This window comes from Accipiter gentilis, chromosome 27, assembly GCF_929443795.1.
Source record: "Accipiter gentilis chromosome 27, bAccGen1.1, whole genome shotgun sequence".
NCBI lineage: Eukaryota > Metazoa > Chordata > Aves > Accipitriformes > Accipitridae > Astur > Astur gentilis.
In genome coordinates this window covers 10,886,609-10,958,697 of record NC_064906.1, presented here as the reverse complement: position 1 = coordinate 10,958,697, position 72,089 = coordinate 10,886,609, and the positions used below count along the sequence as shown (strand labels likewise).

Below are 72,089 nucleotides of genomic sequence, written 5' to 3'. Positions count from 1 at the left end.
CTGAGCCACTCTAAATTAAGCAGGATCAAGGCCAAATTATTCAGAGCCAGGAAGAGTAAATACAGATCAGGAACCTGATTTCTTCTTCATTTTCTCACATCCCACTTTTCCTTTCTGTGATCTTTTTAACCAGTAGCCTAAAGAGTATATTTAAATACTACTAACTATTTCAGAAATATAATTTCCTCCTTATCCTCATAAAGTTCAACAGAGAATAAATGTATAAACTGTCAACAAGAACATTTTAAAGGAACCTGGGGGAGACAAACAAACTACTGGTTCCACATATCACAGGTAATGTCCCTCCTTTCTTCTCACCAGTTCCTGGAGATTATAAATTATATACTTCTCAGGCTCACAAGTTCTTCATTTTTTAAAAAAAAATAGTAAAAATATTCAGTATTATCTGTTTTTTTCTCTAATATGAACTAATTGTAGAAAATATTATCTACATCATTTAACCTTACTTCTTCTTAAAGTCTTTTAAAAGATTCCATGTATGTCTAATATCCCTTAATGGACTGAATATTCTTCATATGTTATACTTAATACTACTTCCTATTTAATCCTTAAAACATAGGTCATCCTAGACACGTTATTTAACTAATTTTATCTTGCCTCTGTAGCACTATTGGCTTATTCAGTTTTTGTCAGATCTCAGCAAAATGGGATTTTTATGTATAAGAGACTGGCCTGTAGCATACTCTGCAGTAAGAGTGAGACTAGTAACAGTTAAATCGGCATAGGGCTTCCCTCAGTATTGGTAGCCTTATGTTTGCTCTTGAACTCAAACCCATTACAGACATGTTCTAGATCTAAGACATTTAGTCCCTTATCATACTCCATTTATCAATACTACCTTTTTAGTAAAGAAAATTTTCATTTATTTAAGAAGTTTTCCATATGCACAATTCATAAGATAGACTATATCGCCAAGCATTAGAAGGCCAGGTCTTTCTCCACGTGCAGTCCAATAGATTAACTGATTTCAAAGACGGAAGGATTCAAGCCAATAATTAAACCCAAAGGTTTTTTTAGAGATTCTGCTTCTGCTGTTATCTATACTCAGGTCACACTGTGCTGTAAAAAGAAATATTTCTTCATCTGTCAGATCCAGACAACATTATTAGAATTGTTACTGGTCATTTGCTGAACTTGGAAAGGAGAAACAAATTTCATGAATCCATTTTTATAAATCACTGACCAGAGAGCTTAAATGTCAATGAATGGAAACTTGTAATGCTACTTTTTAAAAGACCTTTTCAGGGGAAAATTCATAATGAACTAATGAAGGAAGTATTCAGCAAGGCTAACAATCTGGAACATGTTTTTAGTAGCTATAGGAGAAGTTTAGAATTTCCCCACATTTAGCTAAGTGATAGAGTGAAAAGGTTTCAGTAGAAAGACCTTTTCATAATTGGTTCAATAAGAATAGAATATATATTATAGTCAGACTTCATTTTAAGTAAGTTTTATTTCCTTCCATTGGAAATTTCTTAAAAAATGCGATGCCAAAAGAGATACCACACAAAAATTTAGAAGTCAAGACAAAAGTGAAGGACAATTTGTGGTAAACTAATCACAACGTGTCTAAGCCTGCTTTTAAAATATTACTCCTGAAACAAATGTAAAATCTGCTGGTGCTGTTTTACCAGCCATTTATACCTCCTCAGGCAGGAACCACTTTAAATTACATTAAATCCTGTACTAAGTCTTGCTACATCTTTTTGCACAGTAATTAACTTCACTTTGTTTATCATACGTGTAAAACTCATGTGCACTTTGTCTTTTATGCCCTTTTGTTGGTAAATGGTAACCAAATTGTCAGCTGGCAACCTCATCAGTTTTCATGTGACTCGTGAAGAAAACCATCACCTTAAAATCTTGAGTTTAATCTTGCTTTTCAGGTATTTTTAAACTTTGTGGTGAATTTTAATCTAATAATTAATCTAATAAATCTAATGTAGACATTAATTAGATGAATAGTCAGTTTCATAGCCTTATTTCTGGAAACAGAGAAAGCAGGTTTCACTAGACTAATATGCTCTCCCAGAGTCCAGGACTTTGCTGGCATATCGTTACTGACCCTTGTAGAATTCAATGCAGTAGTACAAAGTGCACAGAACAATGAGCATACTTCCAATAATGTGGAAGAGAAACATGATTTGGGAAGCCAACTACTTAGGTAATCCTGGGACATCAATTTATCTCTGTTGTGGTCTTTGATATTTACAGTAGTAAAATTAAACTTATCATTCCAAAAAGGTAGCAACAGGTCTTTTCATAGTAATTTTGCACAAATAATTCTACTTATCACATTGTCACTCAGTTACTCCCCAAATTAACTTTGTTGATGTAAAAGTACTCCAAATACTCCCTTATATGTGCACAAAGGTGCAAAAACATTTCAGTGATATACCCTTAGGAAACACTGAGTTGTGGTATTGAGTGCAATGCTTCATTGAAATGTCTCAGCTTGAGCATATAAAAATGGAGGCATCAAAATCATGGTCATTTTACAAAAATTCAGACTACATATAAGGCAGTGTAGATAAAGTCATCAGGCTTTTACATTGATTTTATTCTGTTCCTGTTCAAGCAGAAGTAACATTGCAGTGGGAAAGATTATTCCATTTGTATTCAAAAGAAAACTCCCTTTGAAGCCAATGAATTCGAAATCATCAATATAGCCTCTGGTCTTCAGGTTTGAGATTTTAATCTGTGCATAAAATAGTTTATTTAAGAAAATTACTGTGTTGGATATTTAAAACTGATAAAAAAATCTGTGATTGAATCTGAGACATTCTTTTACTAAATAGTCAAACAAGGTATAAAAGATACAACAACAGAACAATGCCGATATTATAAGCAAGTATGAGCGAGGATTTTTCCTCAGGTTATATTGTATCAGTCAATTTGTCAAAACATACAGCTTCAGCAAAATATTTAAAGCAGAACTGTTTATAGCAGTTTGTGCTGTAATGGTAAGATGACATCTGAAATATATACATTCCTTACATTTTGCAAATATTTAAGTAGTTGTGCCTTTCTTCAAACTTGTGTTCCTATCATGGACTATTAAATTTCTTCTAGGTCTATTAAAATGAATCATGGTGAGCTAAGAAAGAAATACAAAATGTCTTAGAAAATCCTGGGAGAGTCTACCACTGTTTGTCACTCTAATTGACTAGGGAAAAATATGAATGGTGGTCATATGGCAATTATAGCAAAGAGAGCAGAATATATTTACATGCGACGAGTACTTGCAAATACTCTAGGTTTCTGTGTAATTTGGGGGAAGGAAAATTGAAGCCACAACTTAAATTGTTTTTCTGAAAAAATGAATTGACTTTTTCAGCCTGAAAATATTATTTTTAGTAAATACTTTATAGCATTGCCTTGAAAAGCCATCAACTAAACAAAATTAAAATTAATAAACTGTCCCAATTAGTGTGAACATTTTTTTTGTGAAATAAAACCATAAATCTGAGTAACCTCTTTCTTAACTACAGCCATTATTCTGAAAATAATTTTTCATTTTTTCATGTTTGAAGATATTAATCTCATTCATTCAATTAATATTTAACGGTTTTAACACCAGTAACTTTAAAACTTTTAGTTCTTGGGCATAAAAAACAAAAGAGATTTGGGCTAGATTCTTCTTGTCTCTAGCTTGCAATATTTTTCCTCGTGTCCAATGAAAGACAAAATATCTGGGACAAAATCTTATTTCTAGTTGAATAACATTCCATCAATGGCTTGAAATTTCACTATAAAATGAAATTATATAGAGGGGATAGCAATTAATAAATTTTGTACTGCTGCTTTACATGTCATATTGACACTGTCTTATGAATAATGAAGACTTCAGCTAAGAAGAATTTGTCTACAGCTAAAACTTTTTAAATTAAAGAGGTGATTATGTTAAGGAAAACATACTTAGAATATTAGGTTGAAAAGAGATCTGCCAGGGCTAGTCATCAGGACACTATGGATAAAATAATAAGGAATTTGGTCTGTCAAATACTAACCTATCAAAGTCTGGAGTAGATCAGAGGTACAGTGGTGTATTTCATATTCTAAGAAAGTCCTTGAGGTGCTAGATATATGTCTTATTGTGTGGATGAGATTAATCACACCAAGGCAAACTTATTTCCACTTGATGTGATTTTGGAGATGGCTTTGAATAAAATGTCACTTATGATCATCTGAACATTCAAATCAAAGATAATGAAGTCATTCAATAAGAATTTGACTAAATCTTGAAATCTTGAAAATTTAAATGAGCTTAATATTTTTCTCTATTAAGTGTCTATTAAAAATTATTAATATAAATATATAATTCCTTGAAGTTTTATAAAATCTCATAAATTGATTGAAAATTAAATCAAATACTTCTTTGATGGTGGAAATGTTTTTTTACAATTGCAGTAGGTACTTGTGGCCATATTCTGCTTCCGGTTTCATGAATGACTACTATAAATCTTAAGTAAGTGGGAGCAAAAGAGTAGTTAATGAATTCTAGTTTCTTCTTTCACACAGAATTCTTGTATTTGGGAACCCATAAAAGGATATAATGCTTCAAAAAGAAGCAGAGATGAAGCATGATTCTATCTAATGCTTTAAAAAAAAGATGTGAAGAACAATGCTATCATCTCAGTGGTTTGAAAGATTTTTGGTTTTCCACTAAGCACATTGAACCAAAGTAGGAAATAAGGTGGAAAAGTGAATAGAAAATGATATTTAATTAAAGTTTAACAGAAGCTGAAAAAGCGAACTAATGTGAAGACAAGAGACTGAAACAGAATAATAGATAAAGTGGGATAGGATAATAAGGTAATAGAATAAAATGTTTTAATGCATTTTTATATTGAAAAGCTTCCATTCAAATTGGTTTCTTAAAATACTGGGCGAGGGAACATATCTTGGCCAATAGGATATTCACATTGTACAATACGGGTAATACATCTTATTAATAACTTGGACTTCTAATACTGTGAAATTTAAATTTTCAAATACTTGCATATGTCAGAGGATAATTATAGGAGATCTTTGATCTATATTACAGTATACATGAAAGCTCTGTGCTTGCTGACAAGAATGTCCTTTTTTTCAGTACAGAGGATAACATCTTTGTAATAAGTAATTCCAGTAATCCAACTTTCAACATTGCTCATCAACATCAGAACACCAGTGTATCTTAATTGTGCCAACAGTTCAATTTAGTTAAGAATAAGGTTAGCTAAGTAGTTAGTTAGAACAACGTTTTACAGACTTAAAAACCTATTTCTATTGATGGCTGCAAAAGTTATGCACTTACAAAGTAGAATTTAAGTTAGCCACTAGTGCTCCAGGTACTGGTACTTGTAATAATGTTCATCTAAGCTAGGATATAATTCAGTGCATTCCAGTGTTCAAAATTCATAATGGCATACAGGGTTCTCTAATTATACTGATACTGCTTTGCCTTTGTTGCAGTTTTAAAGTATCAAGTCATATACCATTGTTTCCAGCAGGGAAATGTCATACATTTCAAATATGGTATTTTCCCTGCAGTTGATTATCTCATTTAGTGTTCTGAAGATTCTTTCTAGAAACTCACAATCCTGTTTTTGAAACATGAAATCCTTTGGGAATTTTGTTTATGAGAAGAGTAACACTGGTAATCTGCATAATATTTTGTATTATTTACCTTCGCCTTCTGCTATCTGCTGGTTCACAGCCAGTTTAATACTATTGCAGGGCGTAAAGGCTTCAAATGAAAACAGAACTTTATTATAATAGTCACTATATATACACAGAGAGAGAGACAGCTCCAGCCCTAGATAACTTGCATTTCTTGACTAAGACAAAGAAAGAATGCAAAAAGCATTTTCATGTAACAAGGGGAAAAGTCATCCACTTTCACAAAAAAAGTCTATTTTTCAGCCAAGAACAATCTAGTTTCTTGTCCATTACCTGAGCACAGGTACAGAAACAAGTTATGTCTTAAATTAGACTGAATTTAAATTATTCTTATTTGCAAAAAGTGAGATCAAGCAAAGGAATAACTGAAGAGATCTCCAAGAAACCCTAGATCTCAATAAAATTATGTTTCCAGTTCAAAATAAAAAGTGCTGTTTGCTGAGTCATTCCTCTGTTAGAAATCTAACATGTTGCTAGTAAACAGTTTTGGGGAAATAACATTATTTGATTGAGATGAATAAATAAAGGTCCATTTTTTTCCCCTCTTATAAAGTCAACAGTCTAAAGTAAGTTTATTAACGATTTTTTATGTTTCTAAATACTGACCTGGTTTTGAAAAGTGCAAACTACCCAATTTCAAGGAAAGCATACTGCTCTGTCATGATTTTGAGGTGGAAAATAACTTTTAATGAGTTAGCACAGAAGAAAATTCTAATAAATTCAAAAGTACAATGCGTTAAAGAATAACCCACAGAGAATTTGCCTGGTTTTCTAATTAATTTAAAACAATTGGGATTGCAAAAAATATATAATGAACTATCCACTCAATGTTCAAACAATCAATATTTCTATTTAACAAGTTTGGCCTTACTAGTCACTTCAGAATTGCTGTTAGCATTTTTCTTTTATTTTTAAGAAAGCAGACTCCCTTTTCACTTTTTTTTCCTATTTGTTAATATTTTCAATACTTGTCAGAACTTTGAATTTACAGTTTGACTATTAATTTTCCTTATAGCATTACCTAAGGTACATTTCCAAGAATTCAGAAAACGCAACAATCAAATGTAGAATATTAAATATAACTTAGTAGTTAACCCATTGCACTATCAGCAGTTAGTTAAGACATGTCTTTTATAGAGTGAAGCCTTCCTGGCTCCATCTGCAAAGGTGTTATTTAACTAGTTGCCTAATACATAAGCAGTTCAGGGCTTCACTAATGGTAGTGTTACAATTGAGGTTTCTGTTAAAATTCTCACATCTTGTCTAGCTCCCGCAACACTTGTTATTTTGCATATCAGAAACTGACAAAAAAAGAAAGACCAGTAAAATCCTGACTGATACAACTAATAACTCACACAACTAGTCTATATATGGAGATCAGGTCAGCGTAGCAACAGCAACTAATAATCAAGGGGATACACTGCCAGCACATTTTACAGCATCCTGACCCAATTTTTTCAAGGATATCCATCATCTATCACATAGCCCTTAAATGCTGCAACATCACTATTAATCAGGTGCGTTAAGGATTCCCCAAGCACTGTTCCTAGGATAGAGTTTGTTAGATCCCCAGGACCAACCCTTTGGTGTCCATTCCCACCTGGAGACATGAAACGCTTGCTGCACGTTTGCCTTGGGAGTCATCAACCAGGGTCAAAAGCCCTGAGCTGCTCTGGCGAATGAGCTTTCCACGGAGTTATACTGATTTAACTGAAATTGTACAACTTTGTGAATTACAAATTCAGTATTATTTAAAACTTAACACGTGAACTAAATCAAAAATACCAGCATAAAAACTATCCAAGTTCAAAATGCCGGTGTTTACACCAGTCATTGCACAGACAGGAGAAGAAAAAAACCTTTCACCAATACTTATTATGATAAAGAAACACTTTGATAAAGCCATTAGTAAGACAAGCCCATGTAGTCAGACACATAGAGGGAAACTTCAAGGTCTCTAGGGTTAGGAAAAAACATAAGATACAGTTCATATTGTTCCTTTAACAATAGGAGTAGCTTGCAAGTGTTGATTTGTTTGTTCTTTTATTTGCTTCCAGAGATGGTAGAAGTTAAGATATTGAGTAAAGTAAAAAGAAATGTGTCAGCTTGGCTGTGAAGAAAAACAAAATGTTACAAGCTCAGTTTTCCAGCTTGTGCAGGCATACCAGTCTTATGTGCTAGCTTTCATTAGAAACTCCGTTTGCCTACCTACAGCAAACTCAGATGCACAAGCTTAAACAGAAATATAAAGGCAACTTAATAGAAAACCAAACTTTAAAGCATATTCCGATAAAAACCACACTGGTTGGATAAACGGAAATATTTGAAAGTAAATGTCATGTTTCCAATGAGGATCTTGTGTTCTTGTCATTCAAATAATATTGCAAAGGTCACTTTATTGAAATTTCATGCCTGAAAAATCTATATGCATTTTTTCTTGCTAGGTTTTAGAAATGGCCTTCCAGTCACCAAAATCAAGTTATCTTAAGGTCCCATGCTATCTAAGCAGTACAACAAATCAAACTAACTGGAGATTTATTTTGTACTATTGTAAAATACAATAAATCTCCAATAAATAGTTAGAGGTGATATCAAATTCAAGCCTTTTGAGTGAATATACCAAAAGAGATCGGTGCTAACAGATAGAACAGATTATTCACATCAAATACATTCTCCTTCTGAAGAGAAATATATCAATAAATAAGTAGGAGACTATAGGGACGGTGCTTAAACTGAGGTCTGAAAATCCACAGACTTGAATTCAATGTGTGGGGGCATGATCTTGCTTCTGTTCCTTCATCAGGGTGAGGGTCAGCAACCTTGCTCCCTCTAGGCTTACTTTAACTGTACAGCAGAAAAGAGGGAACACCATGCATCCCAGACAGTAAAATGCTCTTAGTGATAAAAATAGTTTTCTTCTTTTCTCGTGATGCAGCTCAGATGAAAATCAAATGGCAAAGCTAAAAGATTTTTAAGAAATCCTTAGTTTGATGAACAGCATCTTTCGCTCTGAGAGGAAAAATTAACATAACACGCTACTCATCCAGGATCAACAGAAAACGCATCAAGATATTCATTAAGTATTTTCTCACTTGTGTGATGCTGTTTCCCAGAGATTGAACCGGGGAACTGTGTGTTGAAATGTGGCACTTGCTGCAAGACAATTGTGCACAGTAGGGCTTTCATAAGCCTTGCAGTTTTAAACAGATGCCGTGCACACTCTTTGAGGAGCACTGAAGAATGGGTGAGTACCTAACGAACTTGCTCCCAAAGAGGCTGACTAAATAACTTTAATGGAGGGGGAATGCTTACTGACTGTGACTGGTGTTAATGGAGAAGATTGCCTCGAATATTCTCATACCTTACCTTACTTAGGAGTAAAGGGGCCATTTGTATCACTTCTGATGATAGATACCTGCCATTTTGACAGACTCTGAAGAGAGCCACAGTTATTCATCTTCAGCAAAGCCACTTGTCTGGATTTCATATTTTTTCCCCCCAAAACCATCCATGGTCTAGAAAGAGAGGTTAAGGGAGAATGCTTCAGTCTTGCTATGATTTTTAAAAATAAGTGATGAACCCAAACCATTTTCTTTTGCTAAATAAACCATGCAGATTAGTGTTCTGAGGAAGCCTGAGTATATCTAAAACAGGTATTTGAAATCAGTTCAGCTTGAAAGTTAAATATGCTTAGGGTACACAGTCCTTGGCAGAGAAAGTCTCCTAGTCAGAGTGTTTTATGCCTGTCACAACATGGTTTCAGTATCTTTGGGGATCCTCTGATGTTCCACTGCAAAAGTTAAGCATCTGCCAGAGCACGGTACTATTCACTAGGGAGGGAGATGGTTCTTGAAAAGTCAAGAAACAGCAAATCATGTCTCTGAGCTATAGATCTTAAGTTTCTACTTTCTATCATGCAATGATACACTACTGTGCCAGTCGTATTTTTTGTTACTACTTCAAAATGTAGTCTAATTCACTATCTCGAGCTTCATGAGTTTCCAAAGGATACTATTTTCACCAGTCTTAGGGTGCAGTATACTCTGTCGTCCTTCATACTGGCTTGTATCATCTACTTGTATGACTAGAAGAAAAGGGATTGAAATTCTTTCTGCATAGCTACATGTATCTTTGATTCATGAGGTGTTTTTACATTACTGCTGGAGCAAGAAAGGGCTTTCTAAGCCAAATGTTGAAATATGTAGGAATAAAGAAGGAAGAAAGTTTTAATGGAAGAATGTGGATCCCAAAGTTTGTGCTTCTTATTGTTACCAGAAAATATATCCCAGTGTTCAATCATATAGATTACACATTGCTGTATCAATATAAAGATAAATCAAGTATATAAGTAGTTATAGTTATTATATAGATATAAAAATCTAGATTATGAAGGTAATATAGATAATGTTTCTAGGAAAGGTGAGGAAGAAATTACCTGGACAAAACCTAAAAAATATCTAGAGGTTTATAACGGAGATTGGTCTTGATCAATTTCTGAAAAAGAAACCAATAGAAAAAAGGTATCCACTCCTAGCAAGTCAGAAGTGTTAGATGGAATTTTTCCTAAAACCAGAGGTGTCTAGTAGAAGCATTTCTGTAGATTATTGATAGTGGAATTGTTTTACATGTGCACTGCAGGGAATCACACCTAGTTCTACAGAGCAGAAAGGAACTGTTTAACATGTACTTCAGATTGTCCACCAGTATTGATGAGCATGCTGAGCTGGAAATGTAACAAATTATTCCCATTGAAAGGAATCAAAGCAACTTCCCTTCCCCCACCCTTTTTCTTCTTCTCTCCTTGTTCCCTTTCTTCCTTTGGGACTTCCAGTTCATCTCTGTAAGAAGTGACTGAAACAATCCATTACCAGCTATTTCAGAATAAATTGTGATATCATGCAAAAAAATAGCTTTTTATACAAAAATGTAGGAATCAGGAATTAAGTGCCAATATAAGCAAAACACAGTATTTCTGGTGTGGTAGAAATGTGCTGTCTCAGGGACAACATCAGGAAGCAACAACTCTAACATATTGCTGCCAGCTCTTTGATAACAGCCTCATAGCTTCTCTCCACTGATTCACTATGGCAAAGTATTATAATTATCATAATAATAGCATTATAATTTTATCATTTATTTTTACCTGGCTCTTATCCAAATGGAAGAGTACGTGTGCAGCCCTAAACATTGGATAAGGTCCTATAATATTAAAAGACAGAAATAAACTGGTAAAAAGTATTCTAGCACTGGAAAAGGGGTAAAATTTTCTATAATTGACATTTAGAAAAGGAGAAGAGAAGAGAAGAGAAGAGAAGAGAAGAGAAGAGAAGAGAAGAGAAGAGAAGAGAAGAGAAGAGAAGAGAGAAGAGAAGAGAGAAGAGAAGAGAAGAGAAGAGAAGAGAAGAGAAGAGAAGAGAAGAGAAGAGAAGAGAAGAGAAGAGAAGAGAAGAGAAGAGAAGAGAAAAGGGGGCAGGGGGAGGGGGGGGGGGGAAGGAAACAACCACAAGAGTAGTTCTGGAATTCACTGGGAAGACTTTCAAAGCTTCAAATAATCTTCTGGTTAAGGAGATGCCAAACAGAAGTGTCTTACAATTTTCCCTGTGTTAATTTTGCATCTTTCTATTAAAAATCAACTGCAAGACCAGACAACAGCCCCAAATTGAAAAACTAACAACAAAAAAAAAACCCAACACCCAAAGCAAGTAACACCCTGGGTGAAGCAAACTAGTCACTTCTTTCTTTTCAGGCTTTATATAACCAGCCTAAGAAATAAAATGCAATGTCAGAATGTACAGCCATTTAGAAACAGACAAGAAGTCTGTTTCCCTGATAAAATACCTTATTTTCTAATTTATAAGGAAATATATTTACAGCTGAGGAAATACATCCATAAATACCCAAGGTAATAGTATCCTTTGGTCATTTGCTGTGGCAAAGATCAGTTTCAGAAAAGCAAGCATTCCATTAAATTGATAGCTGTGTTTTCCTTTTCAAAATCTGATTAGAAAAAGAAGCAGAAGTAAAACTGTGGTTGCCCATCCTTTGAAATACTGCTTTTAAATAGATCCTGAAAAATGCTCCTATCTCTGGGTGAAAAACAAATGCTGATAAATCTGACTTTCTCCACAGTGAAATTTCCCAGAGACAGACACATCAGACAAACAGTGAGACTGTTCCCAAAGGTAAAAGATAGAGATTGATGTGCACCTGACAACCTGTGGTGTGGACGTGGCCGAGAAGGCTCTGATTTGGAATGCTTTTGATTTTATTATGATCACCACTACATACAGCAGTACACACCTCTCTGTTTTCACTGCCCACTCAGTGCTCCTGTGTTGGTCAGATGTAAGGATCCTATCCAGGATCCTTATCTTGACATCAGCAGTACAAAGGGGTTGGGAAAAGGGAGGCTGCCTCACTGTTACTGTGAAAAATCATGTCTTTGTCCCCAGACAGCTACTATCCGGTTGTCTCATGGCTGCCCAAAAGTGATGACCCCATCCTCTTATACTGAGGATGAATGTACGCAAAGTTTGACAGACTAACAGCTGATGGATTTATCACTTACCACAAGGATTTCTTCTTTTATTCCTACTTCCAGCTTCATCATGATCACTCACCAAGGCAATCTAGCTAGGCCACCAGCTCTTCAAAATAACTAAATTCCATTACTTTTCCATGCACCAGACTCAAATAAAACCTCACTGTTGTGGTAATACACATCATGTAAATTATCTGTCTCAGAGTCTGAACAAGTTTTTATTGTACTAATCATATACTACCTAACTCTGTGAAGTAGATCATCACTGAATGTATATTCTGTAGCATTTAATAATTTACTGCAAAAAAAGTACTACAAAGAATTCCATCTAGCAATTTTTTTCCTATCAAAAACTTCACTTTTCAGCAGTCAATAGAATATTTTGGATACACATGACGGTGCAGATAGACAGTAAGGTGGGAGAGAGAGGCGGCAGTGCTAGTCCCAAGACCTATGCAATCTATGCAAAACACACCATAGCTTTTTCTGTACCTTGGCAGGAGATGTGAAATAATTCATATCTAATAGAGACGCCTTGGTCCATCTGACACAGGCACCTATGTACTCAGCAAAGCTTCAGGGAGACTCTTTCTAATGAATAAAATAAGTGATTACTTTACAGCACTTCTATTATCATTCTTAACCAGGTACTTGCTTCCAGATCACACAGATAGGCAGTTTGTTCAATGGGAAAAAACCTCATGCAGAGAAATTACCAACCTATCTTCAGCTCTGCATCTTCCTGTCATTCATACAGTCAAAATTTCTCTTAGCCCCCTTCTGTGGTACAAAGGAGAGTAACAGACTACTAGACCCTTACGTCTGGCCATCATACTAGCTGTATATTTGCCATTTCCTGGTTACAAAGGAGCCGATATCACAACAGGATTCAGCATAAAACCCACTTGCGATCTCTATGGTCTCTCAGTACAAAGACGGCTTGTCAAAACAAGAGAGAAAAAGCCTGAAGTCTTTGGTGCCATGGAAACTGAACAATTAACAAACGTACTTTTTCTTACTTCAGCTGGAACTGCACTTGAGCCAATCTTTTAGCAGAAAACTGTTAAAAACCTCCCTGCGACTTTAGTGATGGGGTGGAGTGGACAGAAAATACAGGAAAGAAGAGTTATTTGGCAAGCACAGAGCAGCAGTCAGAAGAAGCAGGGCAAATGACTCAGGAAAGGAGGGGGGCTCGGGGAATTTCAAGGCTAGAAAGATCAGCAAGCTGACACATAGGGGGTTTTACATAACCGCAACATTTGTTGTGATTCAGGAGTGTACAGAAAAGGCAGGGACACAGAGGAAGATGCTGGGGACCATAAACAACCTTTCTGTAAGGTGTTTTTCAGCAAAGGTCGCTGTCTTTTCCTTTGGCACAGTACAGTACTTTCAAGCAGCTCCCATTCCCCAGACCTCTGAAATTACAAGAACAGGACAGCTTCTTCCCGTCGACACTCCTCAGCTCAGGGCTTACTGACAGCAGCTTCTGGGATTGCCTCTTTAAAATAAAGTAAACCAAGGGCTTTCTGCTTTATTTGTCATCCCCACTCACACACCGTATTAGTTGAAGATGAAGAAAACCCGCAGCAGTACACAGCTCCATGACACAGGCCCACCCCTGCAGCTTTTGAGCACCTCTTGAACTTTATCAGGTCTCCACTGCTACAGCGCATATTGAGGTTTGCACTTTCCTTAGTGTTTTGGAGAAAAAGAGAGCCCTGCATCCCTGTTTTACTGTCCCGGTTTCTGGTAATCTGCAATTTAGGGATCTTCAGAGGGCCAAAGACTGGATTGAAGACTCAGTTGCCTTTGCAGTTTAGACAAATACACTGAAGAAAAAATAATTGTGCATTACAAAGTACACGGAAACCCCATCCAGCTCTCCCATCCCTGAGCTGAAAATAGGGCAATGATACAAGACTATCAGAAAGAATTACCATATAACCTGTCCTGATTCTTATATTATTTATTAAGCATTCAATTTTGGCCACTGTCAAAAATGGGATACGAGGTTAAAGTTGCCTTTTGGTCTCACGAAGAACAGTTAGTCTTCCAACCTAACGTTAGTTGGTGGTCCTGCTGGGGCATTTGTTTGTTGGGCCAACCCACAGAGGCAAACACCTCTCCAAAACCAGTGCATTGGTACCGATCAAGATACTACGAAGGAAATCTTCCAACTGTTCTGGCAGGCAACAGTTTGACAATTGGTCTAGCTAATTAAAAAGCTTATGGATGGTCAAGTAGGACTCAGGAAATTTTGTAAGCTTCCCCCCAGCTCCCACAGTTGCTACTAATTCAGGCTGCTTTCCACAGTACACCACAGGTGAAAACTCCACAGTCCAGAATTGAATTAAATGATAGTTTCTAAAATCTCAGGTTCTTCACATATAAAATTGATCATTGCCTAGATCTTTTGCTTTATTTAATCAATAGCCAAAATCTAAGCACTTGCATTTCTAAAAAGTAGGTTTTTTTTCCTTAGCGGTGAAATACGAAAGAACTGACAGCATATATTTTTCTTCTTTCTTGTATTTTCTAGGTTTTCATTACCATGGATGTCAGGCAAGCTGATAAACTCAATACATTTTCTGCCCCCTCTGCTATCATAAAGGCAACATAAAGGCAACATTTATCTCTGTGGACAAGATCCTCTTCAAATCCATCTTATATAACTATTTTATAGGAAGGCAGGAAGTTGACAGATTCCAATTTATCTCTGCACAATAGTACCCCTTTATTGCTATTCACATACTCTAAATCTTTAAACCTATTTGCATGTTCAAACTAATAGGTAATTCATACTGCTACAGAAATATCTTTCCCATTTTCAGGAAGTGTTGGGCTTGCAAACACCTATTACTAGGTCTCTACTCTTCTGTTTAGCCTTACTGAATTAATGGAAACATCTATTACTAATAGAGAGTCCAGTGCTCACTGTTAACAATAAAAAACAGTGGTTCATATCTGTACTAAACAATAAAGCATTATTTTAGATTCCCAGCTTAGCAAAAACAATTATATGCCTATATAGCACAGTGTCATCCTCAGCCTTGGCCAAGCCATGTAAACAGCCCATATGGCTATGCTGCCTCCATTTTGTGGGATTATCTCATTTGAAACTCATTCTGATGTTATTCTAGAGCTTTGCAATTTATAGTGTAGGCATGCGCTAGGTATATTTCAATATAGCTCTGTCACTGTGCAACAAACTGTTTAAACACACACTTAATTCCTCATAAATGTTTTGTGAGCTGGCACTTAATGGCAGTAACTTTAGAGGATTAAACTTCAGATTTATCTTTTATTGCATTCCATGGGAGCAAGTTAAAGCTGCTGCCTTTACATATATAATTACCAGTGGAACTAGGCAAGATTATGTTATCCTCTTGGCTGTCTGATAAGGAATGCAGTTACTTGTGAGTTAATGACATTTTATTGTCTCATACTAGTAAAACAGCAATGGCATCTATATTTTTCACAGCCAAGCTTAATCATAAGTACATCTGTCAAGGTCTCAAAATACACTGAAGATCTTTTCTGCTTCATGTGTGACTTTTCTCAGTTCCTCCTTCCCATTCCGCCCCTCCCCAAGTGACATTTAAAGATTCACTTTCCTCCCCTCAGATCTATGTCTGAAAAGCAGCAATCAACTGGCCTTCCAAGCATCAGACACATGGTTTTTTGTACTAGCTGTTAATTTCAAAGATGCTGTGGTTTACAATTGCTTTGACATTTATTCTAGACGATTTGTGCTCCTGAATACATTTATGTAATTTATTTATCCCCAGTTGTTTTTGAAACCCAGCTAAGGGCAGAGCTTGATCATTACAAGGTATTGGCCTTGAGTGTTTGTTAACTACTTTGAGTATGCCTGTGCTTCTTGCACCACTTCAGCAACTACTATGGTACTTCAGCCATCCCTGAATGCTTATTTAATAATCTTTAATGTGTCTTCAATGAGCTTAAATAAATAGATGGATAAAAAATATATCATCTATATGTATAAAATACATCAAGAAGATACACATCTATTTATTTAGTACATCTCTAATATGCTCCAAGGTGCTTGCAGCATAATATAATCAAGTTAAACACGAGAATTTAAAAGAAACAAAAATTTCAACTACCCAAACACAGTGCCAGCTACAGGAAAATCTTTCAGGCACAAACATTCCAGTGGATGAAAAAAAAACCCCCTTCCAGATTATGCAAACCGAAAAAGAGTGTGAGAGTGAGCTGAGGAAAAGGAAAGAGGGAGAGAGACCCTGAGTGACTGAGTGAGTGAAAAATCAGAACTAGGGAAAAAGATTTCAAGTTAAAAGCCTGAAGGCTACAAGTAGGAAAGAAGGGACTGCACATCTCCTCTTCTCGTAGGAAAACAGGCAGACTAAAGCTACATATAACAGTGTAATGATATGAACCCATTTCCTCTCTGAAAACAAGGAAAGCATGGCAATCTCAGAAACATACAGCAATGGCACCATAATGTCTTAGCTTCTGGCAACACAGGATGGAAATCAAGTTAAGTACACAAAATATGCACTTAAGGATAGATAAATTTAGATGATTATTTACATTTATAAACAGCAAAACAACTTAAATAATTATTCTTTTGTGATCTTTTATTTCTGGATGATAATCCCCCCAAAGTAAAATATTGAATAATATTGAAACATAGAAAGGTTCGGGTTGGAAGGGACCTTAAAGCTCATCTAGTCCAGCCCTCCCTGAACATGGGCAGGGACGTCTTTCACTAGACCAGGTTGCTCCAAGCCCCATCCAACCTGGCCTTGAACACTGCCAGGGATGGGGCATCCACAACCTCTCTGGGCAACCTGCCCCAGTGCCTCACCATCCTCACAGTGAAGAACTTCTTCCTTACCTCTGATTTACATCTATCCTCTTTTAGTTGAAAACCATTACCCTTTGTCCTGTCACTACAGGCCCTGGTAAAAAGTCTCTCTCTCCTCTTTTCTTCTAAGTCTCCATTTAAGTACTGGCAGGCTGCTATAAGGTCTCCCCGGAGCCTTCTCTTCTCCAGGCTGAACAACCCCAACTCCCTCAGCCTGTCTTCATAGGAGAGGTGCTCCAGCCCTCTGATCATCTTCGTGGCCCTCCTCTGGACTCACTCCAACAGGTCCGTGTCCTTCTTCTGTTGGGGGCCCCAGAGCTGAATGCAGTACTGCAGGTGGGGTCTCATGGGAGTGGAGTAGCGGGGGAGAATCCCCTCCCTTGACCCGCAGGTCACACTTCTTTTGATGCAGCCCAGGAGTTGTTGGTTTCCTGGGCTGCAAACGCACACATTGCCGGCTCATGTCCAATTTTTCATCCACCAAAGTCTCCAGTTCCTTCTCAGCGGGGCTGCTCTCAGTCCATTCAGCCCCCAACCTGTACTGATACTGGGGATTGCCCTGACCCATGTGCAGGACCTTGCACTTGGCCTTGTTGGACCTCATGAGGTTATATGAAATTACGCTTTGAACAACCTAAGGATAACACTAGACTTCTGCTAAAACATTAGATATTTAAAGGCATAAATTAATAATACAAATTTAAAATAAGTTAAATATTAAAAAATTTTCTTATACAGAGTTGCTACCATTTTTAATACGTTTATATAAATATTGATTTTTTATCAAAATTGGAAGTCTGTTGAAATTCATAGTAATATTTCAAAATTCTTCATTAGTAATATAAAACTATCTTAAATATATTACACAAAACAGAAAAATATGAACTATCAATAGCATGTATTTTAATCTAATTAGATTCAGGTCACATTAGATGTACTTAATACATTGAGTTAGGGATTTTTACATCTAGTTCTAGCAGGTACTCAAAACCACTGCAAAATTTCAATACAATTTGTTTTCAGCAATCTAAACAAAGACAGGCTGTAGTTCAGTGGTTACACTCTCTTTAAAACTTTAGCATTAAGAATTTATTGTTAAGACATACCTTTAAAATTACCAGGAAATTCAGCTTATTTAAAATTAATTTAGTTGCAAAATACTTTAAATTGAATAAATTGTCTTTTTAATTTTAACTTTTAATAGGCTCTGAGAACATAATTACATTCCAGTGTAAATGAAACTTTTCTGTATTTCATTGTATGTATATCACTCAAAATTAAGAGTGTGACTGTCAGGGGATGGAGTGGTGAAATGTGCTGGTGGTGTTTCTTTGGAAATATGGGCAAGTAAAGTCATTGTATTTGGGTGAGGGGTTTTTTGTAATATGCTCTAGAAGGTGTCTGAAGTTGTGAGACTACTTCGTACATACATTGTACCTACTTTTTTTATTATTTTATAATCTAGATTGTGAAAGATCAGAGCTGGATTTGGGAGTAACATAAAATTATTTTAGTCAACTTTCCACGGTGAGTGAAAAGGTGGTTAAACACTCCCAGTGCACGTTAAGATAAGACTTTGCAGATGTCAAATTGCATTCTCACCGGGCACCAACCAGCTATCCCTAGTGAGTCTCTTCAACAACTCCAGACACAAAATGTACTCCATCTTTACACCTGCCCATGTTTTTAGTATATGTTTTTGATGTTTCAGACTTGCCCCTCTGAAGACAACTTTAAAAACATTCTGTACCATGGTTTTGTCCCTGTTTGTCAAAGTTAGCACTTCCACTAGTCAAATAACTCAATAGCTAGGCTACTTTGTTGTTCAAAGCCCAGATAAGCAGCAGGCAGAAAGGAGAGGGAAAATAAGACCTTTTCCAAGAAAATAAGAAATAATGAAGAAATAAAACTACCCCATTATCAGACAACATACCTGCATGAAGCATTTCCCATCAGCTGTGATTAGCTTCAAATATCTGTATAAGCAGCATACTAGTTATTGCATTTGCAGTACACTTGATGCCAGTACTTTTTTCTCATCTGATCTAGGAACGAGATATGAGTATTTATAGTCTGTCAGAGTAACCTGACAAACCAAACTACAGACTATGATCACTGGTATACTGACGGCTTGCCCCCACTTAAGAAGAATTTGTGTTAGACCCTTACACCCTTTTGCAGACACAGATAAATGCAAAAACAAGCTGGAGATGCTCTTGCTGAATGCTAAGGAACCCTTGGTCTGAATATAGCAAAAAGCACTGAATTGCCTAGATGGAAATGGCTTGGAAAAGGATGGAAATTGCTCTTTCTGTAGCACAGAGGACAGGGTAGTGAGATGGCATAGAACTGATTGTTGCTGGAGTTAAATGGGAATGAGATGGGCTATTTTCTTTCAGAATTTTAAGATTTGAGGATAGAAGCAAAGCAATCTCTTGGGATAAATAAAGGATAGATATATTTTGTATCTAACAGACAAGGAAGGTAAGGAAAAAAATCATCTCATGAGCTAGGAAGGTATAATATTATTCATTGCCCTTGCTAGTGGACATTTCTAAGACATCTCTGAAATCTAATGAAAAGCTATAATTTCACAGCCACTTTACAATGATATAAAGCAGGCACAGCTGTCAAAAAAACTGGTCTGTATCTCCTCCCTGCAAGTGCTCACTCTCATGTTTCTACTGGCACAAGTTGCATTCAGGTAGCTATATGCTAAAGCTCATGAAGAATCTGATTAAGGATATGCCAGTTTAAGGTGGCCATGAAACTCCCATTACAGTTTTGACTGAGTGAGAGAGAACCTGGCCAGCAAATACTAAAATGAAATATATATGCATCTATAATGAGTTGTGAAAAGTAAATCCTCTTGCCCTATCATATATTGGTGATCATAAAAAATGCATATCTATAATTTCTTTGGTGTGGTTGTAAATCCATCTGTTCCTCTCTGAAAGGCTCATCTTTTATTCTCCTGTGCAGTTGGTATATCTATGTATTCACTTATCACACACTTTTCTGTAATTGCCAACACTTGCCAGCCTAAAAATGAAGAAAAGATCTGAGAAAGGCTTTTCAAAAAAGGTTTGAACTTTGTAGGAAGCACAAGATATTTTCTCTGCTGCACATCCTCTTTTTCTATTTCACATATGTTCCTGGTAAAGGCTATTTATACTTTTTTCTTTCCTAGTTTCTCATTGTCTTTTTTCAAACAAGTAATCCCTAGAGAAGATTTACAAGAGGCATGAACTGGGAATGTGCTATCAACATCAATGGTAACAGACAGATTTACAGCATTTGTGACCTGTTCCATTATCACTACATGTATTTGAAGTAGAATCTGATATAGAAAATGCTTCTATTTTAAATTTTCTAAAACAAATAATTTGCTAAACAGCAGCAGTTACTTTTAGCTACAGTCTGTCTGAGATTTCAAGATCACTTGCTCACAGTCAACAGTGTCCTCATGCTTGCTTCAGAGCAAGAGTCACTGGTATTTTCTCAGAGGTTCTTCAACTGGAAGAGAAAGGCAAAAAGGATTCAGAAGCAGAAGAGACAGCCAAACACATTTAAACTAGAAATACACAAACTAGCAAGGAGGAGGTGAATGGTACATCCTTTGATTTCTTCAGATAAAAGTTGGTCTTTTGATTTGATTTCTTCAGATCAGGGTTGGATGCCCTTTCTTGAAGATTGATTTCACTCAAATACAAAGTTACTGACCTCAACAGATGAACATGTGGATGCAATCCCAGTTTAAACCATCAGCATACACCTCACATCAACTGGGAGCATAACTTCACCCATCACTGCTAACGTGCAAACTTTCTGCTCTTCTCTCATTCCTGCCCTTTCCTTGAGAAACCTGCAGCTGAGGTGGATCAAAGTCTATAAGTGGTGTCATAAAGGAGATATGTCAAAAGAAAATGATAGTTCCCCTCTGATCTTAAAATATATTCATCTATAATTAGCATTAGCTTTTCTAACTGTACACAGTAACAAACATTGTATTCAATCAAAACAATATTATATGCTGTATCTAATATCAAATGCATAACTTCAGTCATTATGAAAATGCTGGTACTCTCTGTCTACCTATTAATAACTGTAGATTGATATTAACAATCTAGTAATAAACACAGCTGCTCATTTCTTTGCAAGAATCTCTCACTCTCACACAATGGAATAATAAAGAATGTTTGGTTTTAACGGCATCCTGGCAAGGAAAGTGGTAAAACAAGGAGCTCTGTCAGAACAGAGTTTCAAATATCAAAACTTCAACATCAACAGCTTGGGAATGAACCACATACTCAGATTTTTCAGTAAATAGATTTAAAAACCTGACTCATCTAGTTAGAATTTACTATTATTTATTTTAAAAATTAGTTATGTAGGGCTGGATTTTTTCTTAAGTTTTAACTGTTATTTTGCAAGGTAATATCTGTAATCTTGGATAGAGGCATGTAAACATGCAATGCAAAAAAGCACAGCACGCAAGCCAGCTACCTAATTGAGGATGTGCTATTTTGTCCCTTTATAGATTACCCACACAGCAGTTGAAGTCGCTATAGTCGGTGTTAACATTAAACAAATACAAAATACTATACAAGCTTAGGGCTTTATCAGGCTTTAAGTATACGATTTATAGAAGATGTGACTCTCGGTCATTTGGATTCTTTTTTTGTGAATTGCCATGTTGTCGGATCAACCAGGAGGACAAAGTTTCAGTAGTTTTGGTGTGCAAAGCATATGAGCTTTAGCCAGTGTTCTAGGTGGCTGAGGTTTTTTATTAGATTATGTTGTCTTAAGTTGACATTGCTGTCAGTAGAATTTGCAAAGGTCTTTTTTGCTGTGAGCTTTTGTGGTTTGAAGAGGCAGCATTTCTGTTTTATGTCTCCTATTACGGTACTCCCTGGTTGCTTGACTGTTATCATTTACCTCTGGGCACCATTCAATCACTCAGCAACACAAATTTGATCCCTGCTAGATGTGAACGTACAACTGCATATCTGTTGAAATGCTAGAGCACAAAATATGGAGTTTATGTCAGCTTATACTTTTATGTGTGTTTTACACAGTTTGTAGAACCTTACGCAGCACAAAGCTTTTTAGTAATGAGTTAACTGTCAACTTTTTCTGAAGCGGAGTCAACAAAATATCAGATCAATGCTTTGTATCATGAGGCTGTGGACTATCTGATCTTGGACTATGAGTCTAACACCACATTTTGTCATCAGATCCCACAGCTACCTAATCACCTGCCCTTGGTTATATCTATTTTATGCTTACAATAACATGCAATATTCCAAATATCTCATTCTGGTTGCAAACAAAATTCATAAGATAAAATGTATATGCAGAGCAATAGAAATTCAGACTGCTGCTGTTATAAAAGCACAGCTGAAAATGTGTTTTCACATAATGTGTAAGTCATCATTACAGATACATATAACATTATGAAACCCAAATCATTATTATTATCTGCACCACAGTAGAAAAATTGGATGCATAGCAACCTTTTGTCTCTCTAGAGCTCTATCTCTATTAATAATCTTGTTATTTCTCACCCAAACTGATAAAAGTTGAATAATCCATAATCCTCTCATATTAACCTTATTTAACTTTTATTACTTTGTATGCTCCTGCTAGGAAACAAACAAAAACATTGCAAAGATGATTAGGCAAATATTTTCCTCAGAAACATGCCCTTAGGCTGATGTAATGGGTAGTGATACAGTCTGGTACATTTTGCAAAAAGAGACATCTTATTACAGTATCCCTATATTTAACGACTACACGGGCAATACTACCTTGTACAATATAGCATATTTTATTTGTCTATTTATTTGTCTATTATACACTACAGTCATGAAAATACAGTCTTGTCTTATATATGGAACTCCCTAAAAATTATTTCTCAGCTCCTAATAGAAAATGAATATTTGGCAATTTCATACAGAATAAATAGATGTAATATCTAACTGTCTGGATACACCAGACTCACATGCTCTGTCACCATTCCACAGAGTTTATATGCCATTGCTCTGAAGTTGCCCAGTCAGCTCTGTGTCGTTAGTAATTACACGTTAATTACAGGCTCCATCTTATGGTTAAAGTGTTGATGAGGGTGTAAATAAAAATGCCAACGATTTATCTCAGGCCCCCAAGAGCATCCACAGCCGCCCCTGTCCCTGCCCACCCCCCCGGGTTTCCCCCACCTACCCACAGCCCAGGGTCCCATTTTAGCCCCCCGGGGCCATCAGCCCCCGCCCCGGCGATGCTGCAGCAGGGCCCGTCTCCAGCTCCACACAGCCCTGCCCTGCCCCGGCCATGGACCCCCCGGGCTGGGCCTACCCGCGGGCCCATGGCACGGCACGGCCTCAGTCTGGCCCTGCCCGGCCATGACCGACGGCTGAAGCTGCCGCAGTTGCCCACCCCAGGCACACAGGAGCAGGCGACATGAAGCAGATTTCCCTAAGGCCTCCCGCACTGCTGCGCTGTTACTAACAGTCTCGTGCCCGAGGACCTTGGAGAAGAAGCGCTTTCCTCCATGGGAGGAAGAAGGTGCCTTGGCACGTGCTCCAGGGCACAGCTTCAGGGGTGGTCCGGCAGGAGGAAAACGCCATTCCCACCGCCTACGGGGCAATCTCAGCCTTAACGTTGTGTTTCATGGCTTTACGCACTGATTCACTTCAGAGGATGGCTTAGTCTTGGGTCAAAACCTACACCAAATTGAACCAAGTGAAGAAGCCCAAACCTATCCAGACTAAGGCCTGGTAGGAGGAGTATGAGCAGAAATTTCTACTGAATCCTTTAAGGTTGTGACCTTGGCACGTTGATTAAAATGATGGGCTCACCAATACTCGCCTGATGAATGCTTTGTGTCAATTGTTCATGGCTTTAGCACAAGACAATGCACAACTTTCTCTTAGTGCCCTTTTTTAGACTTTTCTGTGTGACAATTTACACTGCGGCCACCAAAAAAGCCAAGTATTCGTGGTCATAACATGGCATTCTCATCTTTTAGGTTATTGGTTGTAGTCCAGTGCTAGTGAGAGAGCTAACAGCTCTCTCATGCCATCCACCTAAAGGAAAAGGTCCAATTTAAAGGAAAAGGTGAACAAAATGACATTTTGAAATACATCTGACCCCAGCATTGTTTAGTACTGCTCTGATATTTATTTTTCTTGATTACCAGGTTATCTTTTTAATTGTCTTCTCTGATTTTAAAGCTACCACAATTAGGGTCATAGGTACCTTTGAACGTCTGTATTTGGCAGAGGAAAGGAGGAGTGAGTTAAGAGTAAATACAAAACATTTGGGAAAGCAAAAGATATGTCAATCAGATTTAAGAAGGAATGGTTCTGCTTAATTTAACTGTTCATGGGTTTCACACAAAAATCTCAGGAAATACATTTCTAGGCCACAGAATTCTTGCAAAACCATGGACTTTTTTTCCACACTGGGCTGATAATTTCACCACAGAGATACTTTATTCTTCAATCAATCTTCAGTCAATCAATCCAGAGCTGAAAATGCAGATACTAATTTGAACAGGGCTCGAATAAATACATTCCTGGAAGAACACGCATTTCCTATCATTACTCACTGAAGAGAGGGAGAGAACTATAATGACCAAAATAGGAATCTGCTGGATCATGGAGAAGCTATCTTATTAAAATTAGTTTACATAGATGGAGGAAATGGGCAACATAGTCCTCCAAGTCATTATTTCAGGCTTCAGCTGAATGTGGAGTATCTTGAATACTCCCTGGCTATCCGGCTCAGGGAGGACATTGAGCCAGTAAATCTTTCAGCTGAAATTCCTTTGAATAATGGCTCAAAGGAATGTAGTGACTTTCAAAAAGAGTAATCTTGAGCTGTTGCCCATGAGGCCAGATTTGTCATTATATAGCAGCTATTTAGGGGTAACAGCCCTCTATAATATTCCATTGTGTGCTTCTGGGTGAAACAACTGGCAAAGTTTCTATGGATCAACTACCAAGGCTTATTTCTTCCAAATAAGACTAAAATTCTGTAGAGTATTCCATCAGATTAAAAGGTAAATACTGAGATAACAAATAAAAGGTCCAATTAATAATCTTGTTTCCACTTTTCACTTCTGTCTTTGTACAGAATGAAGGCAGAGATGCTTTTTATGCAGCAAATGAAAGTGGGCAGCTGGACTTAGTGGGAAAACAGAAAAGCAGTGAGAAAAACTCACACGTATAGTTTTTCCAGTGTGTAGCTGCTGGCAGCGATCAGGAAAGGGAGAAGCAATGTTAAGTAGGGGGGGGGAAGGGAAAAGAACAGAACAAAAAATATTTTTTTGCCTAGAGTTTGATTACTAGAAACAAGACATGCTAGTAAACGATGACTACTTGATCCTCCCATCTACAGCACAGGTAAATCATCATCTGCTATTACTTCTAAGCTACCACAAAAGTTTCCCCTTGTCTCCAGTGTACTCTGTTTATCTGGGAAGGAGATTAATTTGCCACCTTTATAAATTGTTTGGCATGTATGTGCATTCACCAAGACTATGCCTCTTAACTCACAACCCTCACATTAAAAAACATGTATTGTTTTTTTAAAAAATAGCATGGCATGTTGAAATAATTTGTATATTTAGTAAGAGAAAACTGTGAAGAGAACATACTTTTTTGCTCTATTACACATTTATATAACGTCAGAAATCTGACCTCTACCCTGGTTCCTATTTAATTTTGTGTTTTCTCTTTAGCACTCCTCAAAGTATTTGCTTCCCAAACATATTTTTAGTCATCTCTGACTGTCCCTTAGCTGCTGAACTCATAAATGTAAACAGTTAGGCTAGCAAACCAATAAATAACTGCACTTGCCAAAAACATGAAATGAGTTGCTGAAGTATGAAATAACAGTTGTACTTCTAATCCTTTCCATTATTTCTTACCCCATCTTTCTTGACTTTGCTGGCACTGATTCAGGAAGAGCTTGGGAGAACACGGTTTTTTTTAACTCTGAAAGGACAGCATTAAGGACTGTGGAAACCTGCTGCTGGGTTTCAGGAGCACTACTCCAATAAAAATAACAAACATCCTGTTTAAGATGTGCTATGAGGTAAACTTGTAGACAAAAAAAAATTCAAGGCACGCAAAAGTTTTCAAGGCATGCCAAAATTAATGGGAGCGACGAAGTACTGGCCTGCACCAGGTAACTGTGAGAGATCAGTCACTGACAGAAGTCCCCCACAGCTACTGCATGAGAAGATGCTATTCCAGCATCTGGTGCATGAGGCTGCCCAGGACTTCAATAACAATCTGTACTGCTCTGTCACCGGGAGCCTGGGAAGAAGGCAGTGAGACACATCTCATGGCTCTCACAGACAGCAACGCCGTGTCTCAGCTAAAACAAGTCAGGGATGATGTCAGGGGACACGTCATGTCCAAGAACAACTGGGTCCTGGTCCAGTGGTCCTGGTCCATGGCATTAGCTACACCACCATTTTCTTGCCATTTTTCTCCTACTGAAAGCAATAGGAATCATAGAACGGTTTGGTTTGGAAGGGACCTTTAAAGGTGATCCAGTCCAACCCCCTGCAATGAGCAGGGACATCTTCAACTGCATCAGGTTGCTCAGAGCCCTGTCTAACCTGACCTTGAATGTTTCCAGAGATGGGGCATCTACAACTACAAAGACTACTATCTTTAACATCAATAAAAGCAGATTTTGACAAACAATAAGCAGTTCAGATACAAAACAATAACAGAAGACGAAACTCTGAAGAAAGCTATACCAAAATAAGCTTTCAGAATGCAGCGGGTACCTGCTTTCAGTGATTTAACCAAAGCAGCCTTGCAACTGCAGTCACAGAGCTCTTAGAGGCAAAACCTTGTAACGCAATTAACTTCACTAAAAACCTTGTTAGAAGCAGTGAGGATTAAGCATGACGAAGTACAGTAAACAGATGCACAGAGCTACGTAATGTCTTAGACACCTACTCCAGCCCGCCTCTTCCTGGATTAATTGGAACAGAATGTCTCAGAACTCCTAATGAGATGATAATGCTTGCAAAATGAGATGTTCTGGTGACATCTGTTTGATGTCTCTGTGGAAACTTTATTTGACTTAGGCTGGTCACTTACATTTGGATAAACCGATAGTTTCTCTTGCTTGCACAGTGTTAGAGCTGGTAACCACTTCAGCAGGATTTAGGCATAGATGCAATCAAATGTGGCTGACTTACTACTAATACTACCTGTAAAAGTATACCTCTAATACAATATAAATATATCAGACATGTAAATGACTAGTTCTATAGAACTGTGATTTGGATTTTTTAAATAAAAAATATGACTTGTACAAGGAAAGGAAAGTAAGCAGAAGGTACAAAGTAAAACCTGAAGCAATACTAAAATAAAATATAGAAAAGAGGGAGGAAAGAACAAATGTTCTCCACTCTCTTCAACTAGACCAAAACTTGGATTAATATGTGTTGGCTGCTACTCTAAAAGCCTATCGCCTAATTCCTTAACTGAATTACCCATAGTAACATGCAAGGGGTGGTTTTTTTGAACAATCACTTTTCCTGTTTTTTAGAATTAACTATGCTATATGCAGTGCATATTAAACAATGTAATGGAATGTTTACGCATCATCTAGATACTTCTGAGTGTATCATTATTCCACAAATCCATGGCCTATAACAAATGAGATCATCCTTTTCCTTTGTCTTTTTTTCAGCGGTAGGAATTCAAGGGAGTTTCAGGGATGAATTTAAGCCCTCAGTTTTGTATTGTTCAAGACATAGCAAATGGGGTCAAGTCTCATACTGATAGACATTGCAGCTTTCCTGATATAAAGGTCACATTTCATGGCATCAAAAGCTTAAGAGGAGATTTTCCTCTTCCTTAGAGCATACTTCATTTTATGTCTTCACAAGAACACTCTTCTGTAGCAGGGAGAGAGACTGCAGAAGCAGCAATTTGAACACTATTTTGCAATGTGAGAGGGAGTCAGATCCAATTTCCACTGAAATAATTGGAAAGACTCTCTAATTTCCTGAGAAACTAAATCAGATTCAAAAACAAAAAGCAAAATAAGCGACAGATCATAACAGAACTATGGCTGGTAGGAAAGCTTACTGATCTGCTAAATCATCCATCCCAAAAAAATGCAAGCTGGAGAACTTTCCAACTGCCCAGTGACAGTTAGCAACCCCAGTATACCACTTATTTCTTTCAATATCTTTTACTGTTACATATTCATGGTTTTATCTTTTGCTTTCCTTCACTAAAGTCCAGATGATTAATTTATCAATAACTTTGATTTTACTCAAGTGAAGTACATTAGAATTTACAATACAACTAGAATAATAATAGAATAGAATTTGGTCAACAGGAACAGTTTTCATCATTTCTTCTAATGAAAACAAGGGATGCACTTAGTCATCTCCATAAATATGCAGCAGTAATAGATTAGTTTCACCCTTATTTGCACTTTGCTAATTTACCCTCGTGCCTCTTAGAATGATGTGTAATACAGTTCTTGGCTTTAGAAATAGAATCTTAAAAATATTCTCCCTCTTCTTCCTCTCTTGTGCACTAATTGTTGGAAGGATAAAAGCAATTTAAAAGCAGTGTATTTTTCAGTAACGGGGGCGGGGGAGGGGGGTTTACGGATTAGAAAAGCAGGACATGAACAGGCATTCAGTGCTATGAGCTTTAATTTAATTAATACACACTTTTTAGAAATCTGAGTCACCAGGCCAATAATACGTTCCGTTTGCATCTTTTTAGCCAGGCAGAATGAAATACTACAAATATCATTTGTACATAAGAAGAAAAGGATTACAATTACAAGTTTTAAGTCAAATTTTAAAAACAAAATAGTGTGAATAACATATTCCTCCCGTAATAATTTCCTTTTTATCAGCCATGAAGCAGCCATTTTATTACCATGTTCTTTTACACCGATCACTGGAAGTGATTTCACTTAAAATCCCATGAAAGTCAGTATTTCATAATGAAAAGTGGGAAAGGCCTCTGAAAAGTATATATAAGAATGGAAAAATAGTGTAAGATTCAGATTAGAAGTAGGCAAGTCCATTTACTTCCATTTGTACTCAGCTAAACCATTGATAATATTGCTGTCTTATAAAAAGAGGAACAAACTCTTGCCGTTATATATTAATGAAAACTATTGAAAAAATAATTTCAATACAAGATTCAATTTCATTTGACATTATAGAAAGCTTCTGGATGTGGCAAAATTAGCAAAACACTAAAAATATTTTAATGAGGTTTCTGTGATTACAAAACATCCTAAACATCCTTGTATTGTTTCATCCATAGCAAAATGGCCACGAGCCCTTTATCTGGACAATATTTTCTGTCCATATTCATATAGTGCTGCATTAGTTTTAGCCTAAGAATTTTTCCAGCATGGGTTCACAGTATAAGGAAGGGAAAGGGGGAAGGGAAGGGAAGGGAAGGGAAGGGAAGGGAAGGGAAGGGAAGGGAAGGGAAGGGAAGGGAAGGGAAAGGGAAAGGGAAAGGGAAGGGAAAGGGAAAGGGAAAGGGAAAGGGAAAGGGAAAGGGAAAGGGAAAGGGAAAGGGAAAGGGAAAGGGAAAGGGAAAGGGAAAGGGAAGGGAAGGGAAGGGAAGGGAAGGGAAGGGAAGGGAAGGGAAGGGAAGGGAAGGGAAGGGAAAGGGAAAGGGAAAGGGAAAGGGAAAGGGAAGGGAAAGGGAAAGGGAAGGGAAGGGAAAGGGAAAGGGAAAGGGAAAGGGAAAGGGAAAGGGAAAGGGAAAGGGAAAGGGAAAGGGAAAGGGAAAGGGAAGGGAAGGGAAGGGAAGGGAAGGGAAGGGAAGGGAAGGGAAGGGAAGGGAAGGGAAGGGAAGGGAAGGGAAGGGAAGGGAAGACAAAACCCTGCTCTGTATATACTTCATCAGGGAGTACCCAGAAGTCTTGAAACAGCAGAGCCTACATTCATATCAGCCTTCCCACCTTACAACCCCACAGGAAGCCTTGCATGGCAGGTAGGCAAGCTGGGAAGCAGCATATCAGTGGGATGAGATGCTGGCCTGGCCACGTAGCATGGCCAGCAAAGCCTACCTGCTGACAGCAGGTTAGGGGAACACCCCTCCAAAGTGAGAGGGTGCCATGTCCAGAGCACTGTACAATTCTTGCAAGTGAGCAGAATTCAAGACAGGAGCCATTTTGAGCTGTTATTCCTCAAGCTTACACAGGATACCCAGAATTAGTCAGGTTTATCTACTACCCAGCCTGTACAAATCTACCCCAAATGTTGGCTGCTCTATCAGAAACACCATGGCAAACCATGTGTGTTCAGTATAGCATTACTTTTTACAAGGTTTCATTTAAGCTGAGCTGAAATGAAAACACTAATTTGTGAGCCTCTAGCTTGTAAAGAGTTCCAATACGTTTTTGCAACAGGTTGGTAAAAAGCTTCAAAGTTGACTTATGGAGTGAAATGCAATTACCACCAGATGTTTCAAATGTGCTGGCTACTGTCAGCTCATAGTTCTCATGAAAATGATAAATTACTATGCAAAAGTAATGCAGTGATTACATTTAGAGTAATTATGGCAAAAAGTAATTAGGTAAAATGAGAAGAGCACACAGCATCATTTTACTTCTTTCTCTAACAATGGCAATCCGTATGCCAGAGATTTCAATCGGATTTCTTAATCATCGTAAGATCTTTTCAGGATGTAGCCCACTTGTGGAGTTATTCTAGATACATCTTCAGATGATCACTTATAGACTGAATAACAGCTCAGTTTTGTGATTTTTTTTCTTCATATCTGCATAGGTCTCATCCTACTAATTACAAACATAAGAATGCTGATAGAACAAGGCCAGAAGGGACCACTGTGATCAGCAGGTCTAAATACTCTGCAACATAAGCTGCATTTTTTTTTCTTCATAGCAATGCTACCACCTAGTCCATATTTCGAGATTTAAATACATAAAATCTTCTGAGAAAGACCCAAACATGATTTGAGGCAAGACGAATACATCACATTTGTTCATGAAGTATTCAAGTGTTATTTATACCCATGGGTTATGAAAAGACTTCCACTTCATCTACAGATTTAACTGTTAAAGCTTAATTTCACTGTACTGGATCTTGCTAACTTAGCCCCTCATTTAAGAACAGCATAGCCTCAGGTATTTCTCTGTCTGTACGGCTACAGAGCTATGTTGTAATTAAGCCACTTCTTAACCATATCCCTCTAAGCTGAATTGCTGAATTTTTCAGCTTGGGGATTGTTTGGGGATTTTTTGTGCAAAAGCCTCCCTGTTTGCAGCAGTGCTTCCAGTGACACAACCCCAGGTACTGCCACATCCGGAATTCATGATTTCAGGTATTATGCAAGTCCCTTCAGTTCCACGGAGTTGGAGGTTATGTTTAATTAAACTGACAATTTCAGACTGATCATTTTCCAGCATAATAATCAGTTCTTAAAGTTTCCCTCCTGTTCTTCGTTCCTAAATGTATGACATTTCATTTTACTGTATTAAAACTACCAGTTTGTTTGTGCTAAATTGTGAAATTAAGTGTAAAGGAACACTGTCATGCCATCGCCTCATCTCTAAATGTCACATCTACAAGCCATCAGCAAGAATTTTGTATTTTCTTTCAAAATCTTAACATTAAACTTAACCAAGTTGATAAATTTTCTACAGGTACTGCTAGAAACATCTGTGTAGCTCAAATGATTTATTACTAAAGGGTAGATTTAATTTTTCTCAGCAAATTTTAAATATGGTTAGATGTTTATGAGGGAATGGAATAACCATGCAATAGAAATGGTTCAAAGTTTTCCAAGAGGAGAATGATACACTTAAGGAAATATTTCTGTAAAATGAGACCTCAATCTGCATCCAATAAATGTATCTGGCCAAGGTGCAGCAATGTATCTACAAATGTCAAGTACATATGCATATACAAGTGATTGTTTAAGAACTGTGCAGTAAAATTGGTAGATTAGAGTGCACTTCATTTTAAATCCATTCTGTAGCATTCACTTTTGGTTTAAAAAGTACATTTCATTAGGTGTAGAATGGATCATATTCTGGTTTCATGCTCATCTAGCTATTTTTGCTATATGGAAATAGCCATTGCTGAATGTTAATGCAAATCTACACACAAATATGCACCGATTTGACTGCCTCCTTCCAAAAGTGGAGCCACGTACAGGCTTTCATAAAATAGGTTGGGATTTCACATCATTGCAGAACTTTGTTTCTTTTCATATTCAAATACATGAATCTGGCCCTGTTTGTATGCCTTTTAAGCAATATGTAAATTACAGAGATTTAAATTGCACTTCAATAAGAAATATCAATGAATTCCATCAATTTCAGCTGACTTTTACCAGCCTGAATGAAAAGAGGACCATGCCCCCTGCACTTAAGTACTTGAAAATGAGAATGTTTTTTTTATGTTAAGTTTTCAAGAGGGTATTTTTAACCCATAATGACATCTAGCCATCAAACTCTATTGAGTTTTGTGTGCACTATTTTTTCTGGAAGTTTTCCCAAGGGCACTGATTGTTTTTAAGTATTATGTAAACATTTTGTAAGAAAAGCAGTTTCTATTTCATATTATAGACACAAGACAGCACAGACCTATTGAAAAAAATCACTTGAAAATTCCTGCAAAATACAGTATATATTAAAACAACTGCATGTTACTTTACATTCATTATACATTGAAACAAACACAGAATTTTAATTTTCTGGTCTTCAACATTTGTACATGTACTGAATACATAACACTAACACAAGCTCTGTAAGCTAGAAGCTGTTCTTTTCTCTGCTTTTATTCTTTCCCAAAATACCACAAATATCATTAGGTTCAATGTGACACATTTTACTGTGAAGCAACCATGAAGATAACAATGTCTAAAATAATGCATTCACAACATAATTTTTTAAAAAGATCCCTCACCTTCCCTATAATGGGGGATTTAAAGTAAAATTTACTTCACTGCAACATTAAATGTATGAAGCTTAATGTTTATCTCCTGGAGATTGTGACATTATTATTTAAAAATAAAGATATAATAGATTATGAAAACAATAAAGTTAAGGTTTTAAGAAAGAGGTGCATGCATACAAAATAAAAGTGAATATAAAGCTCAAAGGACCATAACTTAAACATGTCATTAAAATGTCCTATCTGGCCAAAAAAATTGAATGGTTTTGAAAACATGATTTTTCCAAGTTTAAATTTGGAAAAAGACTTTGTAAATAATCAAGGATCCAATTAATTTCATCATACAAAATATTGAAAGAATATTAAGATTGCAGATGGCAACACTCAACTACAAAATTGAAGTTTGCTCCTTATACAGTCACAATCATTTTTTACATATAATTATTTCAGCCAGTTTCGTCATATCTTTGTAATCTATTATAGCATATGATTTTGTTACCTACCTTAGACATATGAAAAATATTAGGAAATTCTACATTTTTTGATACAAGATAGAAATTTTAGGCAATTCTAAATGTTTACATTATTGTATAACATACTTCTGACTGAAAACTCTAGTTTGATGACTGACTTAGAAGCGGCCATTAAATATTAGCTTCACTTTCAACTAAAATTATTACCTTCTTCTGAATTAGTTAAGTGGGTGATACAATTACCTGTGAAGTTAGCACAGCCGAACATATAGGTGAGCAAGCCCCATTTTTCAGGGCGCTTGCACATGATGAACAGTATGTTGGTTAAGTGTGATTACTTTTTTTTTTTTTTTTTTATTTTGGCTATGGATCCTAAATCTATTTATGTATAGCAGTGCAGAGTGTGCATCTGGGTCAACACATATCTTGGAAATGTATTTTAGGCTATATTAGTTGAAGAAGGGTACTGCTGTAATCTTTTGTATCATACCTCAAACACCTACCCACAAGCAGGCAGCGTCAACATTGCACAAAGAAACCCGGTGGAATCATTTCTTGATCTCTTTAAACATTAGTCTTTACAATTTCAAAGTTCCACTGAGGCAGTGTTTTAATGAGATTTCTCCATCTTTTTAAGGCAAAAGTGGTAAAACCCAGAAAATCTAACATATAAAATGCAAAATTGGCTAGAAACCTGCTGCAATGTCCTAGTACAACATCAGAAGATTGGCAGACCTGAGCCCCTTCACCATGGAGACGTGGTGGGATGGCTGCTGTGACCGGAGTGTTGGAATGGAAGGATAGAGGCTCTTTAGGAAGGACAGGCAGAGGAGACGAGGAGGGGGTGTCACCCTCTATGTCAATGCCCACCTGGAATGCATGGACCTCCGCCTGGGGATGGATGAGGAGCTGACTGAGAGCTTATGGGTCAGGACCAAAGGGAGGGCAGGGACAGGTGACATTATAGTGGGGGTCTGCTACAAGCCACTCGACCAGGAAGACCGAGTGGATGAAGCCCTCAATAGACAGATAGGAGCAGCCTCAGCTTCACAAGTCCTGGTCTTCATGGGGGACTTCAACCACCCCAGTATCTCTTGGAGGGACAACACGGCAGGGCATAAGCAACCCAGGAGGTTCCTGGAATGTGTTGAGGATAACTTCCTTCTCCAAGTGATGGAGGAGCCAACGAGGAGAGGTCCTATGCTGGACCTTGTTCTCACCAACAAGGAGGGGCTGGTGGGGAATGTGAAGCTCAAGGGCAGCCTTGGCTGCAGTGACCATGAAATGGCGGAGTTCAAGATCCTTAAGGCAGGGAGGAAGGTGTACAGCAAGCTCGCTACCCTGGACTTCGGGAGAGCAGACTTTGGCCTCTTCAGGGATCTGCTTGGTAGAGTACCATGGGATACAGCCCTGGAGGGAAGAAGGGCCCAAGAAAGCCGGTTAATGTTCAAGGGTCACCTCCTCCAAGCTCAGGAGCGATGCACCCCAGCAAAGAGGAAGCCAGGCAAAACCACCAGGAGATCTGCGTGGATGAACAAGGAGCTCCTGGACAAACTCAAACACTGAAAGGGAGCCTACGGAGGGTGGAAGCAAGGACAGGTAGCCTGGGAGGAATACAGGGAAACTGTCTGAGCAGCCAGGGATCAGTTAGGAGAGCCAAAGCCCTGCCGGGGACGTCAAAGGCAACTAGAAATGCTTCTATAGGTACATCAGTGATAAAAGGAAGACCAGCAAAAATGTGGGCCCTCTCTGGAAGGAAACAGGAGACCTGGTTACCCGAAACCTGCAGAAGACTGAGGTACTCAACAACTTTTGCCTCAGTCTTCACCAGCAAGTGTTCCAGCCACACCGCCCAAGTCACAGAAGGCAAAGGCAAGGACTGGGAGAATGAAGAACCACCCACTGAAGGAGAAGATCAGGTTTGAGACCATCTAAGGAACCTGAAGGTGCACAAGTCCATGGGACCTGATGAGATGCATCCGTGGGTCCTGAAGGAACTGGCAGATGAAGTGGCTAAGCCACTATCCATCATATTTGAGAAGTCGTGGCAGTCCAGGGAAGTTCCCACTGACTGGAAAAGGGGAAACATAACCCCCAGATTTAAAAAGGGAAAAAAGGAGGACCCAAGGAGCTACAGGTCAGTCAGTCTCACCTCTGTGCCCAGGAAGATCATGGAGTGAACCCTCCTGGAAACTATGCTAAGGCAAATGGAAAATAAGGTGGTGGTTGGAAACAGCCAACATGGCTTCATTAAGGGCAAATTGAGCCCGACAAGTCTGGTGGCCTTTTATGACAGGGTTACAGTGTTGGTGAATAAGGGAAGAGCAACGGACATCACCTACCTGGACTTGTGCAAAATGTTTGACACTATCTCGCATGACATCCTTGTCTCTGAATTGGAGAGACATGCATTTGGCAGATGGACCGCTCTGTAGATAAGGAATTGGTTGGATGGTCACACTCAAAGAATTGCAGTCAACGGTTCAATGTCCAAGTAGAGAGCAGTGATGAGTGGCGCTCCTCAGGGGTCAGTATTGGGACCGGAGCTGATTAGCATCTTTGTCAACAACACTGACAGTGGGATTGAGCGCACCCTCAGCAAGTTTGCCGACAACACCAAGCTGTGTGGTGCGGTCAACATGCTGGAGGGCAGGGATGCCATCCAGAGGGACCCTGACAGGCTTGAGAGGTGGGCCTGTGCACAACTCATGAACTTCAACAAGGCCAAGTGCAAGGTCCTGCACATGGGTCAGAGCAATCCCAAGCACAAATACAGACTGGGCAATGAGTGGATTGAGAGCAGCCCTGAAGAGAAGGACTTGGGGGTGTTGGTTGACAAGAAGCTCAACATGACCTGACAATGTATGTTTGCAGCCCAGAAAGCCAACCGTATCCTGGGCTGCATCAAAAGAAGCGTGACCAGCAGGTCGAGGGAGGGGATTCACCCCCTCTACTCTGCTCTCAGGAGACCCCACCTGCAGTACTGCATTTAGCTCTGGGGCCCCCAACAGAAGAAGGACACGGACCTGTTGGAGAGAGTCCAGAGGAGGGCCACGAAGATGGTCAGAGGGCTGGAGCACCACTCCTATGAGGACAAGCTGAGAGAGTTGGGGTTGTTCAGCCTGGAGAAGAGAAGGCTCTGGGGAGACCTTATAGCAGCCTTCCAGTACCTAAAGGGGACCTACAGGAAAGCAGGAGAGGGACTTCTTACAAGGGCATGTAGTGATAGGACAAGGGGTGATGGCTTTAAACTGAAAGAGGGTAGATTTAGATTGGATGTAAGGAAGAAGTTCTTCACTGTGAGGGCGGTGAGGCACTGGAACAGGTTGCCCAGCGAGGCTGTGGATGCCCCATCCCTGGGAGTGTTCAAGGCCAGGTTGGATGGGGCTTGGAGCAACCAAGCTGGGCTTGGAGCTCCCTCCATGGCAGGGAGGTTGGAACTAGATGATCTTTAAGGTCCCTTCCACCCAAACCATTCTATGATGCTATGATTCTTTCCAGAGCCTGCAAGAAAGGAGACCCTCTCACGTTAGCATGAAGTGCTGCGGAGATCCTACCTCTCCACGGGTCTTTCATCCACTCTGTAGAGAAAACTATGAAAAGACAAGACTTCTACATTTCTCCACTAAGACACAATTTTAAGATGGACTGAACAACTACTACTTGATCTGATGGGATACACTAATTCTATCATCAATGTTGAAAGTGCATTGTATGTTTTAAACTTTGGGAGACACTTGTGAAGCAGCACAAAGAGGAAGCATTTTGGCAGTATACGTACAATAAAATTTTAGGGAGTTTAAAAAAACCTATGTGAGTAGCAGTTTCTGTTGGGGTTCTCCAATTCTCTCAATTTATAAGAAATATAATTTAAAAGAAACTTAAAATTCTCTTAAATATTTGCTTAATTACACACACATATCTTACTTTAGTTCAAGAAGAATTTGAGTAATCATTCCTGCTGCCTATTTTGTTTTGTACAGAACAATATTTTCAAATTCACACAACAGGGTGGACTTCAGTGGGATTATTTATCTTTCTATGAGTGGAAAATTTAGCCCTAGCCAGAGAAATATTTTTTTTTTCTTTACTTTGTATACACTGAAATTAACCTTTCTGATTAAAAAGATGTAAAAAAGCATATTAGACAAGTAAGTGAGGTGAAACTTTTGCTTTGCCCTCCACCAGAAACAATAATGTCTGCCAACAAGCTCAGAATTTGAAAGCAGACATTCAGTTGTAAGGGAACATTAGCACCCATTCCCCAATTTTTTGCCCAAATGAGCCATTTTTGTGGCATGACAAGTTCCTGCCCAACTGTACAGCTGCTCAAGGTTTAGACATAGTTTACATTAACATTACTTTTACGTTCACAACCTCCATGTCACAGCTGAGTATGTCAAAGTCACGCTAGAGACAATGATCAACAAAAGCATGTTTTAGGCAGGAAACTGAGCCTTGGAGCGTCAGCTGCTTCTTAAGGTTTCTCTGAATAGTGAGGTGAAAATTTTACTGATCTCACCAGGAACCAGGTGTGGCCTTTCTTACTAGTTGTTACTGCAGTCCCGTCCCCGCCCCCCCTTTAAAATTTCAGACGGTTATAGTTCCATTGCTCTCAAGCAAGTTTAAAATTATGTACAATTAAGAAAAAAAAGCCTTTTCCAGATGAAACAATAAACTCAGCATGTTAACTTTATACAATTATATATTGACATTGTAGTTTTTTATTCAAAGTAATAAAATCACAAGCAATTTTTTAAAAGGAAAAAATAGAATTTTCAAGGTTGTAGAATCTCCTAATATGTTATAAATTCAGCTGAAGTCTGACAGTGCTTTATTAATCTGAGTGGTCAATGAGGATCTGAAAACTCAAAGGAACTTATTGTTCTAGGCTGTGTTTCCTAGCTTCAATCCTAACCCAGAAAATGGTTTCCTGCACAGATAAACCCTTCTTCTCCAATTGAGGGGTTTTTTCATATATTTTTGTGTTCCTAGCAATATCACCAAACTATCTCTTATGAAAGAATGGGCACAAACACCATGCATACAATAGCATGTCTTCAATATTATTTTACCGATTCCAAGCAGACAATACTGACACATAAAGGCAAACATTTTCATGTGAGCTAACCCTCCATAGTTGATGTTCCACCACTCTGAACTTTTTTCTTTAAAGCAAGTTTGTGGAGAAGGAGGAATCTGACAGAGCATCTGGCCAACACTATTTAACATCTTCAAAGACCTATATAAGGGTGCGGGACTCTCTCAGCAAGTTTGCACATGATACCAAACCCAGGGAAGTGGTGGGTATGCTGGAGAGCAGGGTTACCTTTCAGAAGGCCCTTGGTAAGCCAGAAGAATGGAAGTAACAGCTATCAAATGCATGAAGTTCAACAAAGCCAAAAGCAAAGTCCTGAAACTTGGACTGGGACTCAGTGCAACTCTGCAGAAAAGGACACGAGAGCACTTGTAAAGCAGAAATTAAATATGAGTCAGCAGTGTACCCTTGCAGCAATAAATTACTGTAATACTGGGCTGTTATCAGCAAGAATCAGCCAACGGGTCAAGGGAAGCGATTAGTCTACTCGGTGCTCGTGAGGCCACATCTGGAACACACTGTTCAGTTTTGAACACGCTGGTTCATGAATGGGATGGATACGCTGGAGAAAGGCCAGTGGAAGGCTGCTAATCCGGCCAGAGAGCTGGAGCACAACAGATGAGGAGAGGCTGGGAGTGATGCAGTGTTTCAGAAGAGAAGGTTAGGGGGACATTTAATTGCCATCTTAAATTACGTGTTAGAGGGAAGACTTAAGTACACAGCAAAACGACAGAAGGCAACGGTCACGAGCTACATCAAGGGAAATCCCAGCTGGGGATAAGAAAAAAATAGAAAAAATATTTTAGTGAGGGTGATCAGGCACTGGCACAGGTTGCTGCCTGAAAACTGTTGAATCGCCATCCTTAGAAATCTTCAAAACTTGCCTAGACAAGGAAGCGATCAAACTCTGAGGGTAGCCCTGCCTTGAGAGGATGTCCGGAGGTTCCTTCTACTTAATTTACTCTATGACTCTATGGGTCATTAATAAAAAAGGTAAAAGCATATCTTGCACCAGCTAACAATAATGTTCTCAAAGGACTGAGTGCCCTTCCGCTATTTCTTTAGTGGTTTACCACTTACAGACATATTAAGTACTTTTATAAAATTGCTGGAACTAATTATCTTATTTAAGAATTTGAAGAATTGGACCATTTAATTTATATACTTTGTATTGATTTAAATGCGTCCTTCTGAATGTTTCCAATTTCGAGCTACATGGTACCAAGCCCTTCTTACAACTTTTAAGGGAATGCTATTTTTAAACACTTAAGCATTGCCCAGAGTTACTTTATGGAACATAATATTTTAAAACATATGTATATATTGCACATTTAAAACTGTATCTCCTTCTCAAAGTCTATAAAGTTAACAAAACATACACACACATGCACATGCAACACATGAAGAAAAGCTTCCCTCATAGACACAAATCCTCATTTTGGTACGACTACATACAGGCCATAAACAAAACCTTATAGACAAAAGCGTAGATAAAAGTTCTGTGTATACAGTAAGGCAAGCATATGAAGTGGAAAAACATCCATCATTACTCAGTATGTCACACTAAAAAGACAGCTAAACAGGTAAAATTAGCATTTCCTCTCTAAAGCAATCGCCTCAAGTTGTACAAGGGTTATTTCAACTCCAAATCAGAGCCCATCTTTACTTTAAAAAGAGAAAAGACATTGTCAAAACAATCTGAAGAGAGAACAAAAGTTTTCCTCTCTGAAATCATAGTAGTATGCTATTTATTTTCTGTAAGACAGAAAATTTAGCCATCTCTTCACTTCGATAGAGTAAGATGTCAAAAAGTTATTTGTCCATATCAACATTCACTTCTTGTATATTTGAACATTTACAAACCGTATGCTTAGCGAGTAGGAATACAGACATATCACCTCCAACATTTTTTTTCTCAATCATCTTTTAAAGGTCCAAGAGCTTAATTTGACAAAGCTATCTAAGATCCAAAGGATCAGGCCAGTTTTCTTTCATAAAGTTTCACAAACTTTTGCTACAAATGCAACTTCAGTACATTAAATACCAATTAGCTTTATCAAAATAAACCCAGGATAAAGCTCATTGTGCTTTGTTTTCTAGGTGTGCAGTTCAGTTCACACAAATGAAGAGCCGACATACAGGACTTTGAAAAGTTCACACATGTGTACAGTTGGTAGATGGCGGTGTATCTATCCGACTTTTATTTTCCTTAGCATCATTCAGAGGTGACTCGTTACCTATCTGGCATTTGAAGACTTGCTTGTAGGCTTTCCTAAAATTTTCAGAGAGAAACGCGTATATAATCGGGTTCACAGAGGAATTGCTGTAAGCCAGGCAGTGTGCAGTTACTCTGAAGAGAAAGGAGGCTTGAGTCAGTGGGAAAACTCCAAATTCAGCCCAGAGATGAATCACGTGATGCGGCAGCCAGGAGATGCCAAAAACCACTACCACCACCAACACGGTCTGGGCTGTCTGAGACAGGGAAAGGAAAACACAGATGTCTGGTGAGCACTTGAAGAATCAGCTTTAAACCTGCTTCAAAACCATTATTGGGGGGGGGGGGGGGAGGTGGTGTGTGTGTAAGGTATACTGAGAGAGATCACACTTTGGAATATTTATTACTGATTTTACTCTATTACCTATATGGGCTTTATTTTGCATAGTGAATTACTGCAAGGAGAACCTTAACCTGGAAAATACCATAGTAAAAGGCAAATGTATGACTCTCCTCGAAGGTAAAAATGATGTTCCGGATTCCCTACACAAAAGCCTAGCCTTTTCTGAGGTGGACATAAGCTTGATGTAAAATAATGATAACACGGGTCTTTGGGAAATCTCATCCAGGTCTAATGATCTGTATTTTATGGATTGCTGACAAAATTTCAAGAAAGATCTATTATACAGGAAGGCAGCTAGAGGAAAAGCTTCGAGCAGTCAGACAAAAACTTTGCTCCAGTGTCTACAAAAGGAGCAGGGGCTTTTTTGAAAGTCTCTCCTTTAACGTAGAATTCCCACAGGGAGAGTCATACAACAACATTCTGGGGTACAACTAGGGAAAAAAAGAGAAAAGTAAGGAGCTTGAAATTTCCGGTGATTGCGCATTGTCAAAACCAACCTGGAAATCAAAGCTCACCACCAAATACTGAATTCAGAAAAACGGAACACAAAATATCCTCAGCGCTGTCTCCTGACTCCACTTCTGTTATTTATGAGAGGAAGGGCCATCAAGTTGATTAGATCCATCCAGACAGCCACAGTATCCGTCAGTACAGACCTTTCAGGCGCTGAAGGTATTCTGCCAGGGCACAGGGGAGTGTGTCTGTCAATGTTTTCTTTAGCTTCCACTTCAGAAACAGCAGTTAGTGCTTCGCAGTTGCTCAACTAATACCTACTCCTCTAACAACTACCTCTTTCAACTAAATCATTCTCCCAATAAAAGCCTAATATTAATTCCAAAGCCTATTATGTTATGGACCATTATAATTACTATATTAACACTTCACAACATAATTTTTTCAGATAACTTAGGCTCTTCTTCACAGGCAAAACTAATCCAGTGGCCACAGAGTGATAAATACTGCAGCACAGAGAATATCTAGACTTTTTGCTAGCTTATTGAACTTGGTCTATACTTCTTGAATTGATTAATGCTCAGTAATAATTTGGACTGACCTACCTAATCACAATGTGATTTAACTTATAGAAACTTACAGAAAAAAAAGTTTGATTTCTGTGGCAACAGGCCAAAATAACTTATGACAGATACTGTTGTTGGTTAGAAAAATCTCACAACAGAAACCAAAGGACATTATATCTGTAGTACATATAATTTGTTTAGTGTCAAGGATTGATCTGTTTTCACAAGCCTTTCCTCTATTTAGCCCCGTGGAGTTTTTGCCACTAACAAATAGCCACACAAATATTTTCTCTTTCAGGTCTCATCAGGAAAATATGTACCAACAAGGAAGTACAAATTAAGAGCAGTTCATTCTCTGATTCCTTCAGGGTGTTAACATTCCAACTGAAAACAGATTGTCTGGATACCACATGCACAATTACTTCAAAAGAGGTATATTACTTCAGTTTGTTCAAATTCTAAAAAAAAAAAACACCAGGAAAATCACTGACTTTCAGTGGACTTTCAGTACACATGCACCTGAAAGCAGAAGTTGACCACGTGTGTCTTGTAACTATTTTACTTCAGGTATTTCATATCTGCAGAATAGTAATTTTGCATTAGGAAACCTCACAAAAACTCGTTTATCCCATTATTCCTCCCAAGCCTAACTTCAGAGCTTACCTTTCCAAAATCACCACTACGCCTTGCAACCAAGGTAACACTAAAGGGCAGCTCTTGTTTACCTAATGGGAGCTTGCTTAGGGTTTCTCATTAGCAAATAAAACCCACCTGAAATACATGATGTTAATATTGATGCTTTGTGACCAAAAAGCATGAAAAATAACATTTAGGCACAATCATATTTCTCATTAACTTTTTTCCACACGTATAGCAAATTAATTCTAAGATTCTACTACTGAAATTTTCGCAAAGGTTTGAATAAAGCTAGAAATGTATAATTAAGCCTGAAATGCATTCTTAACAAAACAGTAGAAGGAAAAAAGGAAAGATACAGTAACCACAGAGAGACAGCACACTAGTGAAAACAGAGTTGCTTCGAAAAACATGAATTAGTCCTTAGTTCCAGAAACGTATTTTCTAAGGCAAAAAAAAAAAAAGTTTTGTGCTGCTTCCTCCCCCTCCTTTGGTTACTGAACCCTGATACATCCAAGCAGTCTTAGGCCTGTCTGTAATGCTTTTCCCTGAAGCTATGAAAGCCAGTTCCTAGCCAGATCTGGTTTTTAGTTGCAATTTTTAAGTGTTAATATTTAGAGGAAATCCACAGATATTTCAATTTGAGAATAATTTAGATGAGAGTAGAGAATGCCTTTGAAAAATACACCTTTAGCCTTGATGACATTAAGTGCAAAAGTATATATGTTAAGTATTTTATGGAATCAGAGCCATAATGCTTTTAATTTGAGGAATTAAAACCTATTGACCAGGATCTTTTTCAAAAAAATAGAGAATGCATAAATAAGAGATAACTTATTGCCTGTTGAGCCCATGTATATCTCATTTACACTGCAGACAGTCTGCATGCCCATATGGTAATAGTGATCAGATCAAATGAAGAGCTATAGCCTAAGGGTTTTTCCTAACTCCACATTCATAAACTGAGAAGTTAGTCAAATGATTACTGTGGTCAAATCTGCTCAAAAATCAGAACCATATTATATTAACTGAAAAATTCAATATATAAACACATCTTTGAAATATTGTTCTAAATCTCAAAGTTTATATTCTGCTTTAAAGATCTTTCACGATTCTGCTTGTAACCAGTATACAACTTAAGTCTTGAACATAAGAGAAAAAAACTTTTTGTGGAAAATCAATAGAAGAATTGCAGAATCATTAAGACTCCTATCAGTAAGCACAATAAACCTCACTTTAAAGTCTTATCATATAACCTAGGAATTCTTCATAAAACATTATAAAATTCAGCTAGTTAAAAAAAAACCAAAACCAAAAACAGAACAGATTTACAAGTTAGGGGAAAATGCCTGTGAAGCAAAAAAAAAACATTTAATATTAGAGACAGGTTATGTCTCCATGTCTACATTTCAGATGCTCTGAAGTTCAAAATATGGGGATCTCAGGTTATGGCTTAATGCACTGCGGTGGAAAACTTGGATCAGAAAAGATTCCAATCCTGCTAAGTTCAGAGAGACACTGAATACATCATTAAATACTTCATTTCAATTTCTTCTCTCCATTACTTCTTTGGCAACAAGCAATATAATACCGAATTAGCTTAGCCATAAAACTAAAATATAGACAAATACATATGGTTAATGAAAGCAACCTACCTTTTTCTTGGATGCTTCTGACTTCTTTGACATGTTTCTCAACTTCTTATGCAGATGATTAAGAACCTGAAAAGATTAATTTGCACCTTGTATTTAACCATTTTCTAAAATTTGAACCCATATATTTGAGAGTATGCTCTCCAGTACTGCATGAGTTGCTTACAAACATTACCGATGCAATTTACACATTTCAAAAGTGCACGGTATAAAATCCAAAGGATTTTGCATCTGTGTAAATCAACAAATATGAAGCAGACCACAACTGAATTCTTACATAAAATTTCAGATGTATGACATAACAAATACATATTAGAAATGAACAAGGCAACAAATGGAAACCTATCATGCACCTAGAATTAGCAATCATTCTTCTTCCATAAAAATCTCAATGCTTGTTAATTTAGAATGACCTTTACTGCATGTAACATAAAAAGTGTGTGTTTTGAGTCAGAGCTTTTCTGAGTCACCTGCATAATTTGCTTTCTTCAGATGGATGTTTGGTTAATATAATCAGGATGCTGGCGCTATTTGATCCTTGAAAGAAGCCTAGGCTTTCAAAAATAATTTATACTAAAATGTATCTCACATGAGGCATGACCTTTATCAACAGTTTGATGACACTTGTCATGTACATTTCATAAGTAATTTTTTAAAATACATCTCAAAAAGGCTCATAATCCAAGAGCAGGGTCCAAATTTTAACATAATGATTTACACATAAGATTTTGGATAGTGGATGCGTAGAGATGCATGCCCTACTTTATCTGCAGTCATTTTTAACTGAATCTAATATATTTGTATAACATGATTTGTAGGTATGGAGGGCAGGGAATATGCTCTTCAGCTGAATGTGTTTAACAAGTTGTAAACCATACAGAATTAAAAAAAAAGAGGTGCTTAATTAAATTCAAGGGGTTACTTAAAATATGGTAAGAGGAATTTTTTAGCTATTGTCAGATTTAGAGCTCAGTTATGATGATGACAATGTTAGGTTGCACTTTACAGAGCTCTAAGGTGAACTGGGAACAATTTAATAGGTAAGATCATCCAGCATTAAAAGGGTTTTTTTTAAGGAATATAATACTAAATTTTAGGGCTCATAAGGATACTTCTTGAGGGGGGAAAAGGGTATAAATTCGAATTCTCTTATACAATCTAGGGGTGTTTTCTCTGTTTTCTTTGGGATGCACGGTTAACCACTACCAGAACAGACACCAGACAAGACGACCTATAGACTTGATCCCACTTTGGCGAAGTTAGAAACATACATAACGAATTAAAAGAAATCAGATGGTATTTGTGAATAACCATAGCTCATCAGTGGGTTCCACTTTTTAAGTATCTGCTCCTAGCTACCAGTGAACCACAACCAACTATAAAAACAAAGATTACTTGTAACCACTTAACATTGGAAGTGTAGTTCATTTGTGCTTATCTGTGCACCAACATGTTTGTGCGTGAAAGACTCAGTGCTGCATGCATTCCCTATTCTGAAAGATTAGCCAGGCTGCTACCAAGGTTAACCTGAGCTCTGCAAAGGCAGGAGAAAAACAAACGGGTTTTGTCTAAGAAGGTCCCGTTTTGGCTTCAGCTCTTCTTCTCCAGGAAGAAGCAGACCAGAAGGAATGGACAGAAGAGCCCCTGAGGTGGAGCAGAAGACCAGTTTGATGACCCTCTGGCTCACACGCTCTTTATTCACTGTGTACAAAACAAGTGGTTTGCTTAGTCCATGGGTGAAAAATGTAAAACCAAAAAAGAGCATGGGAGAAATACAGTGAAGTTCACTTCCCATCACTCTGCTACGCAGAGACTGTACTGTACTGTGATTTTCCCTCAGCCCCAAACCAAAGTCAGATAAACTCTTCCCAGAAATCAAACTGCAAAATCTTCTTTTAAAGTTACAAATATTTTTTTCTTTTGTCTGAAATTTTTAGCACAAATTTTTGCATTGTATCTCTCTCCAGTCCAAAGAAAATGCAGTAGACAAAACTGTGAAACTGGATATTTGGGGGGGGGGGGGGGGGAGGGGGGCTGAGAGGGTGAGGGGGGATGGAGGGTTTTGTTGAAGATTTAGATTATAACTTTCCAATGAATCCTTCTCAACTTCCCTTCTTTCAGGTCATATACGTACTTCATAAAATAAGTCTCTGCAGTGAAAATGTGCTGGCTCTACGTGGTAGTGTACCAGATGGTATGCAAACCAGCAGCAAGAGAAATAGGCAGAATTTAATTACCTATCAACAGCAGTGGAACAGCACTCAGAGAGCTACGCAGAACACCGTGGAGGGATATTAAGAGCCATGTTTATGCGCAAACACTACAAGGCAAATCAAAGACACCTCTCCTCACTGCCCTGTTCAAATTATCTCTTCTCTAGGCCAATGAATAATCAATTGTTCTTCTAACAGCCACTATCGCTTCACCTGAATGAATAATAATTCTACATGTGCCTCTTAATTTATCTTAGGTTATTTCTGTAAAGAAAGTCTTTCAAAATGTCCACTAATATATTTGCACGTGCATTTTTAACTCATGGAATGAAATACCCACCTTGCTAAAAAATAGGTCACAACCTGTTCTCATAAGGCCTTACACTTTTAAAAAATTCAGCTCTGTGGAAAAATTAACTCTTTACATGAAACTTTTCTAACTCCAGCTTTCATGTACCTGTCTATCAGAGATCTTATCTGGCTCTCGGGGAAGAAATAGCTTTCCTGTTTTCTGGAGATGAGGGTGGGGTGCTGTTGGAAGAAAGTTATGTTGTTGTGAAAGAGGGTGTCAAGGAGACTTGTAGGATCATAGAAGTATAAGAAGTTCCAGTCTGCTCCAGACTGTACTACCACGACTACCACTGGTGGCATTTGGGAGGCCCTGGATTTTGCCTACAGACTATCCTTTTTTTTTCTTTTGTTTTATTTTGTTTCCCCAGTTGTTTCAGGGACTGCATTCAAGATGGTTTGAGAGCCCAGGCTGAGGGACTATAACCAAATAGAGAAAGGGGTTTTTCCTATAAGCAAGAGGGAAAAAAATAGCTCAAACTGTCTCTGCCTATTCACCCAAGTCTACCAAACAGTGTAAAAGTTTAAAGTCTACGCCATTGCAAAGCATATTTCCTGTCTGGCTGTATATCACCCTTCCACCGACTACACCTTCATTATCAGCCATTGAAAATCATGCAGCAGGAACACCTGCCCAAGGTCATTATCTAATAAGCATGAACTGCTTGTTTAACAGAGTCGTAATGTGAGCATTACATTCTGAACCATATTTTATAGTATGAACCTGATTTAAATTCGAGTGCCATTGCCTGCAATCCATTTTTTAAAGTAATGTTGCTGCTTCTACTGTCATAACAGATCCTTCACCCTCTTTCATTTAATAGTGTGCTGCTAATGTGTCATAGCCTTTCTTTTTTCTTTTCAGTGTAGTTTAATAAAGTTTTCCCTTGCTGGTCAGCAAAATTTAAGATACAATATCTTAAGCCAAGAACCATATGAGCTTGTATTTTATGTTGAGGCTCTTACTTTTTATGGCTTACTTTTAACAAAGTCTATAAATCACACATGACTTCCATGAATTCAGAATGCTTAGAAGGATAGATAATAATGGAAACTTTCTTAAGGCAAGAAATAATTTTTTTTTTTTAAAAAAAAGCTTTTAACATTATAACATCTATAAAAGGAAAAATTTGCTAATGATTTTAGGTGTCCAGCCTAAATGTTTGATCGAAGGCCTGACTTGCAAGGACTGAATCCTCATTAACTGGGTGCTCAAAAGCAGAGGCACCCAAAATCAGCTGTCACATTGCACTACCCTGGCAGATGTCAATTTTTAGAAGCTCCCTGGGAATCATTTATCACTTCGCCCCTTAAGAACATATTAGTGAGCAAACATTGTGGCAGCGTTACAAAACACATACAAAAAGTCAGCATTAAAAAAATATGGCAAGTAATACGATAAGCCGTCTACAAGTACGCAGCGCTGTAACTCAACGAATAACTATCTAACCACCGCCCCTCTGGCTGGAGTAGTAAGCTCCTTTCAGGAGTAGTTCTGTGAGCCAGCAAAAGCTGGTTTCCTATGGATTTGTGGTTTCTTGACTGTGCGTTCCCCAAAAGATGTGTGTTCCCAAAAAGATATGTCTCCTCCATGAGTAGATGCTACATAAGGCCTCTTCCCCCTGTGGCTTGTCTGATGTATAACAGCTGAGTGCAGACTGGCTCTCCTTAAAGGAGAGAGGATGACGGAGATTCTACACGTTCTTCCTTGACTCCTGTTTTCACAAAACCAGGGAAATGTAATTGCGCCTGATATTTTCACTCCTTTATCAAATTTGGTTGAAACTGAACAAAAGTTATTTGTGGGAGAGAGGAAACGGGTAGCTCTTCACACAGGACACAGACCACAATCTCATAAAATCCCTGCCTTGAGAACACATCACATGAGATTTCCAGTTCTGATTTTGTGGGAGGACACTGTTTTCAAATACCTCGCGTTATTTCAGCACTTCCATAAGTTGTAACAGTATTGCTAGCCACTGGGGAAAATACAAATCTCTCCTAACATATTTAAGAGAGTGAGAGAGAGAAAGAACCCGGCTCCCTATTAGAGTGCCTAAAAAATGAGACGTTCAAAACCGAAAGTTCAATTGCAATTTGCTTATAAAAAAAAACAGACTGCCTTAAAGGAGTCTAGAAAAGGCAATATATTCAAATAGAGAAATGAGTCTCCTTTGTCTTAATATACTGTATCAGAAGATTGCATTATTTAGCTGATCCGCAGTTCATGAAAAGCAGTGAAGTCCATAAGAAATGAATGCATTTAGTTTTGTAATACTTCTGAGGCTATTACACAGAAGCAATCCTCTAACTCTGGGTGCATTTGGAAGCCAAAAATCTTGTACTTCATAGTACTTTAGTGACATTGATAACAGCTCACAGTGACCACTTTGCTTGAGACCTGTGAGAGTAGCAATGGCTTTGACAAATCCAAAGCTCCAGCTCCAATTTTCAACTACTATCACCCTTCATTTCTCCCTCACCCTGCCCCACGTGCCAAAATATTGCAGTTGGAGATTTGCCAGTGGCTCGTAATGAGGGCAGGAATGAGCTTTTACGCTGCAGGGTACAAATACCTCCAATGGCCTTGTACAAGTCACGGCATTTTTCGGCTTCATTGACACTGATGGGAATACCAGGTACCTCCTAGGTATCTCCTAAAACTCTTCCCTTCAGATTGGATCTTCCAGCCTGACACCATGGCAAGCAGGACCATACATACAGGCTCAAAACACATCCCCAAGCAAGGGTGAGATCCTAGGCTGGCAATAATTTAAGCACAAGATGTTAGGTGTAACTTTGAGTAGCCTTGATTTTATGAACTTGTTCTGGACATGTATTTCACATAGGGTTGCTTTGTTGGTTTGGGTTTTTTTGTGCCTTTTTTGTTTTTTTAACTACGTGTTCATACTAATATTGAGATCTACTTCTGTAGTGGTGCTTTGTAACAACGTGGTGCATTGTATTTACTTTGCTTATACTTTGTTTAAGCATATTTCCCCCTTTTTCCCCCCTACACTATGCAGGACTGTCGTAATTTTGAAGGACTTGTTTTCAGTCTTCTCTCATATAATTAGACTTTTAAGGCTGGTACTTTACACGGAAACTGAGGATGCTTTGGCTTTGAAAAATATAAGAATTCTTAATAGCTGAAAAACTCCCTCTGCACACATTCTGTAACATTGTCCCTGAAATATGTAATATTTTCTTAAAACTCTGATGATCCATGGCTGCTGCAAGTTTCACACAGCTCCGTCATGTTCACCACTGTAGATGAAACACTGGTGTATTCACCCAGGGAAAACAGAACTCAGTTTATGTATGAAAAGATGTATTTCTTCTCCATTTGCCAGGTCAGACTTGTTTCATTACAAACAGTAATTTAGAAATGTTGTCCTTCGAGTTCTGCGTAAGTTGGTTTTAGCAGAGTTGAATGCCATTCTAGCCTTAATGTGCACATCACAATTAAGTTGCTGTAAAATGCATACAAAACTGAACAGAACATAAAATTATTTGTTCAAATTAAATACTTTAATTACATCTATTGAACTTGCCAAATAAAGAACTGACTTCTCAACACTTGAAGCAGTCCTTATATGCAAGAGCAGACCTATCATCTCAAATGTTAATTACTGCCTAAGGAGAAATCCTACCACTGAAGGTTGCTGCTACAGAAACAGGGGGATCTCTGCCTAACTCAGCAGGTAGCAGCCGGTGCTCCAGATCCTGTCCAGCAGCAAACAGTGGACCCTACGCCAAAGGCCGCAATTAATATTCACAGAAAAATGTGACAGCTTGCCTGAGCAGAAAAATCCTTAAATGCACTTACTCAGGCACCCTTACTTATTGCTTTTTCCTCCCTGGGTCCTCATGCACTGCTCCCTAGCACCACCTGCCCTTGCTGGAGTCAGAAGTAAATCTCTCATAAACGGGGCAAGAGAGGGCTCACAGGGACCAGGCAGCATGATGCACTGGTTTTGCTCTTAACACGTTAACTGCATCAGACCAAAGGGCCGGGTTTGTGTCATTTTAAGTGCACTGCATTTTAAAGAACGGCAATTCTTTGCCTGAAGCCTGAGCAACTTGTTGCTTTGTTGTACTTTGTTTGAGTTAAACTCCTCATACAGCACTGCAAGAAAATAGGACAGTTGCGTTGGCAGAGAAAGCAGCAGAGCACTGGGGCTTCTTAGCACTTTGCAACAAGGAAATCTGGCAGAGGGACCCCAGTAACGGCCAGACACCCCCCCCACCCCACCCCCCCGTGCAATCCCTGTCCTGACCTGTCTGTGTCACACACACACACGTGCCCCCCAGCCATCCCTCGGCTATAACGCCTGCCCTCTCCCTTTGGGCCACAAACTCACCCCTGCCCCGTGTCCTCCTGACGGTGCCACGTCCCTCCACGTGCCCACAGACGGCCCCACAGCTCGCGGACGCCCACCACCATCGCGTCCCCCCGTCCCTTTTACACACCCTTCCCCGCCGCCCGCTTCGCCCCACCTTGGCATAGCAGAAGGAGATGAGCAGCAGCGGGAGCAGATATCCGAAGACGAACGTGCAAACCACGTAGACCTTCTTGTGGCGCGGGTTGGGCCAGTGCTCCCAGCAAAAAGTCTGGTTGCTGGCCGCGCGGTGGAAGAGGTGCTGGTGGTGAGCCACAGGGGAGGCCATGGCGAAGGAGAGCGCCCAGATGAGCCCCACGCCCAGCAGCGCGTTGCGGGAAACGCGCAAGGCTGAGGAGCGTCGGGAGTGGACGATGGCCACGTAGCGGTCCACGGACATGGCCGAGAGCGTGAAGATGCTCACCAGCATGGAGACGGTGAAGAAGTAGTGGATGAACTTGCAGATGAAGGCACCCAGCACCCAGGTGGGGAGCACGTAGACCGTGGACTGGAAGGGGATGCAGAAGAGCAGGTAGGCCAAGTCGGCGATGCTCAGGTTGAGGATGAAGATGTTGGTGGTGCTGCGGCGCTTGCCTGGCTTGCTCCTCGCCAGCACCGTGATCACCAGCGAGTTGCCCAGCACCCCCAGGGTGAAGATCAAGCCGAAGACCACCAAGGTGACGAAGTTCTCGATGCCGATGCCAAAGAGGGGCTTCCCATCCGCCTCCGACAACCCGGAGAGGTTGAACTCCCCGCGGGGCGACTCTACCCCAGCTCGGGACCGGTTGAGGGGTACCACCGCCGACTCCCACGCCTCCATCCTCCCCCTTCCCCGCAGGCTGAAGCTCCCGTGGGTGGAAAGCGGAAACCTCCGCTCCTCGGCACGGAGAACCGCGGCGAGCCAGGGGCGGCCGCCCCCCACGCCGGGGAGGGAGGGAGGGAGGGAGGGAGGCAGGAGGCCGCCTCCGCGCAAGATGCGCTGCCGGGCGCCGAGGGGGTGCGGAGGGGACGCGGCAGCCCCGGCCGCCCCCCCCCCCCCCCCCCCAAAGCCCCGGCAGGCAGAGCTCTCCTCCCGGCTTGGCCGCCGGACCCGCCGCCCCCCCCTCCCCGGCCGGCGGGGACGCTCCGCCCGCGGCCGCGCAACCCCACGCCGGGGCCGCCCCGCGGAGCGGCGGAGCCTCCGCACCCCCCCGCGCTGGCGGCCGCCTGCTGCTGCGGGAGACCGAGCTCCCCGGGGATGTCTCCGTGGGGAAGGAGGGGTAGGGGATTTTTTTTTCCCTTTTCCTTTTTCTTTTTTTTTTTTTTCTTCCCCCCCCCCCCCCCCCGGTTTAGCTTGCCGCTGCCTCCCGGGCGGGCCGCGGAGAAGGAGAGGAGGGAAGCCCCCGCCTCAGAAAACTTCTTTTTGCTTTTTTTTTGCCTTGTGTCCTAGGGGAAGCTCAGAAGTGGCGTCTTCCAGCACGGCTGGAAGCCAAGGTCCAGCTCGGCTTAAATGAACTCTCTCGGAGAGGCAGAAATAATTAAGCGCCTGCGGGAAAACCCACCTCAACAGGTAGGCGGCAGCGAGAGTTAGTCCGGACTCGACACCGTCCGCGCTCGCTGTTTTCACCACGTTCACAGGTTTTCAGTCATCATCCCGTAATACGCAGCAGCTCACAGGACAAAAGGTGGCAGAAAAGGCTGTTACTCGTCAAAAAAAAAAAAAAAAAAAAAAAAAAAAAAAAAAAAAAAAAAAAGAAAAAAGAAAGCCTGGCCGCTTTTGACGCTCAAAGCAGGTTTTAGCGGGGCCGAAAGGCGAGGTTCTGAGAAGCCAAACTGGGCGAAAGACAAAACTTCCTCCAGAACGTGGGGGCGAGTTCGTGGAAACAGTCCCACGGGCACATCGGCCCTTGTGAAACGAGACAGATTGGCCGGAGGGTTCTGACCCGGTGGGTTCCCAATTGCCCGCCGGTGAGCTCCGGCTGGTTCTGTCGCGCTTTATCCCTCTTCCCTTAGGGATCCTGTTAAAAAATCCCCGTGTGACAGAGGGTTCACGCCGGGCGCACGGGTGAAGAAGGTCCAGGCTGGGAGAGGGACGGCTTTTTCCCGTTTTGCAGCCGTTTTTCCCGTGGGAGCCGAAGGGACGAGCACAGAAGTGCTGGGATGCGCTGCTGCAGGCAACGAGCCTTTTGTTCGTTTCTTTTGCGCTCCGCGGTTGGACGGGTTTTTTCTACCTTTCCCGTTGCTTCTTATATCGAGGCATCTCAGCAGCTGCACATCAGCTGACTGCAGAGCTATTGACTTCTGCAGGTCTGGATTTTAATTAAACTTATGTACGGTCCGGTCCATTATGTCCAAAGGAACACACAATGGGAGAGCACAATTCGGTTTCTATAGATCTGAGAAACTTTTATTGGGATTGAACTGCTTTCTGTGTCTGTTGTAACTCAGTTTAGAAGTTACAAACGGATTAAGCAGAAATAAACTAGTAAAGATTCCTAAAAGACTTGTGTGGGGGTTTTTTTCTAACGTGCACACCTTGTCATTTTGTTGACGTGTTTGTTGACCATGCAAACCTACTAGTTTCTATTTCTGTGCCGTATTTGAGAATGGACGTTCTTAAACACTTCTAGAATATATCAGATATTGCGGACTTTTTGGAAGTGCTCTGAGTGTATTGTGAAAACAAACACAAGTCTTTATAGATTAATATAGAATATCAGACTGGTTTATAGACAAGTAAGCAGGAAAAAATGAGTACAGAAACAAAATCAGTTTTAAGGGAAAGCAACCTGAAAATCACATTAGTGATCTGGATGGGAGCGTTGACTCCATTAGTTTCCTTAGATGTTTAATTGACAGTTTTGCAGTTCAAGCTTTGCTTTTCTGTTATGTGTATAGCTCTTGTAAGGCTGCTCCTGAGCACTGGGGGGGGGGGGGGGGGGGGAGGAGGGAACCCAAACCAAGCAGAGAACACAACTATATTGTAGCTTTTCTGTTAGACCTACAGGCTTCAGCTTTTACAGCAGTGAAGGAAAGTTCCCCCATTGACAGCGCTCATGGTTCCTGTTAAGATCACTGTAAACAAACAGGTGTTGACATTTTAATCCACTGTTCTTGTTATCTAGACTGAGTAAAATTTTCACGCAATAGACAGTTCCAATGGAGAAGTTGTTATGAATTCAGTACAAATAATTATATAATTAAATACACAAATTGAAAAAGCGGGAGAAAAAAATTCAGTGAAAAAATTACCTTACGCTTTAGGAAAATAAAGTTCTTATCTTTGCAAAAGAGATCTCTGAGGCATGTGCCTCACGCATATCCTTGAATCTAGTTTTACTGAATTTAGTCCCAAACACCTTTTGACGTGAAAAGATCTACTTTTGTCAAAACTAAAATAGCCTATGAACTTCAAAAAAAGCAGGAAATTACATGCAATCTTCTTCTGTCTCTGGCCAGGATCCACAGTCATCTTTATCAGATGTTATTACTCACCTCCAGCAAAGTATTTTGGCTCCATGATTTTCCATAGCAATCAATGGGAAAAATGGTGGAAGAAATCCATAAAGGAGCTGGGAACCTAAGTACCCTGTTAGGTCTAGACCTACATGTTTACTCCTCAGTGGCTTAATCTGAAAGATACTACTGAGAAAAAATATCAGAAGGATGTCCTTCCTTTTGCTCACTCCAGTGGTTGGGTACCTTATTTTTCATAGGGTTTCAATAATAAAAATCTTTGACTTACACTGCTACTTTTTTGTTTCAGGAAAGAGAAATCATTTAACAATCCAACAAATTGATTTAAAATATTCATTACTACTAAAGTCCTTTTTACTATGTAATGTATATATAATAAACATATCATCAAAATAATGTCTGTGAAGTGCTTTTATATTTAAAAATGAACATTTCCTTAGCACCTCAGAAACAATAAACAATGCATGTGTTAATACAGATTTCCTATACTTCTTAGCTACAGGCCCACTGTCCCAGTTTTCATTTTTAGGATACATTGACTAAGTGAGGCACAAAAATCAGAGGCTGATTATACAAATTTATACATAGGTATATGTCTTTATACATTGTATCATTCTACAGGAATAAAATGTGTATAACAGGACATACAACTTCAGAGAAGTGTTTCAGTAAAACCCTGTATAAATTCTCTCTCTTTTTTTTTTTTTTTTTTCCCCCGTAGTGAAAATGAAGCTGGAGCTGAGGTTCAAACCTCTAAACAGCACCCCAGTGTCAGTATAGAGAAAAAATTTAAAGTGTACTTATATTAAAGCATATGAGTAGCTCTGAAAATTTTAGAAATCTTTTGACAACTCAGCCCTTAGCTGATTAACCAGTTTTCTTTGCTGCAAAAATATTCTCCAGATTTGGTCATGTTTTGTTTATAAAACACAAGGCTGAAAATAAGCTTATTTTGAAGACTGACTTTTTTTCTTTATTTGTGAAACAAGATCAGGTGCCATAGTCACATCAACTGTACCCCATTATTTTTCTTTACAACAAGTTCCTGAAGTAGAAATTTACATTTTAAAGGCAGATGTGAACGTTCAATATCACTGAAAAGCTAAATAAAAAAGTTTGTGATTCATAACCCACCTGTGATTCATCTTCTATAAAGTTATTAGTATGGAAAAGTCAACTATCTTTAAGCATTAAGTCGCCTTTTATTTATATTCTGGGGAATAATGTAACCCTGAGGTCATAGTTGTCACTGCATTCAGATTTCCATAGTGGAGAGGTTTCACTAATAAACTGAAGTTTATTGCTCCTTGCTGACATTTAGAAAGAAGTAAACATCTGCCCCTATTCATTTGAGAGCTATTGCCTCTCCGTCACAGAATTTATGCTGATTTTTTTCCTCCTAGTTCTCTATTCCAGTTCTTAAAAATCAGTTCTAAAATAGCCTTTAAAATGCAGGCAACCAAATGCAGAGAACTAAATTTGAAGCTATAGTTTCCAAAATCCCATCTGTATTTTGGATTCAAAATCCCATCCGTATTTTGGATTACAATTTAGTGCTTTTAATTACTATTCTAAAGGGATGACTTAAAAATTATATATGAAAACATGTACCCATACTTTATCGAATGCCCAGCAATTTGCTCTGTGAAAATGACAGAAGCTAATCACCATGGTCTAGCAATATGATCTTGCTTTATAGTTGTTGAAAAGAGGTGCTTGTTTCACTTGCCTTGTTTTGTGACAAATACCCCATGAGATGCTTTTCAATGTTGGCTGCAGAAGCAACTTGCCTGTGCATAAAACACAACTGTGTTTTATTTAAAACAGAGACCATAAATACCTGATTTTCCTTGACGTAACAGAATCAAGAGTATTTTGATGAGTGCTTGGAATACATAGCACAATAGAGCAAGTCTTATAAAACTCAGGAGAGTGCAGCAGGCATCCGGGTCACGGGCACGGTGTCTGCAGAAGTCATTTAAATGGACACTTAGTCTACCTTCAAGTAGCTTCATGAAACAAGCACCTGACGGGTTCGAGGTATAGGGCAAAAATAGAAAGGGTTACGTTCTGTAAAATGACCTTCACGTTTCTATATAGGGAAAATAGATATGCAGGCTAGAGGAGACACCTCAGCCATGCGGGAAACATCAGAGTAAGTTATCTATGCTGAAAGGGATCACAGTGGAAGGAAGGAACTTGGAAAGCACGACTGCTGCTGAAGCAGGTCAAGCAACCAGGAGCCTGCAGGTTGCTTTTTTGGGGGGTCAGCACCAGACACAGGCCAAGAAAGCCATTGCCAAAGGCAGCGAGCAGGCTGATGTAAGTAAAAAGGCCAGGGTCCCACCGCCTAGCCCTGGGGACCTTGGTCACCGGGGCAGTTCTCTGGGCAAAGAGAGAAAACGGGTGGGTAGGAGGACAGCAGCCCGTGGAAAGCAGATGGGGCTTCCTTCCCAGCGGTGGCCACTGCCACCAGCCTCCCCTCCATCGTGGCGGCAGCAACCTTGGCTTTCTCCGTAGCTGCTCAGAAAGGGCTTGTGTGTCAGCAGCATCCTGGCCTTGGCTTGACCCCGGTCTTCCCAGTTCGAGGGAAGCAAAACCCAATTTGTCCACAATGCTGAGGAGCCTGGAGATGGCTCCGAATACAACTACGCAAGAAAAAAATACGAGGGGATTGCCATTTTTCTGTAGGTATCGTGTCCAAAAATTGTGTAAATAGTGTGATTTTGATTGCTCTTGGAATACTAAAAATTCGTTATATGGATGCCGATATAGCAGAGATTTATAGTTTCTAGGAAAACGGTACAACTATACTTCTATAGCTGTGCAAAGGCCTTGTGCAGATATAGTAAAGAAAAACAAGTTTTTTGTAGACAAAACCTGCAGGTTCACTATTTCTCTTAATTCTATATGGCAGACTGTCATCATATAAATTGTGAGGCAGGAAGAGAAAACCCTAAGGTGGATTTAATAGTCTTCATTAGAATTACTATTAGAATTACCAAGAGATCCTGACTGCTTTACAAAACAAGTTTCCTACCTTCTAGTTAAATAGCCTGACAAAATCAATTTCAGTTACAAAGTTCTGGGGATGACTAGAAGGCTATTTTCTTTTACAGGTTTGTATGCTCGCCATCACTTTACTACTGTTATGACTTCGGCTGTGTCAGAATTTGAGGAAAGGACATTAAAATATAGAGATCAAAATGACAAACTCAAGATAGAAAAATCATTCAGTAGTTGCCATAGGTCTTAACTTAAGGTCTTCCAAAGCCAGTTTTCAGTGCTGCTGTCAGCTCTCTGGGTTTTGGTGAATCCTTTTTTCCAGCTCTCATCATTTTTTCTGATAGAACAGAGACTGGTTTTACTTTCAGGTAATTAGTGAAACTTTTTTATTGCCATGGATGGAGGCAGCTTAAACTTGATTGAGCCATACTCTTCTTCTTTATTGATTTTGGTAACTACCTGTGTTGGTGCTTATTGAATCAGGCACAGCTTTACAGTGTTTTGATTTGCTCTGGGAGAGGGCTTCGTTCGGAGTCCAGATCATTAGACTGACCCTATTTTTCATTGTTCTGAGAGTTCATGGGAGGTGTTATTACTCAGAGTTTATTTGAAGTTTACCAAAAATATAGGTGAGGTCGTCTTCCCTTCCCTCTTCTCCCAAGACTCGCTGAGTACATGAAGAGCACCGTGAAAGAGGGTTCTGCTGGAGGAGTTCCTAAGCTACCTGCCCTGCATCTCAGAAGGCATACAGAAATCAGGAGGAAGAAAGGTTAATGATGTATAACCAGTCTTCATAAATACCAGTTTATCCTTAAAAACGTCATTGATAGAAATCCCACCACCTTTGTAGACACTCTGTTTTAGCGCTCAGCTAACATTTACAATCAGAAAGCTGTTTGCTATTGTTAACTTACATTTCTAGCGCAGCAATTTAAGCCTGCTCCTTTCTGATCCATGGATACGGAAAACAGTTTATTCTATTTCCTTTTGCAGACACTTTGTAATATTTGAAGACTCACAGCCCTTGCTGGAGGCAGTTCAGATTCACAGGTGTCCACCTGGCTGAAGGACTTGAGGGGAAAAGTTGATCCAAAACACAAAGATTGCCTACGCTTGTCCTCCTGGAGGGAAAACAGCAATGTGCCTTGATGTACAATGATCATTTTTAGTGAATTCAGAGGATTATACAAGCTGTCCTAAAGAAGCATTGAAAGTAGACACAATGGTGAAGTATGCATACTGCATGTCTTCAGGTGTCCCACTTTTCCTTTCAGTCCTGCATACAGCCCGGTCCTCTGTGTCACCAGCCCTAACATGGAGCAAAAGAAGCTGCGGCTGCTTTCGGTTATCAAAACCCCTCATGATATTATTTTTGAGGTGTTTCACCCTGAGGACTCGTGAACAGTAAAAATCAACATGCAGCCGGAGCAGTTTCATATTTAATTAATGACAGTGACGAAATCTGGCTATCTGTCAGAAGAGAAATTATTCCTGTGTTTTCTTTGGTATTTTTAATATATTTATTTTCTTTTTAGTTTTAAACCAAACTAAAAAGCAAAAGCAAAAGAAGACAAAGTAAGTCATTCTAGGTTGGCTGGCTTCTTGCTATTCCTTTTCTTTTTCCTCCTTTTAAAAACATTCTGGCAGCCAGCCTTTGAAACTTCTATTTTTGAATAAAAAGTACATTTTTTTGAGTGCTAATTATGCTCAGCTTCCACTTATATCCCACTAAATAAGTGTCCAGGAACACCTAAGTCAGTCACAGCATCAGGTCAGTAGATTATGGAATTTGCATAACTTGGTGAATCTGTTTCTATTTTTTAACAATATATTTGACCTTGAGGTTCACTGAGGTTGAAATCTATCATTGGTATAATTTGGCTCAGCTGAAGCCTTGTCAGTTTGTATCAGTCTTGTATCTGAGTCTTGACTTTTTATAAAAAGCCATTTATTAAAGAAAACCCCAGCCTATATTTACATATTCATTTAAGAATTTAATATGATAATATTGGTTAAAATGCAAGCTTTTTAGTTTTGTTATGGTAACCAGTGTTTGATTATTTTTCTTTAAGGAAAAACTAAAAAACTTGAAAGAAAGAGAAAAGTATGGATACAGAAACTAAGGAGTTTTCTATTACTCCAGTCTTACTTCTCGTATTGTTTTCTGTACATTTGTATTAAAGACTTTTAAAAGAAAAATATGCAAAGGATGCATACAGAGTGAATCTGTAGCTCATTTTATCTTTATGAGAATACACTGATGTTCATTAAATTGTTTCAGTCATGAAAGCATGACTTTATTCATTGAATACGTTCTTTTGCTATTCTTACCAAAACCAGCACGTAGTAGTCGAGACCACTGTCTATCAGTTGTATCTATCAGTTGATTTCTGGAGATAGAACTAACTCTTCTGATTTTTTCAATGTAGAAAAAATAAACAATAGATAAAACATATTTCTTCTGAGATGCAGAGACCCCCGAGTAGTGTTGTTTAAATCCTCAGCAGAGCTTATGCAAATTGATATTAATGAAACAAAAATACTTCAGGGATTTGGTTTTACTGCATTTTTCCTATTATTTTATATTATGATCTTTTCTAAGAGCAAGATTTTTGCAGTTATACAAGTTCTTTGCAGCGCTGTTGAAAAACGTACAGCTCAAAGAGAGGCATAATATTATATAGTAATGATTGAAGAGAATAGGTTTGTACTTCTACTGTCTTAGGATAAATCTGTGCTAGGCCTTGTTAAAATTCTAAAGGAAAATTTCAGTGCTTGAAATTTTTGCTATGTTAGGTTGTTGAAAAGAAATCAGCAAATTCACATTTCTCTCAGCTGCTTAACAATCACTAATCAAATTAAAAAACTGTGGACAATGTAATACAGACTGACTTGAATCAACCGATACCGAACTAACTCATGGCTGCTTACATTGACAAAACAGTGATATAAATAGTTTATTTTTTGTATTTATTACTCATGTCTAAACCAGAAAGATTTCATGTCGAAATCTGTGTAATACATTACATATTTTCTGCAACACTTTGGCTATATTTGTGGAAAGTGGAGAACAATGTACTATTGTTAAGGACTTAAAATGAAGTAGAAATGCTCTGAGAGCATTCTGTGCAGTCATTAGGTCAGAGAAATTACATTCGCAAGTTTCTTTCAGTAGACCAGTTTCGTGCCCATGCACAAAACTTTGACCATCATAAACATCAGAAAGGGAGACTGTACATCAGCAAATCATATACCTGCACAGTGATGCATTGTTAGCAGTGATGTACTGAGCTGCCCATAGGTGTTCCACAGGTTTGGTCTAACAAAGTCATAATTTACCTGAGACCATTTTTTTTTTTTTTTCTGGATACTTTGGAGAACAGGTAACTTCTCAGTGTTGAAGAGATACTACTGTGAAATGTGTGAGGATGGCTTAAAAAGAATGTGGATACTTTAAAAGCTCACTTGAGTTACAGACTATGGAGAACTTTAATAATTTTAAGAATTTCTACTTTTTTTAATCTCCTGTCACCAGCAGTGAGACTTCAAGACCAATTATAGCCTCCAGCATGCTTTTCAAAATTTATATCCATGTTTGAGTACAGAAAACATCATGTTCTCAGCATTTGATCAATTCAGGCATGTTGGCATTTCTATAAATGAACAGTCATCAGCAGGCACGGTGCTTCCCAGCCTTTTCATATAGCAGATGCCATGAAGTAGGTACCAAATATATATATGTACATGTGTAAATGAATCTATTTACCTATTTTATCTATGTATGTATCTACCTATCATCTATCTATCTATCATAGAATTATTTAGGTTGGAAAGGACCTTTAAGATCATCGAGTCCAACCGTTAACCTAACACTGCCAAGTCCACCACTAAACCACGTCCCTAAGCACCACATCTACATATCTTCTAAATACCTCCAGGGATGGTGACGCAACCACTTCCCTGGGCAGCCTGTTCCAATGCTTGACAGCCCTTTTGGTGAAGAAATTTTTCCTAATATCCAATCCTCCCCCGGCACAACTCGAGGCCATTTCCTCCCGTCCTATCACTTGTTAGCTGGGAAAAGAGACCAGCACCCACCTCGCTACAACCCCCTTTCAGGCAGTTGTAGAGAGCGATAAGGTCTCCCCTCAGGCTCCTTTTCTCCAGACTAAACAGCCCCAGGTCCCTCAGCCGCTCCTCATAAGACTTGTGCTCCAGGCCCCTCACCAACTTGGTTGCCCTTCTCTGGACACGCTCCAGCACCTCAATGTCTGTCTTGGAGTGAGGGGCCCAAAACTGAACACAGGACTCGAGGTGCGGCCTCACCAGGGCTGAGTACAGGGGGACGATCACCTCCCTGCTCCTGCTGGCCACACTATTTCCGATACAGGCCAGGATGCCGTTGGCCTTCTTGGCCACCTGGGCACACTGCCGGCTCATATTCAGCCGGCTGTCGACCAGCACCCCCAGGTCCTTTTCTGCCGGGCAGCTTTCCAGCCCCTCTTCCCCAAGCCTGTAGCGCTGCACGGGGTTGTTGTGACCCAAGTCTAGGACCTGGCACTGAACCTTGTTGAACCTCATACAATTGGCCTCAGCCCAGTGACCCAGCCTGTCCAGATCCCTCTGTAGAACCTTCCTACCCTTGAGCAGATCAACGGTCCCACCCAACTTGGTGTCATCCGCAAACTTACTGAGGGTGCACTCGATCCCCTCCGTCCAGATCATTGATAAAGATATTACACAGAATTGGCCCCAATACTGAGCCCTGGGGAACACACACTTGTGACTGGCTGCCAACTGGATTTAACTCCATTCACCACCACTCTTTGGGCCCGGCCATCCAGCCAGGTTTTACCCAGTGAAGAGTACGCAGGTCCAAGCCATGAGCAGCCAGTTTCTCCAGGAGAATGCTGGCTATCTATCTATGTATAAATATAATTTAATAAAAGGATTTTATATATGCAGCCAGGCACATGGTTATGAGACTCTCTGAAGGTTTTTTTCCTAGAGTAATGAGCTGAAGAGAGAGTATCGTAGGGAGATTAATTGATAAAACCATTAAAATTGAATAAAAAGTCTCAAAAGATATGAGAGTTGCAGAGCAGATAGGAGAGAATAGTCTTGAGCATTTTCTCGTGTCCTAACTGTGTGCAGATCCAGCAAGAGTGAAAGTTTTTTACTTTTTGCACATTTCTGGCTAAGATGTAAGTCCTTCTTATACTTTTGATATAAGAAGTGTAAACACAAGAGGAACAAAGAGTTTCTACATTATTACATTCATAATGTAAGTATTTACCACTTAGAGTGATCATAAAGAAATATGTATTTATCACTCATTTTTTTATTTTTCATTATCTCTGTACTTTGCTGTTTCTTGGAAATGTAATACAGGTATTTTAACCATAAGAAGTTCTGAAGGGGCAAGAAGTGCTAGAGGCTTGACCTCAGTATGAAATTACTTAGTCTTAATTCTGTTCATCTGCAAAGGTGATACAGGTAAAATAGACTTGTCAAGCATATGCCCTGTGATCTGGGGCTGCCTTGTGCAAAATTTCCTGTGTTTTTTTATATTTCAAATAATTCTGTTTTAATAAAAAGAATTACCATAAAAAATTATTAATACCGATACTCTAATTTAAAATATAGATAGCTTCTTTTTTTGTGCCTTTGGAGGTGACTTTTCATGATATTGATTCTGGAAAGATTTTTAGAAATCTTTTAAAAGTAAATAGTAATGTTAAAACTGGCTGGCTATCAGCTCAAAAGAGGGCTGTATCTACTGAGATTTCAGCCAGAAATTCTCCCATGCTAGTCTGCAATATCCCTGGGATCAAGAGAAAATCCACATCCACACTTGGGGTAGGAGAAGAGAACAATGCTGAGAGAGAGTGTGCCACATCCAGAGTATCAGAGAGTTTTGCCTGAGTAAAGAGAGATATTAAAAGTCACTTAACTGTAATTATGGATTTAGATGTTGTGTTTGGATCATTAACAAGGATATTATAGGATGTTAACCTATTGGTTAGTTGTATTGTCTATTTCTCACTTTCAAACCTCAAAAGAATTTGAGGGGGAAAAAAAAATCCTAATGGATTTTTCAAATATTTTTAGCTCAGAAGGCATATTATGATCTAGATTACACAACAGTAGGCTACACAAAGCCTTATACTTTCATAAATTTATAGTTTCTTAATTATTCTTAGAACAAGAAATGCTAATGAAATCAGTGTATAATTTGCGGGTTTGTATGTGGCCCTCAGTGAAGCAATGTTTTTCTTCGGTAACCACCAGAGGGAGCCGGGGGAGGCTGTAGAGAGGACACGATGCAGAAAAGTGACAAAGCAAAAATAGTACTTAAAAAAAATTACAAAAGGAAAGCTAAGCTTGCCTTTTTGTTTCTATGCAAGAAGCTTTTACACAAAGTGCTGTTTTCATTGATTTCGGTAATGAAATCTGTATGGCTGAAGAGTTTCCTGACTGAAATCCTGCAAGAGGGCAATGATGTATACTCATTTCTTTAAACCACATCTATAGATTTTTTTTTTCGTTACATAGTTAGTGGTGCTTTGTGTACACAGTAGCTAACATGCTTCCTTTTAGAAATTGATAAATTGCCCTAACATCTCCTAAGGGCTGTCTTTGATTCAACATATACAAGAAAGTAAAGGCATTAGATTTGAAAACTCAAAAATGTGTTTTCTTCTTTTGGTACTGGTAATACCCCTTTGATATCACAATGGTAACTGGAGAAACTAAGGTAGCATGGCTGTAGAAATGAAATTACAACATACACACATTAAAACCTCTTTCTGAATACAGTTTTCCAGTTTAACGGGGGTTCAATGTCAAAATGTATCAAATGGGCTAATTGCAAAAAGTTTTAGTTCAGCCATGTCCTTTCCAGTAATTTCAGCAGTTATCTGGGTTGTAGAGTAAAGTCTACACTCAGTAGATTTGCAGTCACCTCAACTGTCAACACATTCAAGGGCAGGCTTAGAAATCAAGAGGATCTGAGAAAAACCGAGCACCAATGCCACTGCCTTTGTGGCAGGGTAGCATCTGCACACATCCAGGTGAGGAACAATAGGTGAGGCAGTGGTGCTGTAGAAAAAGATCCCAGGATCATAGTGGATTTTAGGCTGGACCATGACTAAACAACATGATGTTATTATGAAAAAGGGAAATACATACTGGAATATATAAATAAAACTGTCTCCTAAAATTCTTGGCTAAAACAAACCAAAATGTTATTTCATTTTACCGTGCGCTTAGTGAACTGCTAAAACTACATTAATAGAAGAAGTTAATTACTGAAAGCCTACTAGTTTATAAACTTCTTCAGCTGAAACAGGAGGCGGAGACTGCTTTATTTTGCTGTGGTCACATGCATTTAAAATAAAGTTTGGGGTAACCAGATTTAAATGACTGTTAATATTGAAATGTTTGCCAGAACAAAGAGAAGAATTTGGCTTTTGGAAGCACTTAAACCAAACACCTGTACTAAATTTGGAAGCTGATGTCTTAAGTTTTCATCAGTGCATGAGGGCATCTGTGTTTTGATCTGTCAGGATCTGCATGTGTAAAATAGGATTTACATTTCTAAATGTAAATGGTAGTGATCCACCATAATTTTCTTAGCCTTTTTCTCCTAGCAATACATTAAATATGGGATTATAATTGGAATGACTGTTCCTTTTAAGAGACGACTGCTTAAGATGATGGTCTGAAGAATTCAGCAATGTCACTGGCAGCATATCCAGATTGTCCTGTGTAAGGGTATGGGTTCACTTTCCAGCAAGCTGAGTTTTAACACTGCCTCATAAAATTAATGCTGCCCTTTTCTGTATTTATACAGTCTAAAGTGAATCAAGTTTGTCTACTTCATTGACTTCAAGTACTTCTAAGGAAAATGAGAGTTCTTTAACTTTCTTACTGTATTATCATTAATTGTAGAAGTTGTAGAAAAATATGTTTGTTTTTCTTGTTTCAGTCACTTAGGATTGCAGTCTGGATGTGGTATTAACTAATCTTTTAAATGTATGCTAGCTCATGCAATAAAATTTGTATTTGAGATAATTGCTTCAAGAATTTGAATATAATCTGATTTAACATCAGGTCAAGTACTATTTTAATTGTAGTTGTAGCTAATCCAGTGAAAATACCCCACAAGAACATTCAATGATTTATGAGTGGATGTGGTGGCATTTTGACTGCTACTCAATAGCTGGACTCCATAAAACTCGCAATAATTGCATGGCATGGGAAGTATGACTGCAATTTATCAGCAGAATTGTACTTGCTTCCTCTCAGAGTTAAAAACCGGCGCTTTTTTAATACCATATCCGCAATTCCCAACATCTGATTGAATGTTTATACCTTATCCTCTGAAAACGACAGTAAAGGTACGATATACAGTGTTACCCATGTGATAGTGTCTCTTTGGCAATTTCTCTGAGTGATAGGAGGTACTGAATAAAGACTAACATGCTGAAACAAGCCTCGAAAATTGCAGGAGAGAAAGAGAGCTTCTGTTTGCTAAACCTCCTGCTCCCCGTGTTATGGTACAGCCTCGCTGATTCACAAGTTGTTTCACGATGTGACAGGATCCAGTCCTGGAGAACGGCAGATTGGCACGGGAGCAGAAGGGAACAAGTGTTTCTCTGCAGTTGGAGTTTCTGCACTTTCGGTAAAAAAATAGGAGGAAACAGTAGGAATTCCCTTTGTTTGCAGTCACTGTTTCTGATAACTTTCAAACTGGAGGACAGAAGGGAAAAAGCCGGCCTATTTCACATATTAACATCATCCTCTGTAAGACGCTCGTATCATATATTGCTTTGTCTTCTTAAACAGGGCAGGCTGGGTTAATCCTTCAGCTTTGATTAGGTGTATTTGTAAGTCGGAAAAAGAAACCAGCTACCCCTGGGAGAAGGCTTACTTACAGCTGGAAGACTAGGTCTGAGAGATGTAGACTCAGTTCTTTCCATGGCAGATTTTAATGCTAAACTGACAAAGTAATCAGAATTTCTTTCCCTCCCTTGGCATTAGTAAATTCCCAGGGAGTTTTTCAATTGCTCAGATACATTCCTGGCCAGAGACGTATGAATACCTAATGCAGAAAACAGTCACAATATAATTTTCCTTTCTGGAATTGATGGCAACAGGTGAAGTGAACTGTGTATCAGTTCCCTGCTCATGCTTGTGAGTTATCATTTCTTTAAGACCAAGCAAGCACAAAGAATAGTTTCCTTATCTGTTCCCATAAAGTGAAAGTGAGTCAATTAATAATAAGAATGGAAACCCTGAGCTCCAACTCAGACATGTAGCTGTTTGGTCTTCCCAAACAATTGCCTCTTTTCAGCAATCATAAAAACTCTCCTGGTTTTTATTTGTCCTAAGCAAGGAAAAAAATCCTTCAACTTTAAAATATTGTTAATATTCCTAACATTTTGACAAGTGTCCATGATCAAACAATATCTAATTACTTCATATGTTTAAAGGAAATGCAAATACTCAACTGCTACTCAGATAGTCATGCAGAAAATACCTGTACATGTAGCTAGCTCTATAGCTCCTATAAATAGGAGTATCATAGGATTTCTTAGTGATTTCTGTAGAACTAACAGAACAGCTAGGCATGTGCTTAAGTGTTAGTACCACCAAAACCTTGCAAGACATTTTGTTAAAGCATTCCCGGGCCTAAAGCTAAATACCCAATGTCAAAAGGTTTTAATTCCCTTTTTCCTTTCCTTCTAGACAATTTACTATAAATAGCATGCTATTGCTACCAAAAAAAGAAAAGTTTCCTTTCAATCAGTACACTTTTATCACTAACAACAGTTAAACGACTGGAACTGGAGTTCTTGCCTGCTTGGGAACATTTATAAAAGAGCATTTGTTGCCTTTCATGATTGGAAGAGCAAGAGCATTACACACCACTTCACAGATGAAGATTAGGCTGAGGTCAGTTCTTACAGCAGTGAGCATTAGCTGTCTGCATCGCACCTGACATTATGACCTGCCAGACACCAAAAAAAAAAAAAAAAAAAGAAAAGAAAAAAAGCAGAACATAGAAATGTGACTAGAAGCAGGAGAGACCAGGGAACAACTCACTGATTACAGCTCTGCACCCACTGCCTGAAAGTCTTTCAATACAGAGAAACTTTAGTGTTGATTTACAAATTTAGTCCAATGCAAACCCTCCAGTAAGGCAGTCTTGCAACAGTTCATTAAGATCTTCAAACACGAACATGAAATGGTAATAGAATAAACATCAGTTAAATTTTAACTCAAGGACCATACAAACAATATAAAATACACCTGTAAGGAAAGAAATAGCACCCCAAAAGTCATTTTCAGGGAAAATGAACAGAACTTTGTTAAATGGAGCAATGTCCAGTTTATGAGTTAACCTGAACCTTTTTTGTGAGGTCTGCACAGGAGATACTGACTGTAAATAAGCCATCAGTACTGCAAAAAAAGAAAAGGAATTTGATCCTGTAGTACTGAAGTCAAGGGGAAAATTTTCCATCAAGTTGCTTGGAAAAAGAATCAAATGCCCAATTTGGTTTATCATGGTTTCCACATTTTCTGCAAATAAGCCTAAACAATATTAGACAGGGATGATGTTTTGTAGGACTGGTAAAGCTGATTGATGTATTCATAGTGACTGATTTTAATACTTGAGCTGCCAGCTTTATGCTGAAACTCAGGACAAGTTGACCAAGACAGACAGTGTAATGAGATGTCATTTCCTGAGAAAGTTCTGATTTTAGGGTAATATTCCTGTAAAAATCTGTTTCTGTAGGGATATATTTTATTTGCATAGATAACTTTGCTACTCTGCTTCTCTAGGATAAAGTTTTTCTAATCACTGATTATTTAAAGGAGATTATGTTGACATTGGAAAAGAAGCATCATTGATTATGATTTCAAAGGCAACATTAAATGTGAGGAAAAAGCAGCAAGAACTCTGAAAGACATGGGAAGCTGCTTAAAATTATTGATCCTATAATGATATTAAGTGCTTTACTGGTATTAATTATTTGGCGTAATGCAGGGATGTATGAACAGGCAAGAGTAACATCTGTAAGAGCAGCAGATGAAATCGGGCTGCGAGCTGCAGCGCTAGAGGCATGAGAACCTGAGCTAAGAGGCGTAACAGCAGTCACAGCGACGCCCACACTTTGGATTCTTCACACTACTTAAAGCCATCATGATCAGGATCAAATCCACGTGCTTCCAGAGCAGGATCCTTTCCGTTTGAAGAACCCACCTACTTCCACATCAGTGACTGGCTGAGATAGAACAGAAGTTAATTAAAACCTAAACTGTGCTTTGCCTGTGGGCTACGTACGTAGCAGTTCACGCCAAGGAGTCAAGACCAGCTTTGGTCCTCACGTTAGTTCATTAGACATCTTTTATTTCAAGAGTAGCAGCCTTATGCCCGCATTCCCCCTCAAGATCGTGTACCTCATCAAGGCTCTAGCCACAGAACACATAGGAATATAAGGTACCATGGAAATAATCACAATACTGTAGTTAATGCAAAACTTGACGCTATCTCAAATAGTTTTAGATAATGAGTCAAATCTGACTTTGAAAGCAATGCCAACCTACTGAATTAAATGCCAAACTGGGCCCCAAAATTTGTGTTAGAAACATTCATTCTCATCACAAACTATGCAAACAATAGGTAAAACTTTCAAAACCTTTTTATTCACAAAGGTTATTAGAATTAACATTAATAGGGTAAGAAGTAGCCCACAATTAATGTGACTTACTTTGGCCATCTCCTGATTCTGTGCATTTTCATCTGAGAACATGATTCAATTTTGGATAAAGCAAAGCTAAACGATACTGAACTCTGTCAGGTTCCGGCGAGTACAAAAATACTTGAAGGATAAAATGTCATTGCTCAATTAATCATCATTAATCAACATGGGGAAAGGTCTGTTATTTTTCACCCTAAATGTAAAGGCAGACAATCACTGAATGCCTTTTAAAGGCTAATATTCCCTTGAACAACAATGAGGAGCTAATATGTTGGAAGGGCAAACCAGTGAGTCAAAAACGAAATAAGAAACTGGGTAAAGAATTATGTGGGAAGAAGAGCCCCTGTAGCAGCGGAGTGTAAAGTGGGTAAGGTTGGTTGTGTTTTGGTTCTCTCCACACAGGGTGAGCCTGGGGGCTGCCTTCCAGCTGAAGCTGAGCTGGGGATATGATATGCTCCAAAGTACGCCCCGTGTGCCGCGGCAGCCGATGGATATTCAGTGCCTCAACCAGACTGAAGTGGGGTTAGGGTAAAACCGCTGGAAATGTGAGTATTGTGGAGTTTGGGTCCCTGGCATTAACTATTTGGTTTGACCGATGGCTCCCCTTGTGCCATGCTACTTGGTCCCATAACACAGCCAAACTGCAACTCTTGCCTGGAGGCAGGATGAAAATCATCTTTTAGTGCAGTAATTAGTCTGAACCACGGGTTAAATAGTTGGTTGAATTTGGGCTGAAGTTAGGTCCCTTAGGATAAACGTGGGTATGTTTTATACTAAGTAGTATAATTGCAACAGGTGTTACTGCAGTGCTGCTTGTGAACAAGTATTAAGTCAGTCACTTAAAGAGCAGTTGTTTATGGCTGACATTTCTTTAGCCGGAGTGTCCCTCCTGAATGAGTTTGCTTGGGGTAATGAGTGTTACACATGGCAGTGGGTCTGCCCCTGTATCTCCTTTACTGATATTAATGAGAAAGAGTGAAACGAAATTTGGAAAGTAAAGAAGCATTTGCACAAAGAATTTGTAACTTGCATCCTTATTCAGCTGATGATGCTATTATTTGACTTGTAAAAAATAGTGATAATCAGATAGTTATCTTAGCCCATTCTAGTCTTTCATACAAAAGCAGTTTCATAATAGTAATCTTAGAGATCTGAAATGGTGTTTAGAAGGGAATTCATAAGAAAAACAGATTTGAGCAGTGCTTGCCTGAGTCCCGCTATTAATCATCCCTGAAATATGCTTACAAGTCTGTGCTAAAGAAATACATCTCAGCGGGAAATAATGATGTTTAGCTTCTTGCATTGCTAGATTCACTTAATGAGCTATTAAAAGTCAGGGCCTTTCATACTGAACTTTATTAATTACATAAAATACAGATATAGCAATAAACCCAGATACTATTTACTTCGAACTCATAATGGCTTGCAATAAGCTTATTTCTTCTCTGAAAATTAATAACCAGCTGCAGCCTGTGGGTCATTTTTTAAAAAATACTGAATATTTTCCCTCTTTCCTTCACATACATCCTACAAATGCTGTAAAGATGCTTAGAAACAATGAATAGGACTGAAAATTATTCAAATTAATTTCTTTGTCAGCTATATAAAGAAATTCAGGTCTAGAAAGGACCTTCTAGGTCAGCGTACCGCAGACAGTCATTGTGGAAAGATAAGGTACAGTCCTTTCAATGCCATGGAGCAGCAGGAACTTCATCATTATTATTGAAATACTGTTTCTTTGAAAACATCTGGGTTTATTTGCCTTTTGCTTGGTCCATGGTTCTCAGATAATGTTGATTTAAAAAATCCACTTTTAATCTTAGAGAATACTTAAAGAATCTAAATATGATGTGTCAAATCAGTTCTATGATTCTCTACCTAAATTTGAAACCTTTGTTTTCATATAGTTATTTTCCTTGCTAGTGTTTTTGGGATGGAGAGCTGTTTCAGGGGGAGGGGGGGGAAGGTGCGCACATGCATGTGCACGGACGTGCCCTTGTTTTTCAGTCCATTTTCAGGAAATGGAAATGTTTCAGATCCCATTAAGCACAATGACAGAAAAATGTTAATAAGTATAAGATGCTAGACAGTATAAAATAAAATTCATATTAAAAGAACCTTTCAAAAATAAATCTGAGGAACCAACAACCATGGAGGTCTGGCCGCTTTGCCAAGACTCCTACTCAGAACTCAATCATGGATTGAAAATTTCACTGAGTACTCTCTTTACTTGGCAGCTGCTCACCAGGCCAGACATCACCTATGTAATTTTCATATTCATTAATGAAGGAATTCTGCATTTTAATGAATTTAGTTTTAAAAATTCAAGACTTGGGAACCAAAATTTGATCACTCCAGGCACCCACTCTGGTATTTGCAAGGTTCTTTTTCAT

The 72,089-nt window shown here is 38.9% G+C and overlaps 1 protein-coding gene across 1 annotated transcript; it reads right to left on the bottom strand.

The window, feature by feature from the left end:
• Positions 1-40,749: 40,749 nt before the first annotated feature.
• On the bottom strand, positions 40,750-52,283 carry GALR1 (galanin receptor 1). The gene is made up of 3 exons (XM_049830480.1): positions 51,582-52,283; positions 44,524-44,589; positions 40,750-41,067 (listed from the first exon to the last, which is right to left on the bottom strand). Exons 1-3 carry the CDS (start codon positions 52,281-52,283, stop codon positions 40,750-40,752), a joined length of 1,086 nt encoding a protein of 361 aa, XP_049686437.1.
• Positions 52,284-72,089: the final 19,806 nt, after the last annotated feature.

Coding starts and splice junctions, on each gene's coding strand:
- GALR1 (XM_049830480.1), bottom strand. CDS start 52,283: ATGGAGGCGTGGGAGTCGGCGGTGGTACCCCTCAACCGGTCCCGAGCT. Junction 44,590..51,581: donor TCTCCTTCTGCTATGCCAAG/GTGGGGCGAAGC, acceptor TAATCTTTTCAG/GTTCTTAATCATCTGCATAA. Junction 41,068..44,523: donor CAGAAGCATCCAAGAAAAAG/GTAGGTTGCTTT, acceptor TCCCTGTCTCAG/ACAGCCCAGACCGTGTTGGT.